The 72,089-nt window shown below is 40.8% G+C and overlaps 1 pseudogene across 1 annotated transcript; it reads left to right on the forward strand.

Annotated features, from left to right (window-relative positions):
• Positions 1-5,363: 5,363 nt before the first annotated feature.
• Positions 5,364-33,821, forward strand: LOC309666470 (ret finger protein-like 4A-like protein 1 pseudogene; annotated as a pseudogene). Its single transcript has 2 exons — positions 5,364-5,443; positions 19,535-33,821. The product of its transcript is annotated as a ret finger protein-like 4A-like protein 1 pseudogene (transcript).
• Positions 33,822-72,089: the final 38,268 nt, after the last annotated feature.

Genomic DNA, 72,089 nt, shown 5'->3' on the forward strand with positions numbered 1-72,089 from the left:
AATTCTGTTGGCTCTCTATGGCCAATAGTATTACTTTTCACCCAATAATCCAGTTTCCCTTTTGGCTGTGCCCCTCCTTGCAGGATTAAATATCTCCACTTTGTTGAGTTTAGGAGTGGCCGTATGACTTGCTTTAACCCAATAAGTGTGGGTAGAATCAACGGATATCATTTCCAGAGGGTGCTCTAAGCGCCAGCAGGTGAAGGCCCACAATGGTCCAGACAGAGGCAGCTCTGCCAGACTGGACCCAGAGCCAAGTCACAGGGAGTAGAGCCACAGCCGACTCACACTGGGCGTGAAGTGTTGTAAGCTGCTGATTTGGGGGTGCCTTGTTAATGCCGCATAACTACTTCTTCTGACCAATACGCTCTCCCTTCTGTTTCTGGTGAATTTGAGGTTCTTGATGTCTTGTCGCAGAAGGAATTCAGTGAGAGACAAAGTGATAGGTAAGGCGTGGATTTATTTAGAGAGAAACACGTTCCACAGATTGCGGGCCATCTCAGTAGGCGAGAGGCCTTGGGAGAAACACAGCCCACAGACAGAGCATGGGCCAGCTCAGAAGGTGAGAGGCCCCAAAATATGGCATGGTTAGTTTTTTTTTTTTTTTTTTTTTTTTTAAGCAAGTGCTTTTAATTAATTTATTTTTTGGCTGTGTTGGGTCTTCGTTTCTGTGTGAGGGCTTCCTCTAGTTGTGGCGAGCGGGGGCCACTCTTCATCGCGATGCGCAGGCCTCTCACTGTCGCGGCCTCTCCCGTTGCGGAGCACAAGCTCCAGACGCGCAGGCTCAGTAGTTGTGGCTCACGGGCCCAGCTGCTCCGTGGCATGTGGGATCTTCCCGGACCAGGGCTCGAGCCCGTGTCCCCTGCATTGGCAGGCAGATTCTCAACCACTGCGCCACCAGGGAAGCCCGGCATGGTTAGTTTTTATGGACTGTGTAATTTCATAGGCTAATGAGTGGGAGGATTATTCCAATTATTTTGGGCAAGGGGCGGGGATTTCCAGGAATTGGGCCACTGCCCACTTTTTGACCTTTTATGGTTGGCCTCAGAACTGTCATGGCACTGGTGGGCGTGTCATTTAGCATGCTAATATATTACAGTGAGTGCATAATGAGGCTCAAGGTCCACTGGAAGTCAAATCTTCTGCCATCTTGGACCTAGCTGGTTCTAACCGGTTTTCGTCATGTCCTAGGGCTATGTCATTCTTTTAAAGGTTGTGCCCTGCTCCATTCCCTCCTGTTTCATTTCCACAAGCATCCTGACTGATCACTTCTACTACTACGCTGGTTCAAGCCATCGTCATCTCATGCCTGGGTTACTACAGTTGCCTCGTAACTGGTCTCCCTGCTTCTTTCCTCAGCCTCCTGTGGACCGTTCTCAATAAAGCAGCCAGGGAGATCCTGTTAAAACCTGATTCACTTCTCTGTTCAAAGCACTGCAATGGCTCTTCGTTCCACTTAGAGTAAGAGCCAGTCCATGAGGTCTAAGCCACCCAGCAGGATTGATAGGGCTTACCTCCCTCCTTATCCTCACATTCTCCCTCTTGCTCCCTTGTTTCCAATCCCACTGGCCTCCTCTCTGTTCCTCAGCACCGCAGGCAACTTCCCACCTTAGGGTTTCTCTACGAGCTCTTCCCTCTGTCAAGAATGCTCCTCCCCAGATATCCTCACACCTAACTTCCTTGCCTCCTTCACATTTTTGCTCAAATACCACCCTCTCAGTGTGGCCTGCCCTGACCCCCCTGTCGACAGTTGTACCCCTTTCCTCTGCCACCTTGGCATCTTTGACCCCCTGCTCTGTTTCCCCATAGCACTTACCACCTTTTAACATACTATATTATTTACTTTTTACATCATATTGAGTGTTTCTAGTTTCTTGCCGGCCTTCCCCATTTGAATGTAAATTTCACGAGGGCAGATCTTTCTCTGTGGCATTCACTGATTGTACTAGTTGACTATTTCAGTGATAGCACATGAAAGCATTGAATACTTAGGCAAATTAGAGAAAATATTCACTGTAGAAGGCAGTGAAGCTAGAAGGAGGAGATGGCTATGCAAATCAGCACCGTGGGAGCAGGGCCCATCCTCGCACAGCTCAGAGTGCCAGGAGATGGGGTGCTGGATGGGTAATCGGCTGTGGCAGTGGTTATATTTATGGCTCTTCTTGTTGGGAGCAAAACAAAGAATGCTTGCTTTACCACCCACATAGGACTTGGGTTTCTTATACTTCAGCTATCCCACTGTTGGTTACATAGGATGCTGGTTTTAGAGCCAAACTTGCTTATTATATAGCAGCTTCTCATGTATGAACACACAACCCATCCCCACTTTTCCTCTCCATCCATGGCCACGGATCCATAGAGGCTGAGACCTCCCATGATGGATAAACAACACAGCTCACCCATCTTTTGGACCAAGAATCTAGAATAATGCCTGGTATGTAGTAGTTGCTCAATAAATTTGTTGAATAAAGGAATTCAGGAGAACAGCCAAGTCCAGGAATAAATGAAGCATTTTCTTCAAGTAAACCCTGGCTCTTCAAGCAGGCTGCATACTAGCTCTGTCAGACAGGACTGGGTCATGATAATGAGGAGTGGAACCATTGTCTGACTGAGGCTTAACTGAAGGCTTATCTCCCAAGAAAACAGTCTAGAATGTTTGGGACCTTGGACAAAAGTTCAAGTGCAGTGTTACTTAAGGTCTTTAAATGACTAAAATGTTATAATTGTTGGCATACTAGTTAACTTGCAGTTAGTGGTTAAGAACATGGACTCTGGAGCCTGATTAGGTTCAAATTCCAATTCTGCCACTTACTAGCTGTGTGATCTTGGGCAAGTTACTTAACCTCTCTGTGACTCATTTTCCTCATTTGTGAAGTGGTGGCAATAATAATTCCTATCTCATAGGGCTGTTGTGAAGTTAAAGTGAATGCATGTAATGCATGTTTATGCCAGTCCGCAGCACATAGAAAGTAATACGTTTGCTCGTTTATTGTCAGTATTATGTATATTATCCCTACCTTCTCTTAGTCATCCACCTGTTTTGCTAAGTGGATTCTGAAAGCCAGCAAGAAGACACTGAGACCCCTAAAATGCTGTTGCCCAAACATCTGTCCTCTCCTCAGTGTACTTGGTCAAAGTTGTCCCATTAGTTTTATATTTGTTTAATTTTTGATAGGTGGGGCTAAACTGCAGAACAAGTTTTGTTCATTTAAAACAGCCTTTAGATTCCCTGCTCCCCTCAAGTCCCCCTTCTCAATCTGTGATAATATGCCAGGCTTCTCAGAAAAGAGGGGGAGATCCAAAGGAAAAGGAAGGCTGTTGACATAGCCCCCAGAAAGCGGGATCTTTTCAGGCGTGTGGAAAAGTGCATTGAAGAGGAAATGGGGATTACAGAGAAGTTTTCTTCTTAATGCTTTTATTTTCTAAAATATGCCCAATGAACATGTATATGTTAAAAGTTAGAATAAAATATCATCTTTTAGAACATAAAGAATTTTTAAAAATCCTGCCAAAATCTCTCATTAAACAGCTGAAAGATCTACTAAAAGAGGAACGGATCGCGTGGGTTGAAGGGCGGAGCTCAGTGGCTTTGGTAGGTCTTGGAACATGAGGGAGCCCAGGAGGGAAATAGGGGCGCAGCAGGAGTGAGAGGTAGGCTTTCCTACAAACCTCAAATCATTTGGAAGAGTGAAAAGAGAACCAGGACACCAAAAAGACTCTTAGCTGGCCAACCAACAATGTTTGCGCACCCACCGTATGCAAACTGCTACCCTAGATACTGTAGGAGAGATTCCAATGAATACGGCAGGGTTTCTATCTCCTGTTGCATCTAAACATGTACTTTAGAGGAGGAGAAGAGGATGCACAGCAAGTGCGTCATCCTCTTCTTTTGGAGGGAAGAAATCTTTTTAAATAATGATGCCAGTTCTTCTCAAAGTACCCTTTGCAGACCAAGCTCATCAGGGATATCAGGGCTGATTATGAAAATGCAGACTCTCAGGCCTCTCCATCCCTGATGAATCAGCATGTCTGGAGCCCAGAGCCAAGGGATCTGGCTCTTAATCAGGCACTTGGGGTGATTCTTATGCACAATTTAAAATGTTAGAACTCCCGCTGCTTTGTGGTAGCTACCAAATGAATTAAAAGAGAAATTACTTTTGAAGGAGGATGGGGATGGATAGTTTGATGGAGGAGAATTTTTTTTTAAACTAATTAATTAATTTATTTATTTTTGGTTGCATTGGGTCTTTGTTGCTGCACGCGGGCTTTCTCTAGTTGCAAAGAGCGGGGGCTACTCTTCATTGCGGTGCGCGGCTTCTCATTGCGGTGGCTTCACTTGTTGCAGAGCCCAGGCTTTAGGTGCACGGGCTTCAGTAGTCGCAGCACACAGACTCAGTAGTTGTGGCACGCAGACTCTAGAGCACAGCCTCAGTAGTTGTGGCGCATGGGCTTAGTTGCTCCGCGGCATGTGGGATCTTCCCAGACCAGGGCTCGAACCTGTGTCCCCTGCATTGGCAGGTGGATTCTTAACCACTGTGCCACCAGGGAAGTCCTGATGGAGGAGAATTTGAACCGAGGCGTTGGCTGGGTTTTGCTGACTGAGGCCAAAGGGAGGTGCTGTTCCAGGGTGAGGAATGGCTGGTCCAAGGCAACGATGTGACTGTAGCACAGGGAGGAGACGACGGTGCTGAGGTTTCTGGCAGACACAGGCCCACCAGGCAACGTGTCTCCTGTTCGGCAGTCTCACCGCCTCTCTTCCACGCACAACTAGGATGTCAGTGCAGAAGGATTCACTGCGGAAAGCTGGCTTGGTTTGGTGCTCACCTGCCCCTGAGTGAGCTAAGCTCATCTGCTTTTTGCCTTCTGTCAAGTCAGCTCTTCTCTGAATTCAAGTAGAAGTATGAGAATTTCTTGCCACCTCGGGTTGGAAGTTTGCCGTTATCACCGCTTGAGATACCACAAGCAGACTATATTTCCAAACGGAAAGCAGCCCTCTCAAGGCCTGCCTCGCCAGGGCGGGGCAGACAGGCGCTGGGGACACCAGGGGGGTTTGCCATCTCGGGTGGCATCTGCAGAGAGTGAGTGCGGAGCAGCAGGGGCTCAGACATTACCACACGGCAGAAGTGCCTGGATCAGCTGCTGGGTCTGCGTGTGGGCTGGTACCTCCCTTCCTAGGCCACCTGGACGTTGTCAGTCAACAGCAAGCATCTGATGACCGACCCTATCGTTGAGCCGGCACTGTCCGCCTCCACCCCGTCTCGCTTTCTAGCTGATGCTATTTGAGGCATATATAAGGGGTGAGAGCCTGGTGCCCATTTCCCTGGGGGGCCTGGGGCCTGAGCTCACCACTCTGCACCCCGACGATGACAACTCCATCAAAGTCGACTGCCTCCCTTCGGGCCCCCACCACCGTGGTGGCGCAGAAGATACACGATGCGCTGCAGTAAGATACAGACACGGTGCGTGGGACGTGGAGACGTGCTGTCCAGATGGCCCCTCCGGGGAGGAGTGTGGACAGCAGACTGTTGTCAGCTGTTAGCCCTTCCAGGTCTGCCTCGGCTGCAGAGCGCTGCCCCCCCGCCAAGGCCCTGTCCACATCCAGTGACTGACTGAGGCAGGTGCGTAAAGGCCTGGCTCTCTGGCCCAGGGCCCGACAACTCAGATGGGCCTCCCAGCCCTGCTTTGGTCTCTTCTTTTCAGAGGTGCTAATCCTAAAGGCCTTCCCCAATAAACACCCACAGCCTTAATTCTGTTTCAGAGTCTGCTTCCTAGAGAACCTCACTTGCAACACATGAGTTTGAATTTCAGCTGGACTAATTAGGAGGTCTGTGACCTGGGGGAAGCAAGAACTTATTATCAGTAAGACTTCATTTCCTTATCTGCAAAACGGGAATCATAGTAACTTCTTCATAGGATTATTGTGAGTGCATTCACATACCTGGTGCAGAGTAATCACTCATAAAATTACATATCATAATCTTGGGCAAGTTATATAACTTTAGTGAGCCTTGGATCCTTTATCTAAAAATAGGACAATAACACTTACATCTCAGGATTTCTTTTTAAATTGAAGTATAGTTGATTTACAATATTGTGTTAGTTTCAGGTGTACAGCATAGTGATTCAGTGTATCTCAGGATTTTGGTAAGGATTGTGTGGCATCCTGTGTGTGTTAGGTTCTCAAGAGATATGCCTTTTCCCCCTATTTTTTTCTTTTAAGTATCAGTAGTACCTTTATATTGTGAATTTGAAAAATAATTCCTGTTTATGTTCTTTCTCTTTATTGCTTACCCATTATCAGAGTGTAGTACATTTGTATTTGGAGGAGGAAAACAATATAGAGCAGAAAGGTGGGGCTAAGGCGGAGCCCTGGTTTTGTGGCTCTCTTCTCTTCCATCACAGGTCAAAGGCCAACTCCTCCAGGAAGCTCGCCCTGACTGATTCAACACATTCTGCAAACCACTCATACGACCTTTGATTCCCCTCTCTTTTTCCTTGGTTCATTTTTTAAAATCCTTTATTGAATTTGTTACAATAGTGTTTCCATTTTTATGTTTTGGTTTTTTGGCCACGAGGCACGTGGGATCTTAGCTCCCTGACAAGGATCGAACCCGAACCCCCTGCATTGGAAGGCGAAGTCTTAACCACTGGACCGTCAGGGAATTCCCTTCCTTGGTTCATTTTTGTAATCCTTATAATGATATATTTCTGTGGATTACAGGATTTCTATTTTTACATTGTAAAAGCAGGGAAGGTATCTATTTTTTAAAGAGAGTCCATCTACCTGAACATGGCTGTCTGTGTTCCCTGGGAATGTTTATTGGTTCCTATACTAGTTAACAGTGACCACCTCTTACGAAAGTGCTGAGTCTTGCTGGATGCGCCAGGAATTCCTGCTGAGTTGACAAGGAATATGAGAGCCAGATAGGGTCTTCCCCTCGTCCAACTCTGTCATCTCACCCATGAGGAAACTTTGTTTAGGTCAGCTCTGTCATTTAAAGGCTCCTGTGGAATGTCATTTAAAGGCTCCTGTGGAATTTCTGTAGCCCCATCTTTATTACGTCTTCTCTATTTTATAACTTGACAGTCAATTTTTTTTTTTTTTTTTTTCTGATTTAAAGCTTGGTCAGTTCTAGGAACACTGTCTTATACTGACACCTACTGGGCAGGTGGGAAAATAACTGATACCTAGAACACTGTCGTTTGTTAGGACTAGAAGGAGAGGAATTGTGTCTTCCCCACTGCATTCATTTTTAATAAGCATCTTTCTTACAACTATTCTTGTTTTAAGCTTTCATTTCTCTCTTCTCCTGCTAAATCTGATGGTCCATATTAGATTTTAGATTTCTTGGGTATGATGATTCTATCCAATTAAGATTCTAAAAGCCCATAGTACCTTTAAGCAATGTCGTTCTGTAGATATACTTAATGTTTAATGATGAACAATAATCACTGTCATTAACTGTAACCTTAATTCTGCACGCACTGCGGCTCTGAACAGCTGGCATGTCAAGTGGGTCCTGTGAAAATTATGGGGCCATTATTAATCCTAGATTCACCTGTTGGCGGGAACGGCAAGAGGCCATCTGATCTGGATCAAAACCTCTCACTGATGGTAGTAAGAACCATCCAGGATGAAGGACATACATTCTTTCCTTGAAGGTTTCTCCAGAGCTCACAACCCTAGTGAAAATTCATTCAAGTGCTTCACTATCCTAATGTGACTTGGTTATAAAACCACCTCTCTCCTGCTTTTATATAAAGTTTCTTTGTTCTCCTAAGGTCTGGCAATGATTAATCAAATCCTACTCATAAAAACCTTATAATATATACCAGTAGGTAATATTCTAATCACCCCTTTTCCTACCCCTTTTCACTGTACTTTTCTTTAGTTAATAATTTAATATTTTAGGGCTTCCCTGGTGGCACAGTGGTTAAGAATCCGCCTGCCAATGCAGGGGACATGGGTTCGAGCCCTAGTCCGGGAGGATCCCACATGCCGCAGAGCAACTAAGCCCGTGCGCCACAACTACTGAGCCTGCACTCTAGATCCTGCAAGCCACACCTGCTGAAGCCTGTGTGTCACAACTACTGAAGCCCACGCGCCTAGAGCCTGTGCTCCGCAGCAATAGAAGCCACTGCAATGAGAAGCCCACACACCGCAACGAAGAGTAGCCCCCGCTCGCTGCAACTAGAGAAAGCCCGCGTGCAGCAACGAAGACCCAACACAGCCAAAAATAAATAAAATTTAAAAAAATAATTTAATCTTTTAAAGTACTTTCTAGTGGGTTCCATACTTTTTTTTCTTGTGGTAGATATATACAATCAAATATTATTCAGCCATTAAAAAGAAGGAAATCCTACTATTTACGATGACAACATGGATTAACTTGGAGAGCAAGGTGCTAAGTGAAATAAGCCAGACAGAGAGACAAATGCTGCATGGAATCACTTATCTATGGGATCTAAAAAAGAAAGTCAAACTCATAGAAACAGAAAGTAGAATGGTGGTTGCCAGGAGCTTAGGGTGGGGGAAATGGAAAGAGATTGATTAAAGAGTACAAACTTTCAGTTATAAGATGAGTAAGTTCTGAGGATCTAACGTACAGCGTGGAGACTGTAGTTAATGATGATGTATCGCATGCTTGAAATTTACTGAGAATAGATTTGATGGGTCCGCACCACACACACACAAAGAGTAACTATGTGAGGTGATGGTTGTGTTAATTAACTTGATTGTGTAAATGTTTTATAATGTCTGTATATAGCAAATCATCGTGTTGTACACTTTAAGTATATATAATTTTATTTATCAATTATATCTCAATAGAGCTGAAGATAGAAAAGAGAGAAAGGAAGACACCCCCCAGGGTTTCAGCCTGATCACATTCTGTACCACAAGCTGGGAACTAAGAGATCCTGTTCATTATCTGGGGCTTGGAGGAGGAGCCACTGATGGATTGGGATCAGGTGTACTTGGGAGGTGCCTTGATACCTAGAGCAAAGAAGTCAGGTGGGCTCAGGGAGAGGAAAGGGCATGGATTTGGGAACTGTGAGACTTAGGTTTGAAATCTGACTCCATCACTTACCTGTTGTGGATCTCAGGCTCCTCTTTGCCTCAGTGTCTTCATCGGTACATGGGGACAATAAGATCATTCCGCATGGTGATTATGATAAATTAATGACACAGGGCTTGACACGTAGTAGGTACCAAGTTATTTCTATTCCCTGTTTCAAAGCCATGCTGTTTACTTACGTCTGGCCCTGTATGCCATCTGAATATCGCCCCTGTTACCAGTTCTTTCATGTGATAGATGCCATTTCTGGAGATCCTTAGGGCTGAAGCCTTCTTCTCTTCAAGTTTTCCGGTTGCTGCAAATCATCTCTGCTTCCCTCTCAGACTTCTCAGACATCCTTTGGTCCTTGAATTGTCTGTTTTCAGACTTTACAAAAATGGCCCCAGGGATTTACTTGTTTAACAAACTTTTTCTGAGCTCCTGTAAAGTAGCAGCAACATTGGTAGAATGGTGAATAAAACATACAAAACTCCCTATCCTCACAGAGCTTTTACTCCAGAAGAGGAGGACAGAAAAGCAAGTAGAGCATATGGTTTGTTAGACGATCATGACTGCTGAGTTAAAAAATAAGGCAAGACGGGTGATAGGGATTGTGTGTGTATGAGTGTGCATGTATTTGGGATGATGGTTGCCTCGCTGCTTTTAGAGCTGTTGGGGGGACAAGGGCTGCCCTGGGAGCCCTAGGCTTCTTGTGGTGACATAAACAGGGTTAAAGTATGCTGAGGTTGGTCCTGATGGTCTCAAGGAAGATAGTGGTGTGGAGGGGGAGAAGCATGAACGGTCCCCTCTTCATTCCTGCCAAAGTGGATGTGCAAGGAACATGGGGAGGGCTTCCCTGGTCTTATCTGGAGCAAGAGGAGTCAGTGGGATTCCCTTTAATTCCCTCCTTCATTCAGGCAGGGGGACTTCGTAAATGTTGATTTCTTGAGACTCTGGCCCTGACAAGCATTAAAAAAATAAAAAAAAAGAAGAAGGAAGCTCAGATGTTGTTTTCTTCAAGGAGCCCATCCCAGTGCTCTGGAACATGAGAGAGTCATGGAGGACCTGAGCTAGCCCATCAGGCAATGAGCCCTCTTTCTTGAGTGGCTATCATAAGATGTGATACCAAGAAACATCGCTAAGACAATATTTAACAAACGTGGCAGAGTTGGGGGGGGGCATTGGCTGGGAGTGGAAAGTCCGCTTTCCCCTTTTGACTGACTCTTGGCTTGCTGCACTTACCCCTCCAAGTCTGTTTCTTCTTCTTCTCTTTGATGAGGAGGCTGGCCTCTAACATCTATTTCTGATACAAAATTCCATGACTTTAAGAAGTTAGGATTTTATCTGTCAGAGTTTTGAAAAGAAAATAGAGGACTTTAGAGCATAAATAGAGTTTCCATTTCATTTCATTTCGTTTCGTTTCATTTCATTTCATTTATTTTTTTGTTCCAGTTGATTTTGGAAGTAAAGGATGTAGGGAAGGCAGAATTGGCTTTTGTTGTTGGTTTAGAGAAGCAGATTAGATTTCTTGGATAATAGCCTAACATACCAGAGTGGATCCTTCAAAGACTGGGAAGAATTTGTTTGGCAAGAGAATTGCTGATTCGTTCAAGAGGGCTTTTCCACTCAATCTTCTGGACGAGGGAGAAGAAAATCCTGGTAAATCAACTTAAATGCCCCCATTATGAAGATGCCTGGTCCCTCTAGGCTGAATTAGTTGCTCCCTCCTCTGTTTCCACAGAAAGTCAAAGAGCAACCTGGAGCCATGGGATAGAGAAAGGCAGATGGCCCCCTGCAGCAGCAGTGCATATAAGATGAATCCTTAATAAGTGTGTGATGAATGAATAAATAAATGGAAGACTGTCAGGAAGTAAGACTAACCAATAGGTAGGGGAACTGGGGAAATCAGGGCAGGTGACTTCAGATTTTCATTAATCCCAGATCAAATTCAAGAATTACTAAATGTGGTTTATGAGCACATAGAAAAGGAATCATCACCCAGACCCATCGTGGCCTCATCAAGGAATGGTTTTGCTAGTAATCTCACTGGTAGAGTTTCTAGAGTTGTAGGTTGTGGGAAGCCTGTGAACATAGTCTATCTTAATTTCAGAAAAGCAATTAAAGTTCCCCCTGATCTTTTTTGGTTAAGATGGTGAAATGAAGACTTGCTGATCATACTGTTAGAGTTACAGCTGATAGAAACATCTTTATTCAAATAGTGTTGATTACGGCATTTTTCTAACTGGAATGAGATATGTCGTGGAGTGCCTCAGGGTTAAGGTCTTGGTCTTAACTGTATAACTTTAAAAAAATTAATTACTTTGAAGTAATTATAGGTTCACAGGAGATTGTAACAAAGAATGTGTAGGGAGGTTGTATGTATGCTTTAGTCCATTTCCCCCAAAGACAACACCTTGCATAACTATAGTATGATATCAAAACCAGAAAATTGGTATTGGGACAATTGTGTGTGTGTGTGTGTGTGTGTGTGTGTGTGTGTCTTTGTGAGTGTCTCTGTCTATCTCTGTGCAACTTTATTACATGTGTAAATTCATGTAACATCACCATAATCAAGGTAACACTTGACAGCCACTAATCTGTTCTCTATCTCTAGAATTTTGTTATTTCAAAAATGTTGTATAAACAAAATCATACAGCATGTAATCCCTTGAGATTGGCTTTTTCCACTCAGCCTAATTCTCTTGAGATCCATCCAGGTTACTGTATATATAACTTGTGTTGCTTTTTAATTTCTGAGTAGTATCCCATTGTATGGAAATACCACAGTTTGTTTAACCATTTACCTGCTGGAGGATATTTAGGTTGTTTTCAGTTTTTGGCTATTATGAATAAAGCTGTTATGAGCATTTTTACACATGTTTTTGAACGCAAGTTTTCATTTCTTTAGGATAAATGCCCAAGAGTGCATTTGCTGGGTTACATGGTAATTATATGTTTAATTTCATAACACTTTGGCAAATTATTACCCAAAGTAGCTATACTATTTTACATTCCCATCAGCAATATGAGTGATTCAGTTTCTCTGCATACATGCCAGCATTTGATGTTTTCACTATTTTTAATTTTAATCATTCTGATATGTATGTAGTAATACCTCATTGAGGTTTTAATTTGCATTTCCCTAATGGCTAAGATGTTGAACATCTTTTCACATGTGTATTTGCTCTCTGTATATCCTCTTCAATGAAATGTATGTTCGTGTCTTTTGTGCATTTTCTAACTGGAGTGAATTGGATTATTTGTTTCTTCCTGTTGAGGTTTGAGAGCTCTTTATATTGTATATTCTAGATCAAGTCCTTTAGTGAATATAAGATTTGCAAATACTTTCTCCTGGTCTGTAATTTATCTTTATATCCTCTTAACAGGGTCTTTTGCAGAGCAAAAGTTTTACATTTTGATGAGGTCCAATTTATCAAAGTCTTCCTTAAGGGATCATGATTTTTGGTGTCAAGTCTAAAAACTCTTCATCTAATCCTAAAGATGTTCTACTGGTTTTATTTTCTGAAAGTTTTATCATTTTATATTTTACATTTAAGTTCATAATTCATTATAAGTTAATTTGTTTAACTTTTAAAGTCAAAGAGGTTGAAGATATGGTAGGCATGTAGGTGATGCAAGCAGCTGGAATACAGTGATGAAACAAGTAAGATAGAATTTATAAGCATGCAATATCAGAGACAGTTTAATGTGGGGATTGAGAAAGTGGGCTCTGAAGCCAGACTGCTTAGGTTCAAATGCCTGAGCTGCCCGGAAGGCCTTGGGGAAGTCCCATAACCTCTCTTGTGTCTTAGTTTCTGCATCTGCAAAATGGGATTAATGTAGAGTACTTACCTTATATGGTTGTTATACGAGCTTAATGAGAAAATACAGAGCACTTAGATCAGTACTCCAAGAAATGCCACCTATTATTATCACTGCAACTTAACATTGGTTTAAACATTGGGCAGTTACAGGGGAGACATGACCAAATAGGGAGTTCATGTGAAAAAATCCATTATATGCAAAGAAGTAGAGAGGTGAACTTAACGTCGTTGAAAATTTTAGCTTAAATGTCTGCCCAATTTTTGTCCAGTAGTAGATGTTTATAAATACGTATCTTCATCCAGAAATGGCAAGATTTATGCAGGATCAAAATGACAAGGCATTTAAATCCATTAAATGAAAACCAGAGTCCACTTAGGACTGTATAGCTACTCAAATGCATTTTTTCATATTCTTGTTGAGACTGTACAAAGCAAAGTCATTGTTTTAGATTATCAGCTACTAGAAAATGGCCAGTCATTATTTCTGTGCAAGTGTAATAAACCATCAGTAGGAACAAAAAGGGCACTGACAGAATTCATTGTCGTAGTTTGATGTGGGATCATGTAAATTCTCAGCTTCTTGCAGTGGGGACTTCTGGGTCCCCAGCCCTTGGTACTACTAACAGAATGTTGGGGCATGGATCTTAATTATGGTCTCTACTTTTGATGAAAATGAGGAATGAGGGAGATGTAGATCTAGGGGGATTGACTAGATGGAGAAGGGATTACCGGAAGTGACAGGAAGAAGCCATTACAAATGTTAGACGTTAGAAGGGTGGGGCAGAGGAAGCAGAGAGTGTCTCAGATTACTAGAAAGAAGTGGGACCCCCTTGGACTGGGGTCTATCTGGTCATTACTGTGCCAGGAAGCAGCTGAGGGCCACTGGGCAATTCACCCAGTCTCTTCGGTGCCTAGGTTTCCTTTTCTGCCACATAATAAAAATGGTACCTGCTCCACAAACTCCACGGGCTGTTATGAAGAATACATTTGCATGAAAATTTCTTTAAGCAAAACATGAAAATATGACATTGTTATTGTTTCGTAGTGGATCTTTGTTCATTATTTTTATGGAATATACTCTTTTTAAAAATATTTTATTGGAGTATAATTGATTTACAGTGTTGTGTCTGTTTCTGCTGTACAGCAAAGTGAATCAGTTATACGTATACATATATCAACTCTTTTTTTAGCTTATTTCTCCATATAGGTCATTAGAGTATTGAGTAGAGTTCCCTGTGCTATATAGTAGGTCCTTATTAGTTATCTATTTTATATATAGTAGTGTGTATATGTCAATCCCAATCTCCCAATTTATCCCTCCCTCCCCTCACCCCCTGGTAACCATAAGTTTGCTTTCTACATCTGTAACTCTATTTCTGTTTTCTAGATAAGTTCATTTGCACCCTTTTTTTTTAAAGAAACCTCTTTTTTAAAAATTTATTTATTTATTTTTGGCTGTGTTGGGTCTTCGTTTCTGTGCGAGGGCTTTCTCTAGTTGTGGCAAGCGGGGGCCACCCTTCATCGCGGTGCGCGGGCCTCTCACTATCGCGACCTCTCCTGTTGCGGAGCACAGGCTCCAGACGCGCAGGCTCAGTAGTTGTGGTTCACGGGCCCAGTTGCTCCGCGGCATGTGGGATCTTCCCAGACCAGGGCTCGAACCCGTGTCCCCCGCATTGGCAGGCGGACTCTCAACCGCTGCACCACCAGGGAAGCCCTGCACCCTTTTTTAAAATATGGAATATACTCTTAAGAACTAGCACAATCTCTCTCTCCTGCTCTTTGCTTACTAAATTCCTTAGATTTGGGGGTTCCCCACTCTACCTCATTTAGCAGTGTCTCAGCAGTGTAGTGTAACTGGCTTTACCTGAGATGCTGTTTTGTCTCAGTGACTGCTGTATGATGTTTGTAGTCTAGATCATTAAGCTGACTCTCCTCTCCTAAATCTCTAACGTAGGGAACTGACCTGCCTTTTTCACACTATGCCTTGCCACTTCTCACATGTCTATATGTCTGAAAAAACATGGATCCCAACTCTACCCAAGAAAACAAGCTTTAATTTGTCTTAAAGAATAAGTAGCCGAGGTTAGCAGATGTAAGCTTTTATATATAGAATGGATAAACAAGGTCCTACTGTATAGCACAGAGAACTATATTCAATATCCTATGATAATCGATAATGGAAAAGAATATTAAACAAAGAATGTATATATATGTATAACTGAATCTCTTTGCTATACAGCAGAAATTAATACAACATTGTAAATCAACTATACTTCAATAAAAAAAGAGTAAGTAGCTGAATGTTAGTTCAGGCTCCATTATGAAATACTCAAAGTTACACTGAAAATTGTGTGTGTACACGTGTGAAATAGGTTGAAGAAGAGACTATTTAGTTAAGGTACCATAAATTTGTCTATTTCTTTGCAGAAAGCAGTATTCTTGAGGGTTTGCTATTATGGTCATCATTACCTTCAATTTTTAACTATGTGGTTAAAATAAAGGGATTTTTAGATCATTCACAGGTTTAGACCACAAACTGAGAATTAAAGAATTAATCCTTTGGGGGAGTATTTTGGGGGGAAAAAATCCAGTGACCACAAAGTCCCTTAATTATGAAAACATGAGGAGAGGATTGCTAACAGTGGGCAAAATAAAGACCTTGGAATAATTTAAAGTTTTCTTAATTTGAATGCTTATTTGTTATTCATATTTGATTTCCCCATTGCAACCTCATTAAAATAGGGTAATATGTGTATCAAGAGAAGAGAAATATATTTATTTATTTAATGATTTGAGGAAGCACTGGGAAGACTGTTTTGATGAAAATATTTCTCAAAGTTCTGCCACATGGAGAACAGTATGGAGGTTCCTTAAAAAACTAAAAATAGAACTACCATATGACCCAGCAATCCCACTACTGGGCATATACCCTGAGAAAACTGTAATTCAAAAAGAGTCATGTACTACAATGTTCACTGTAGTACTATTTACAATAGCCAGGACATAGAATCAACCTAAGTGTCCATCGACAGACAAATGGATAAAGAAGATGTGGCACATATATACAATGGAATATTACTCAGCCATAAAAAGAAATGAAATTGAGTTATTTGTAGTGAGGTGGATGGACCTAGAGTCTGTCATACAGAGAATGAAGTAAGTCAGAAAGAGAAAAACAAATACTGTATGCTAACACATATATATGGAATCTAAAAAAAATGGTTCTGAAGAACCTAGGGGCAGGACAGGAATAAAGACACAAATGTAGAGAATGGACTTGACATGGGGAGGGGGAAGGGTAAGCTGGGACGAAGTGAGAGAGTGGCATGGACATATATACACTACCAAATGTAAAATAGATAGCTAGTGGGAAGCAGCGACATAGCTCGGTGCTTTGTGACCACCTGCAGGGGTGGGATAGGGAGGGTGGGAAGGAGACGCAAGAGGGAGGGGATATGCGGATATATGTATATGTATAGCTGATTCTCTTTGTTATAAAGCAGAAACTAACACACCATTGTAAAGCAATTATACTCCAATAGAGATGTTAAAAAAAAAAAAGCTCTGCTACATAGTTCTGAAAATCCACCATTAGAGAATCATTCTTTGGGGAGTACCAGTTATCTAGGAGGGATACCTAGTAAGCTGCTGTCCATCAAGAACACATATACAAGGCCACATAAGATTATCACAAAGTACAGGCTCTGGAGTCAGATGGACCTAGGATTGAATTTGGCTTTGGCACTTACTAGCTGTGAGATTCTGGGCAAATTACTTATCTTCTCTGAGTCCCAATTTCTTCATCTGTAAAATGGGGTTAATAATGGCTCTCACCTGATGGACACAATTTAAATGAGCTGATCTATTTGAAGAACATAATATAATACTTACTTTAAAGTAGCCTCTTAGTACATTGCAATGAAAATTATTAGCAGTAGTAGGAATATTTCATTTGAACTGGGGTTTGCATAGCTTTGGGGGTGCATGAAGAAAGAGGTATATAGAGGTATATAGATTCAGATAATTTCAAGGGAATCAATTTCCAAATTCTCTCTCTCTCTCTATATATATATATTCTTTCTGTATTCATCTGCTTCCAAATGCACCTGCATCAGGCTGCTTCCCCTTTTCTGTCTTGCCTTCCACAATTTCCCGTCTTCTGCCTTACAGAAGAGATCTCATCCGACCCAAATCATGCTATGGTACTTTGTCTTGGGTACAGAAACCTCTGGGACACTGAGCAGAGGCAACTCAAACTACAGGTATTTGAGAGCCCTCTTTAAGCAAAATGGCACCATGAACTAAAGGTAATAGGGTATCATGTCTTTCTGTGTCTTATGCTTATCTCTGTTAAGGCAAAGCATAACTCTTATGGAATGAATGTGTCCCCACAAAATTCGTATGTTGAAATCTTCACTCCCAATGTGATGGTATTTGGAGGCTGGGCTTTTGTAAGATAATTAGGTCCTGAGGGCAGTGCCCTGATGAATACAATTAATGCCTTTATAAGAAGAAACACTGGAGCCCACTCTCACTCTCTGTCATATGGGGTTACAATGAGAAGACAGCCGTCTACAAACTGGGAAGAGGAGCCTCATTAGACACCAGATCTTCTGGCCTCTTGATCTTGGACTTCCTGGGCTCCAGAACTGTGAGAAATAAGCGTTTCTTGTTTAAGCCACACAGTCTATGGTAATTTGCTATAGCAGCCTGGACAGATTGAGACAATACCTTAAACAGGTAAGCTGATGTATATTTGGATGTTTTTGATTTCAAGTCTGTAATGGAATTATGTAGTAGCGGGGAGAGGTGATGGTTTTTTTTGTTTGTTTGTTTGTTTTTGGTCTTCACTACTGGCAAAGAAGGTATTGTTCCTGAGGAAAGAAATCGTTGAGAACAGAGTAAAAAGAACATTTCTTGGAAATATGGAAGATGGCAGCTTGTTATTCGCCCAGGTGACAAACTCATGACGGGTTTCTGTACTTAGCTAGCTAGCTATCTTGAAATATTCAAGATTTGAAAGCAGCATGCTGGGAAATACCAGTCTGCTATGAAGCACCCTTTCTCTGCAGTTTCACCATCTCAGTAAAGAGGATGAGGTCGGTGAACATGCTCATTTATCTGCATTTTAGTCTAGTCTCACTGGTACAATTTGCATGATATCAAGGTGAAAAGACCCACATGTTCTTCCAACATGTCAACGTTTTATTTTCTAATAAGAAACATATATTAGAGGTAAGTTAGTGTTTTGTGTTCTCTTGAATATTTATTCAAATTCATAAGAGAAACATTTTCATTAACTTTTGGTAAAAGTTAGCAAAATATGAAATCCATACTCATTTTTTATGAAGGTACAAATCTCCTGCTCACTGTCACTCATCAACCACTTTTCTGCTCATTTATTAAATCCTACCATGTACATATTAGATATCTTAGCTTGGGCTGCCATAACAAAATACCATAGACTGGGGGGCTTCAATGACAGCAATATATTTTCTCATAGTTCTCGAGCTGGAAGTCTGAGATCAGGGTGGCAGTATGCTCCGGTTCTAATAAGGACCCTCTTCCTGGCTTGCAGGCGGCCACCTTGTCCCTGTGTCCTCACATAGGAGAGAGAGAGCTCTGGTGTTTCTTCCTATCATTATATGGGCATCAGCCCTGTTGGATTAGGGACCTACTCTAATGACCTCATTTAACCTTTCTAACCTCCTCACAGGCCCTTTCTCCAAGTACAGTCACATTGTGGGCAGGGGGTGGGGGGCGGTTAGGTCTTCAACCTAGGAATGTCAGGGGGACACAATTCGCTCCAAAGCATTAGGTTTAAGCAACTTAACAGGAATATATTGCAGATTATACTTTAAATAATATGCTCAACAGTACTTAATGTACATTTTGTAAGCATGTACTTATTTGCAACTGAGTTCTTTTCTCTTGCAATTTGCATAAAATATTTAAACTATACTCCTAAAAGTAGAACATCTATTTAGTTTCAAAAGCAAATAAAAAATTTCCCCAAGTGCAAATCTAGTATAAAATGACCTAAGCAAAATATGTTACACATTTAGAAAACCAGCTTGATTTAATTAGTATTAATCTTTCCCTTTCAAATGTTAATATACTGATTCCAATTCTGTGAAATGTGTAATTACCTAAACATAATTGACTTCAACCCATTTTGGGAAGAAATCACTTATATATAAATAAATATCCTCCATTGTCTGTCTGTATGTCTGTCATATCTTTACTACGCATTTTGAGATGTCCTTACAAAATGAAATGTGACATTAATATATGCCTTTGCTTACAGTCAAAAAGAAAAGTTCTAAAATACACAATTTCAATTTTGCTTTTAACCCCAGTTTCATCTATTTTAGCTGCATAAGCAAAAGGCCTCTGAGAAAAAGTTGAACAGTATAATCAGTAGCATGTGATAAGCTTTTTTGGGGTCATATTTCCTAGAAAGTGAAGAATGCTAATGACTGGGTAAAAAAAATTTTTTTTTGGTAAATTAGGTCATTTTCAATTCTTTGCTTTCAGTAAAATAAAAGGAGGACCTAACCAAGTTGTCAATAGGTAGATAATTAAAATATTTTTTGATAATAGATCACTGTGCTCTTTTTGACCTATAATTAAGAAGGCATTCAAATAGCACAGTGGCATTTCCATAGGAAAATGCCTAGAACTGAGCTGTCAGGGGAAGCAGCTGGACCTAGCTGAGCAGAGAGGACCCACGGCTGAACACTTTAAAGAAGCAAGTAAATGTGTGGTTTGCCTGACTTATCTTGAAAACCCCATGTACCTGAAATGTGGATATGTCTGCTGCTTCCAATGCTTCGATTCACTGCAGAAGGAGCCTGATGGGGAGGGTTTATTGTGCCCCAACTGCTCTGTGGTCTCACAAAAGAATGACCTCAAGTGTGCTCTCAAGCTCTGAGCTCTGGTTTCAAAGGTTAAGGAGTTAGGGCCCCAGCTGAGGGCTGTCCTGCAGATGAACCCAAGGATGCGGAAGTTCCAAGTGGATGTGACCTTGGATGTTGACACAGCCAACAAGTACCTCATCATTTCTGAGGACCTGAAAACTGTCTTTTGTGGGTTTTTCAAGCAGAAGAAAAGGTCCTGACCTGAGAGATTCAGCCATACAACTTGTGTCCTGGGATTCCCTCTGTTCACTTCTGGCTGCCATTACTGGGAGGTGGACGTGGGGTCCAGCCAAGAATGGGATGTGGGCGTTTGGAAAGAATCTGTGGTTCAACAAGGGAAGACTCAACTGACTCCAGATCTTGGCTTCTGGACTGTGAGTTTGAGAAATGGAGGTGTCTTCTCTGCCCACATGTGCCTTCCGCTGTTCTCTAGGAATGGTTCTTTCTGGCAATAACTGCCCAGAACACAAGGACAGGCTGGTGGTCCAATGAGAGACTCAAGGAGAGTGATCTGTGTGTGTCTTAGAACAAATTATGATCTCCTTACAGAGTCATGTGGACACAACAGAGACCTGAGGATTTTGAGGAAGGAAACAACTGGCTTCAAAGGAGGTATTTTCCAGATTAAACAGACCTGAGACCATAAATATCAAGGGTTGTGGAACTTAATCTCAGGGGAAAGTCCAGCCTTCAGATGATATGCTAATGATCAGGGTGAAGAGACTTTGGAACAGTTTGGAAAAGTGAGACCATGAAGGAAAATGCCCAACGGGAAACACAGTGAAGGGAGCCCCTGGTGCACTTTGAGTGTCCCCTCCCCCCAGTTATGACTTTCGTTCTAAACTTGGATTCTCCAACTGGGAACATAAAAATCTTTCTGTGCCCTCTGCTCAGCTGCTCATGTAGATCTTCTCAATAATTGCCAGGAGTTGTCACTAATCCCCAGACATGGATGAGGGTGATTTGCACTGGGGATAACATTTGCTCCTCATTGGAGATGCCCCGGACTCTCCATGCAGACAGTGTCACCTGTACTACAGATGACGTGATAATGGCACCTCTGTGGGGAGATGCGGTCCAGGGACCCTGTCCCTATAACTATGGCCCATCCTGATTGACACTTCCCTGTACAAAGCTCTGGAGCCAAGTCCAGGCAGATGAGTGCTTCCTTTTGTTCAACCTCAGGGCAGAAAACAGGAGAGAAGGGCTCCCCAGCAGGAGAGGAACTCAGAGCTGTGTTAGCACCATTAGGCAGGACAGGTACTCACCTTGCCTTGTCCTGAGCTGCCCCATTCATGCCCTGGCTGGACAGGTGGAAGGTGGGAATGTGCTGGGGTGTGTATCTGAGTGGGACCAGACCCATGAGGTTCACTGCAAATCCCTGTGCCCTGGAGTCTCTGACAAAGATGGAAAGAGGGATGGGGGTCACTGTGGAATCTGTGATGACCCTTTTATGGCCAGAGTCACTGAGCTTCTCAATCATGTAAAAAAGGGTCTACTGATTTTTTAGGACCTAACATATTAGGGTTGGGTGTACAATTTATGCCAAGATATTCTGTCACCATTCTGGGTGCCCTTAAGTGGTGTGTGTAGGTGTTGCTCATATTTTTATCTAATTGAATGGGAAAATGCCTCATTGTCCTACTTTAACCTGGAGCAGGAGGAGGAAGAAAAAAGAATTTGTAGTGAGATGAAATCCAATTAATTTTCTAGTCTGCCAAAATGGTGTGAATGTTGGAAAATAACCAGTGTATGCCCTTTTTGAAAAATTGGAAATAGGATTAGAATAATGCTGTCTGTGGTAATTCAACACTGCATTTTATATTTTGAAGTACAGTGGAATGTACCTTGGGCCATAGTATTGTCTGTATGTTTCTTTCCCCCCAAATTAGTATATTGATATGTAACCCCCAAAGATGACGGTATTAGGATGTGGACTTTTGGGAGGTGATTAGGTCATGAGGGTGGAGACCTTATGAACTGTATAAGTGCCCTTATAAAAGAGTCCTCAGAGAGCTCCATAGCCCTTTCCATCTTGTAAAGACACAGTGAGAAGGTGCCAGCCACAAATCAGGAAGGGAACTCTCTCCAGAAGGGGACAATGCTGGTGCCTTGATTTGGACTGCCAGCCTCCAGAACTGTGAGCAATAAACTTCTGTTGTTTATAACCCACCCAGTGGGTGATATTTTGTTATAGCAGCTCAGACAGACTAAGGCCAGTATTGAAAAGGACTCCAGGTGGTCGTCACGACTAAGACAGAGAGGCAATGTCTGAGAAAAGGTTTAGAGATTCTTTCCTGGAAGCAACGTGTCCCTCTCCACCCTCCCCAACTCTCCCTGTGTCCTTCTATCCAGGGCCGTGTGCCTGACTCCTTTTTCCATTGTCCTGGGCACACAATGAGCTCTCTTAGAAGGATGTTCTCATTCTCTTAGGAGGTCTCCATAAACCAGCTCTGATTTCTGTGCTGACCTGGGATGAGATGAGTTACACACTCCTCTGCTGACTCAGCATCACATGAATTCCTACTGCTTCCACTGTATTGTGTGCATTTTTAGTCACAGCAGATATAAAACCTAGAAAGTATGAGGAAGCTAGTGGGGCAAGAAGTGCTCAGGCACCAGAGAGAGAAACAACTCCTTAAATTTTGTTTCAGTGAAAGCAGAGCTGGGTCATCAGACGTGTTGTTGGAAAATAGGGCTTCCGAGTCACTCCCTTTGTCTTTTTCGAATGCTTTGCACCTGCTTGTCTTATCACCTGGAAACTGACCTGCCCACACTGATCCTCCCACACCTGTGGGTGAAGAGAGGCTCAGGAGGTGGCAGGCACTGGGATGTGTGTTCCTGTCACAGCACAAGGGCACCATATGTGGCTTCATTTGTGACTGGCTGTGGTGGTGCCTCGTGTGTGACTGTGTGAAGCTGGGGGTACTGGATTGTGCAGGGACAGGTGTGTCCTTTTGTGTTCTGGGTCATGATTGATGGTGTCAAGGAGGCACCTCCTCTGTGGGGTTGGTCTCTGTGTGTCCCGGGAAATGTACAGCCAGGAGGTTTGACCACATCACTCACCCCAGTAAACTCTCAGCCCCATAGGTAGGAGGTCATGGGCTGTGTTTGTGGGAGGAGAGATGCAAGAGGATGAGGGGACCTGCATGAACTTAGGAGTCACTGGGAGGTGTGATGTAGGGAGAAATGTGTGGGGTTTCAGGGGGTTATATGAGGATTTACTGGGCATGAGATTCAAGTCAGATCTTTTGCCAACAAACAGTGTTTGGTTGGATTCATTGAGACTAAAGTTTTAACAAACTATAGAAATATGGAATTGTACAAGTAATTGTTACTCAAAGGAGATTTCTGTAAAATTAAAATTAAATTAGAGGCTTGTGTAGTACAGGTTTATCAAAGAAACTGCAGGGAAGGGATTGCTCTGTGGTAATGAATCAAGGGTAGAGTGGGATTATATATAAGGATACATTAAAAAATATATCAATTAAAAAGAAGGAAAGAAAATGCCTAAAATTCTCATTACTTATTTAATTTAACAAGTTTTTCAGGACGTATGTCTATAAAAATGAAAAATAGGAGTAGAATGGAGGCTGAATCCTGTGTCATTCTATCAGTAACAGCCAAAGATATGGGAACTTATTAAAAAGATCCATCTATTCATTTAGATCAATTGTCCAATAAAGCCTTACTTGCTGTGCTTTATAATTATTTCTCAAAATATGTTATACATTCATATTTCTTTGGTCAATTTTGTACTAAAAATCATTGTAAAGATAGCTCAATCCAGAAGACTTTACAAATACAAAATTACAATGTTTAACCTTCCACCTATGGACAATTATTTCTGTTATTGTAGAGAAGTTAATTGGGTGATCATAGAAAATCTTTCAAATATAAAAATACATTACACTAGTAAGATTCTTTTGGGAAAATATGAGATCAAGGAGAAAAAGGTATGATACAAAATTTCCAGTTGTCAAAAAATAGCTTGTCTGTGAATTTTTTTTTTTTGTCTGTGAATTTTTAAGTGAGTGAGGATGGTTATCAAATTGCTTTGGCCTTTAGGGTCTATTGGATACAAGGTATGACACAAGTTTTACTTAAAAATCAATATTTACAATATGCTAGAAAGTACATTTTTTGAAGCTGTTCAAATTTTTTTAGTTTTTTTTGAAGTATAGTTGATTTACAATGTTGTGTTAATTTCTTCTGTACAGCAAAGCAACTCAGTTATACACACATATATACATATTCTTTTTAATATTCTTTTCCATTATGAAGCTGTTCAAATTTATGATGAAATATTTTAGGTGTCTACTTGAAAATGTAGGGGATACATAGCTTTTCAAAATTCTTTTAGGGAGTATGAGAGAAAAAAATTTGAAGACGAATAATTTAATGTGTCAAATCTTTACAGTTTTATTTTTTTGCATTTTATTTTTTATTTTTTAACATCTTTATTGGGGTATAATTGCTTTACAATGGTGTGTTAGTTTCTGCTTTAACAGTTGTTGATGATGGACTTCATGGGGAAAAAAGTCGACAGGAAAATTTAGAGCATAGAGAAGGGCAGATGTGGGTGTGCTGTTGATATGGGCTCTTGTGACCGAAAAGTAGAGCGGGAGAAATAGTAACAAAAAAGAACAAAATTGTACACAGTTTTCAAAATTCTCAATTTTTGGCCAGCACCTTGAGACATGGCCTCATCCGTTATTTATGAACTTTACAAAGCAGATTTATGTTGAAGTTGGTTCTCTCTTCAGATGGGTTTAATTATGTTGGAGACCAAGACCCCATTATCATTCCCATGATTACTGTGTTCCTGGAACTGTGCTGAGATGCAAAGATGAACATGCAAAAAAGATTCCCTCAAGGAGTTTACAGCACAGAATAAAGCTAGAGCTTAATATAATCTTAAATTGAAAGTCAGTGATCATCTACTCTGAGTATTTTTCATCTATATCCCATGTTTCTCTGCACAAAAGTTAGAAGTAGATGTCATTTGAATTATTTTTAAAGAAGGTGGTGATGGATTTGTGATAATTATAACAATTCCTTAGTGTATATAGTATTTTATAGTTTATAAGGTGATTTCACACAAAGTAGCTCATTTGGTCTTAATAACAACCATTTGTGGTGGGCAAGACGTGTGATTACTCTTGACTTAGAGATGAGAATGCTGTGGCCTAGAAGCTAGAAGGATTAGGTTTTGACCACATCATATGGCCACTAAATGGCAGAACAGGATAGAGCCCAGGCCCTTCAGGCTCCTAGTTTGGAACTTTCCCCATACTACCATGTTGTGACCTGAGTCACTAGGTTTCCTCTCCTGGATGTTGGGAAAGACAGTTCTCTTTGGGCCTCTTCTATTCCTACACATCATGCTGGGTATACCAAGTCTGCAAGGCCCTGACCACTCTTTTACCTGGACCATTTCTCAGGGTTGTTTATGCAGCTGGTAACTTTGAGAGATCAGGTAAAAAGCCCCCAAGCAGTAAGTCTTGCTTACTGCTTGCTATAAAATATGGATTCTTCAAACTCAGTTGTGACACAAACCTACTGCGTATTATCTATCAAGGCCCATCATATTGCCTCTGTGGATCTTGAGGGCAATGGGAACCGAGGAAAATATACTGATACTCATGCTTCTTACTGTGCTGTGAGTAATAAAGTCCTTTGTCTTTGACCCAGGAGCCTCTTGTTTTCTGCCAGCAAGCCATGAAATAGTAACAGGTCAACCTATTAGCTTGTAGGCAGGGTAAAATCAAATCTCAGCCCTGACGTGGTAAGGACACATACTTGCAAGGTGTTTGAGGGCTATGTGTATGGATGTGTAAGGTACGACAAGCCTCAAATAGGGCTTCAAATGGGGTATAGCCCCAGGATCTGAATTCAGGAATCTGAGAGTCCAGAAATAGTTCTTCTCAAAAGGAAGCTGGTAAAAATGGACACACACTTGTCTGGAAATAGCCAAACACAGAACAGACTAGGTCCAAGGGATTTGTTTGCTTATGTGGCAGGTTGGATATTTTATCTATGTTACAGTGTCAGACTATGTAACCCAGGTGTGCAAATATAAAGTCTATTTCTCTGTAATGAAATTTAACTTTGCCTTCTAGTTCTAATGGCAGTAATAGAAGCTTATGAATGTGATTCAGTTGCTTCAAGTTTGAAACTCAGATTCCCTCCATCCTCGTTCTTCATTTCTCCCAGCTATGCCAATGGGGTGGGGTGGGATGAGATAGTTTCTGTCCCTGCTGGCCTCTGCTGAGGTGTGGCTTGTCCCATACAGTCTTGGGCATCTCATCTCTTCCTGCTGCATGAACGGTGTTGTCTCTGGCCCCATCATGGCCTTCAGTTGTCACATTCATATATTCTGAGTTCTCTACCAATCAGGGACCTCTTCTGTGCCGAGTGCCCTTTACAGGCATGTAGCATCTCTTAGTTCCATCTCTTGTGCCCTGCCGGGGTGTGCGGGGCTCTCTGAGGCCCATCTGCTTGGCTATTTGTCTTGACCATTGCTCATCTCTCACTCAGGTGCCATGTTGGACATAGGGTTTTTCTATGACGCTTGCAGACTCTCAGGAAGCATGTATCTCACTAGGAAGCCAGGCTCTGGTCCTTCTCCTTCAGAGCCCTCCATGGACCCATCTGGGGTTTCTATCTGGATATCTAACCTGTTGTTCCCCATGTCTTCTTCAGAATTTGGTGTTGGGGATGGAGAGCTGGGGGCTTTCTCAGGGACTTACCAGTGTCTAATCCCAGTCATATCCGCTATGATTTTCCCCCCCATTCATTACATTTTTACTTGCTTTTAGTCAGCATTTACATTCTTCTCCCATCAGTGGTTTATGTATAAGGTTCTCTGAATCCATGGGCTTTGGATCTTGATATTTAAAGTTAAGCCTCTAGTATTTAAAATTTTTTAAAAAGGAGAAAGCCTCTTTTCCTCTCTCAAACACATGCCACTTACTATAGAAAGCCATGCCCTGCAGACCGCAGTCTCTGCTATAGATTAACCAAAGTCTTCTTGGTAGCTCATAACCCATGGCTTTTGTTCTGCCTGGATGATTCTACCCTGAGGGTGATGTACACAGAAAGTGCCCAATGACTGCTGAATGGTGGGCGAAAGGAAAGGGTGACAGGAATTAAAACACACAGAGTTTAATGATAATTTAAAAATTGCCCCACTACCACTGGGAAACCATGCATGTTTCCAGGATACTCACCAAGAGATCATGGTGTTCCCAGGAAGCTGGCTAGAAGGAAATTGCAACCTACTCAATTACACTGCAACTTGCCAGGAATTAAGTAATGGTGTTCTTGGAACTGGAGAGTACAGTGTGGGCAGTGTTTATCTAACACTGTGCTGAAGAGTCTGGCCTTAGCTTCTGAAGACCAGCAGGGTTATCTAGATGGTAACGTCTCTAGAATGGAGAGCAGGTCATCAGCTCATTCAGGGGCCCAGCTTTTGGGGGATAGAGTTGATGGATTCCGTGTGAAAGGCAGGGCCCTAGCTGTTTGATAGCAGTTCTCAACTTTTAAGAGTCATTTAGGAGGAGTGTTTTAAAATGTTGATTCCTGGAAACAGCCTCTAGATAATCTGATTCATAGGTGTCGGTTAAGGCTCAGGAATTTACATTTTAACAGGCTTCTTCTGGACCACATTTTGAGAAGATTAGATGCGCAATTGAAGTGGCTAGGATGAAAATTAAATAATCAGTGACAGTACCACCTTGAGATCCAGGCCAAAGGGCTCCTGCTTTCGGGTCCTTGGTCTAGAGGACCCTGTTCTGGCCACGTGATGGGGAATCAGTGAGCTTAAGGGGATATACCAGCTGGAGCCTAGGACAAACTTTCTAGACCATGATCTGGGTACTGGGCCCCTGGAATTTTCTGCCCAAATGGCACTGAGCTGGCTCCCAGGCTCTACACAAGCTTCTTCCCTGGTCTGAGCTCCAGAGGGCACACCCTGCTGTAGGCAGCCTTCGGCCTTACTGGTGGCTAGGGGCAGCTCTTGGTGGGGATGTGGATGGAGCTTGGCTGTGTGAGCTGACACACCCGCTAGTGGCTGGAGGAAGCCCTGCATGGAGGGCCAGCTATGGGACGTGGGAGTGTGGGCTGTGGGCTGGGAGCTGGCTCTCCCTGTACTGCTGCATTCCTATGCCTGGCATTCAGGTTCCCTTTGAAGGTACGTTTATCAGGAAGAAGAATAGAACATGTTTCCTTCAACAGCTTGTTAGCATGGATTATAACTTCTAAATATGTAGAAGTTTTACTTTTGTGGGCCTTCACTGGATTCTTGCCTCATGTCCCATGAACGTTAAGGGCAGACCTGATCAATGTTTTCAAATGATTATCGTCTTAGAATCGATTTCTTCTGATCAAGAAACTGTCCTTCAAGCCAAGGACCGGGGAAGGACAAATAGAGGAGAAAGGAAAGGAAATGTGACCTTGGGCTTGGCCACCCTGCGGGCCCAGTGAGGGAACGGGTCAGACCTGTGTGACAGGACGAAACTTGATGCAGCCCTTCCAAGCCTGCCCGCTGCCAGTCCTCTGACTGGGTGGGGGATCGGGTGTGGCATAATTCTGTTGGCGGGGAGGGGCAAACCCAGGCTGTCTAATCTCTTTCTCTCTGGGATTCCAGCCTCTCCCACAGAAGTGAAGTTGCCTTAACTTTTTCTTGCAGTGAGATAGAGTGTGGAAATGTGAACACTTTCCAGAATGACTTTAAAATATTTTCAACCATTTAAAAAAAAAAAAAAAGGCCTGTTCACAGTTGAATCAATTATTTTATAAGTGGATTAGCGAAAGAAACATTGATTGATTTTTTACGTGTTTCACACAGACTGGCAGGTGTAAAAGGCATCATTTCATGACATTCACTCTTCTTGATACCCTATACCACATACTCTAATGGAAATATTCCTTAAGATACCCAACTACTTTTGTTTTAGTTTACTGCTTCCATTTGGTCTGCTATATAGAGTTGTCCAGGTTGTATACTGCACAACAGCACCTACCCTAAAAAATGAGTCGGGGCTGAAATCTAACCCACCTTCCCCTTGTCAAGCTGAGTGCCCTAACGTGGGCCTGCATCCACCAGAAGGAAGGGTTCCTTTTCCTAATCACACAAAATCACAGTCTGCTCTTCTAATCACACACCTCCAGGCCCAGGTCCATGCAGGAGGGTCCCTATGTGTTGTCATGGTAGTCAAACATTTGAATATAGCATAATGTGTTTTTCTAAGAGGATTTCCCTGCTAGAAAGACATGCCTGAGCAAAGAGCAGAGCCTGCCGTCTGGTCAGATATGGTGCCTATTATAGATCAAGAAATTAACATTCTGATGTATGATTAGCTGGAAACAGCTCCCCAGAGTCTGATCCTCCCTGGGTGAATGGGCAAAGTTGGATTTCTAGATCAACAAAGCTGAAGATGCTACACTTGTGGTGGTGACTTTTTACAGCCTCTGATGTCCCAGACAGAACAACAAGCCAGTTGCATGAAATCCTCTGAAATCATTTGAAATCAGTTGCAGTGCGATAGGGGTTTACCTTGTAGATGTGAAGAAAGGAAAACTGACTGGTACTAACATATTACTCCCTGCATGCATTTTCTACCCTCTTACTCTGCTTTATTTTTCTTCATCTTACTTGTCACTACTGGATCTTATATTACATATCAGTTTGTTTATTGACACCATGCTTAATGAGTTCCTGCCACTGTCTAGTAAATATTTGTTGAATGAATAAATGAATGACCCATAAAGATGCAATCCTCAGCTTTTGTAAGGTTGCTGTGAGGTTTTGTAAATTAGGTATAAAGACTGCCCTTTCATGGTCCATCCTAAGTGGGCATGAAATCAATCAATTCTGGGCTATTGTGAGAAAGGGCATGTCAGCTGCAGAGATCCCCAAAGTAACTACAGAGTAGAGGATGCCAGGATGATGCCTATGTTAGAGGATGGTAGGAGTCTCTTAGGAGACACTCAGCTGGGAATTTGGTTTCTTCTTCCTCTGAACCCCATCTCCATTGCAGCAAAGAGAAAGAATGCTTTTCAGGGAAGGAACAGGCAGCCGCAGCAGCCATGATTTCTATGAGTCCCAGAAAAAAAGCCAAGCTTCACTACTGCTTTTAGCTGTGTAAGAAGCAGGTACTGGGCTTCCCTGCTGGCGCAGTGGTTAAGAATTCGCCTGCCAATGCAGGGGACACGGGTTCGAGCCCTGGTCCGGGAAGATCCCACATACCACGGAGCAACTAAGCTCGTGTGCCACAACTACTGAGCCTGCACTCTAGAGCCCACGAGCCACAACTGCTGAGCCCACGTGCCACAACTACTGAAGCCCGTGCACCTAGAGCCCATGCTCTGCAACAAGAGAAGCCACCGAAGTGAGAAGCCCGCACACTGCAACGAAGTAGCCCCCGCTCGCCCCAACTAGAGAAAGCTCGCATGCAGCAACGAAGACCCAATGCAGCCAAAAATTTAAAAAAAGGAAGCAGGTACTGGAACAGAATTAGCTACAGCCAGAAAATGGAGGTGATGAGGGTTCTCTGAGAAAAAGTGTTTGAGTAATTACAGCTGGAAACTGAATATTTATTATATTGGCTTTTTATTATATTTAACATGCTGGCTAGTATACAGGTTTCAGACCAAGGAAGTAATTAGTCCAACTGGATCATCATTAGTCATGAATATAGAGGAGGACATCTCCTACCCTCCCTCAATCCTGCCCTCTTCTGGGCCTGCTGAAGCTCACGGTCCATTCTTAGCAAAACCCGATATCCTCAGCCTCATCCCTGGAGGTTCCCTCCACCATCTTGCTCTGATGGAGACCTGGCTCTTTGCTGAAAACATTGTCTTCCTATTCTCCTGCATTCCTGTCACATGGTGAACATGGTTTTCTCTGCCACAGTTTTGTGCCATGAGACTTAGAGGTGGGATGCATTTCCTTTTCACTCCTCATTGCCAATTCTGGATCATTCTCTTTCCTCCCTAAAAACGTCTTGCATTGAATGTCAGGTCGTCAGGTAATGTCAACCGTTCCTCTCATTTTGCTGACATCCACCATCTCAAGGTCCTTCCTCTGTGCTCCTGCCTGGTGGCCACAGTCCTATTCCTGTCTTGATTCTTGGCAGTTTCAATATGCACATAGATCATCTCGCCATTCCCCTGGCCCTTCACCTTTCGTCACTCTCACGGTCCCTCCAGACCCTGTCATTGCCCATCCCTGTATGCCCTCCATAATCGCCATACATGCACCCCACTCTCTGACCCCACCTCCTCTCTTCCCAGTGCACACCCTCTAGCACCCTATTTGCCAGGGCTGTGTAACAAGTCACCACAAACAGGGTGGCTTAAACAATAGACATTTCTTCTCACACAGTTCGAGAGGTTGGAAGTCCAAGATCAAGGTGTCAGCAGGTGGATTCCTTCTGCGGGCTGTGAGGGACAATCTTCCTCTCCCTTGGCTTCTGGTGTTTTGCTGGCAATCCTTGGTCTTCCTTGGCTTGTAGACACATCACTCTAGTCTCTGCCTTCATCTTCACGTGGCGTTCTCCCTGTGTGTGTCTGTGTCCAAATCTTCATTTCTATGAAGACACCAGTCATGTTGGATTTAGGGGCTCACCTTATTCCAATACGACCTCACCTTAATGTAACTAATGACATTGGCTGTGACGCTATTTCCAAATAAGGTCACATTCTGAGATACTAGGACTTCACCATATAAAATCTGAGAGGACACAAATGTAACCTATACATCCCATCTCCAGCAATCCTTCACTTCCACCAGGACCTATAATCTTATCCTGTGTGCTCCCTGATGCCCTCCGACCTCCGGACCCAGCTCCAATGCCACTGTATCTCATTAGAATCGCTCCCTTGCCCACTCATCGCAACTCTCACTTTGTTGAACTTTCTTGGTTAAGCCACACCCTGGGGAAGTCAAGCTCTCCACCTACTTAGTGCTTGAACCCGGGCAGCCAAATGTGGCTGGAGAAGAATAGCCATGTGGACTCTTCTCATTTAAAATTCATGAATGTAAACTCTGAGTGGACTCCTAATGCTGCTGGGAAACACTCTCTCCTCTGTCATCAATTTCCTCTTCTCTATTGGATCATTGTTATCACCGTGCAAACACATTCATACTTCTCTTCTATTAATTATATAAAAAACCTTTCTAGACACCACATCCACTAGTGGCTCTCTCCATGTAGCTCTACTATCTCTGCTGCTTTCCGCAGCACAGTGCTTCCAGAATTGTCTATGCATCTGTCTCCAGTTCCTCTCTTTGCAAGCTCTTAAATCCTTTCCAGTCAAGTTTTTGACCCCTCTCCCCAAAGTTCTCATGTCAAGTTTACCAAAACCTTTAAGATGTGATGGCTAATGGTCAATTGTGGTATTCATTTCATATGATCTGTTAGTGACAATTGACACAGTTGATCACTCTCCTTCTAGAAGCAACTTTCTTCACTCATCTTCCAGGATGCTGCACTGTTTTACTTTTATCTCACCGGTTCATCTTTCTCAGTCTCCTTGGGTGGTACATCCTCTTCCCCCAGCCTCTGGGATGCCCAGGGCTTTGGACTTTAGACCTCTTGTCTTCTCCATCTACACTCACTCCCTGGGTGATCTCAGCCAGTCTCATGGATTTAAGTATGACCCAAACCTCAAGTTTATGTCTCCAGCCTGGATCTTTCCCTTGAAAGATAAGCTGATATCCAGTTGCTTCCTCAGTTTCTTCACTTGGATGTCTAGGTTGTCTCTACTTGACATAGCCAAACCTGAACTCTTGCTCTCACCTCTGCACCTGCTTCTCCATCCTCACCTGCTCAGGCCAATACTCTGGGGTCAGCCTGTCTTTCTCTCACAGTCCGCAGGGATTGGTGTTGACTCTCCCTTCAGAGGGTATTTGGAGTTTGAGCCCTTCTTCCCACCCCCACTGCGGCCACTGGTCCACACCACATCGCCCGGTTGATGGCTCAGTCTCTGCCTACTCTCCCATCCCTGCAGCCTGTTTCTAAGGCAGCAGCTGAGTGGTCCATGTGACACTTCAGCCAGATCGGGTCCTTCTTCTCCTTGAACCCTACAGAGGCTCTCTGCTTCACTCAGAGAAAAAGCCAAAGTCCTTATGTGGCCCTGCTGGGTCCGGGAACCACCTTGACCTTCCTGGCTGTCCCTCTTCCTCTTCCCTCCTTTTCCCTCTCCTCCTCTTCCTTGAACACATCAAAAACACGTCCTCCTCATAACCTCAGCCGTTGGTGCTCCTTCTGCCTGACCTGCCCTTTTCTCAAGTCACCCCATGTCTTCTCCCCTCATTGCCTTCAAATCTTTGCTTAAATGTCATCTTCTCAATGAGGCCTCCCTGACCACCCTGTTTAAAATTCCAGACCTTGTCTAGCATCCTGGATCTTTCTCACCCTACTAGATTTTTTTAGAGCATGTTTTAGAGTTTCATATGCTATATGATGTACTTATTTATAACGTTCATGGTCCTGGTAGAACGCAAGTTCCATGGTTTTTATTGGTGCTTATATTCTTTCCTGAGCCTAGAACAGTGTCGATACCTAGTATATGCTCAGTACATATTTGGTGAGTGAATGAACGGAGGGTTACCTGGCCCTGGGCAACAAAAGAAAATGGATTTGCAAAAGGAGGAGAACATGCTTGGCTGGGAGTGTTGTGAAGAAAGATAGTTAATTAATGCCAGAATCACTCTGCAGTTTTATCTGGACACCATTTGAAACCTGTGGTGCAAAGGTCAACGTGTAATTTAATTGTTCTCAACTGAGCATGGTTCAGCCCTAAGCACAAGTCAGTGAAAAATCCTCAGTCGCTGTTGTAAAGTACTGAACAACAGAGGCTGCCTTCTTCCCCATGGAGCCCTGTCACAGAGAGGAGCCAGGGTAGCTGAAGTACAGGGTCTGCAGGGCAGGCAGACCGGATGATTTCACCCTCCACGTCGGTGCCTGATCGGGGTCTGTGAGAGTCAGGATCTGCTCATGTTAAGAATGTGCTTTTTAGGGCTTCCCTGGTGGCGCAGTGGTTGAGAATCCGCCTGCCAACGCAGGGAACGGCGGTTCGAGCCCTGGTCTGGGAGGATCCCACATGCTGCGGAGCAACTAGGCCCGTGAGCCACAACTACTGAGCCTGCGCGTCTGGAGCCTGTGCTCCGCAACAAGAGCGGCCGCGGTGGTGAGAGGCCCGCGCACCGCGATGAAGAGGGGCCCCCCCTTGCCGCAGCTGGAGAAAGCCCTCGCACAGAAACGAAGACCCAACACAGCCATAAGTAAATAAATAAAAGTATTGTTATTAAAAAAAAAACAAAACACCAAAAGAAATCCTACAATCAACCAAATATCCTTCACCTGCCAGCATGAAAGAAAACTATTTGAAGAAATTAAAGATTTCAAAAAAAAAAAAAAAAAAAAAGAATGTGCTTTTTAAAAGCATGTGTGCCGTCGTCCCTTGATGAAAACAGAGGGCTGCTGTAACGTGCAGTGACTGTGGTGACAGGCCTCGCCTGTGATGTTATTCTAGTGTCCCTCCTGCCTTGGGAACTGATCACTTTTCCACAGAATCATAAGCCACCATTTAGGGTGAGAGCGAAGCAAAAACTGCTTGTTTCATTTACTTGTTATAGAAGCACTTCTTGGGAAGAATGAGCTGTTGCTTTTTTTTTTTCTTTCAATTACTTTATTTATTTTTGGCTGCGTTGGGTCTTCATTGCTGCGCGCGGGCTTTCTCTAGTTGCAGCGAGCGGGGGCTACTCTTCATTGCGGTGCACGGGCTTCTCATTTCAGTGGCTTCTCTTGTCGCGGAGCACGGGCTGTAGGCGCACGGGCTTCAGTAGTTGTGGCATGTGGGCTCAGTAGTTGCCGCACGGGGGCTCTAGCGCAGGCTCAGTAGTTGTGGCACATGGGCTTAGTTGCTCCGTGGCTTGTGGGATCTTCCCGGACCAGGGCTCGAACCTGTGTCCCCTGCATTGGCAGGCGGATTCTTAACCACTGTGCCACCAGGGAAGTCCCTGTTGCTGCTTTTTACATTTATAAAGCATGATTTAGGTCTATGCATGTTGTTTGAAGTTCCAGAAAAGTCCATACTGATACCAGGTGACATGTAAAAAAAAATGTGGGCACATACATCAGCAGTAAAGAGGAGTGAGGCCCTTAGGCTGTGCAGCTGTATCACACCGTCTGGTTGTGGAATCTCCCTCTGTTTGCTTGGGTTTTCTGATTAGTAGTAGATCTTTTAAAAGTTTGTTTTCTAGTGTTAGTGAATTTCTTCTTTTATCTTGGTGATCCCCAGCACACACAAAGATGAACAATGGAACTTACTCCAGTTTTTTTGGATGTGTTGAGTGACGAGGTTTGGCCAAAGCTCAGGAAAATAACAACGGAAAGATGAAACCATGAACAATGGAAAGATTGGCAGGACAAATATGGAGTGAACAAATTGTTGAAAAGAAGGTAATTCTTTTAGAGAATTGGCTGCTTGGAAGAGATGTGAATTTTAGCACTTTCCATTTACACTTGTTAGCCAATTTCTTACCTACTTGGAACCCATGGATGGATTCACATGAACTACTCTGTCTTCCCAGGTTCTCTGTGTAAGGCTTTCCTGACCCCCTTAAATTTGCAATCCCAGGAGCTTTCTCGGATTATTACAGCCCTGGGGCAGCCCTCTCTAGGGCTGAGTGGTAGAGGGGGGAGGATGTGGAGGGGTGGTGATGAGGGGGAGGGAGCTGTATAAGGGAGTACTAGGGTCCAGTTAGTGGAGCAAAGGGATGAGAGAAGAGGAAATCAGCAAAAAACCCCACCAGACTCAGGTAACATGTGCTGGGTTAACAATATGGTTAATAAACTCTGAATTTAAGGGACTTCCCTGGTGGTCCAGTGGTTAGGACTTGGTGCTTTCACGGCTGGGGCCTGGGTTCGATCCCTGTTCAGGGAACTACAATCCCGCAAGCCACACGGCCGAAAAAAAAAAAGAAGAAGAAAGAAAAGAAAACTATGCAGTTAATAAAATAATAACTTAATAGGGGCTTCCCTGGTGGCGCAGTGGTTGAGAATCTGCCTGCCAATGCAGGGGACACGGGTTCGAGCCCTGGTCTGGGAAGATCCCACATGCCACGGAGCAACTGGGCCCGTGAGCCACAATTACTGAGCCTGCGCGTCTGGAGCCTGTGCTCCGCAACAAGAGAGGCCGCGATGGTGAGAGGCCCGCGCACCGCGATGAAGAGTGGTCCCCACTTGCCGCAACTAGAGAAAGCCCTTGCACAGAAACGAAGGCCCAACACAGTCATAAATAAATAAATAAATAAAAAAAGAACGTGAATTTCTTTAAAAAAAATAAAAATAAAAAAAATAACTTAATAAAGTGTCTTCTGCTGCTGTCTGTTGGAAGTAAGTTTTAAAAACACGCCTCCTTTTTAAATTTTAGTGAGCAAACTGCTCTGAAGGTGGTTGATTTTATAATTTCTAACGTGTTGTAGGGAAGAAAAAGTCCATTTAAGTACTTTGTAGGCACACTTTGAATTCATAACTCTACAATTCTTCAGAAACAGCCGATAGCATAAAAAAGAACTCTTGGGTGGCTCTCACTTCCCTGCCCTGTGATTCACTGCGCTGAGTCACAAATGCTAGATGTGTGGCTAAGATGGAATGACGTTTGAACGTGAGGATTCATGAGCTGATTCAGTCCTGCCTGTCTTTATGTTTTGACACCGTTCGAATCAAAGCTTCGGGGTGTTTTGACATCACAAAGCAGCAGAGATGTGAGGGATGAAAAGCAAGCAGGTATGAGTTTGTTATCTAAAAACATCCATTTCCTGCGTAACAGCAGAAAACAAGATTAGGTAGCTGCTGACAGGATGGTGATGGAGAAAGCAAAACTACTTTCTGCTTTTAAACCCAGAAAGATCCAACCACTTGCTGTCATATGACAATTCTTTGAACTGATATATTTCAGTGACTACAGAATGACAGCAAAATAAACATTCTTGGACTCCTCACGGGTCCAAAGCCTCTCCAAAAAAACCTTGTCATTGACAGTTGTTAAAAATCATCCAAAGAAACACTAATATTTTCCTGTTTATTTAGAAAGTTTTATATACAAATATATTAAACAAGTTATATAGTAATTGGTCACTTTATTTTAAAGTGATGAAAATTTCTGACTACTTCATTTCTACCTGTATTTATGAGAAGAAATCAAAATGTGCAAAAAATTTAACTTTACCAAGTCATGACATTCTGGAAATTTTCCTTAGAAAGATGTCCTAATTTGAGTCCCCAGTCTGATAGTAAAACTTGAACATTCTTCTTAGTGGAGAATGAGATATAATGAGTGAGATGGAATCACCATTTTTTTTTTTTTTGGTTTGTTTTTCTTTTAAAAAATTAATAGTTTGGCGGCCCAGGTTCGATCCCTTTCGGGGAACTAAGATTTCATAAGCTGTGTGGTGCAGCCAAAAAAAAAAAAGGAAATTAAAAGTTCAAGGTTATTAGCTTATACTTAATATCTTTTTTTTTTTCTTTTCATGCCACTCTCTCAGTTTGTCACACTTTACCCTTCCCCCTCCCCATATCCTCAAGTCCATTCTCTAGTAGGTCTGTGTCTTTATTCCCGTCTTGCCACTAGGTTCTTCATGACCTTTTTTTTTTTTTTTCCCCTTAGATTCCATATATATGTGTTAGCATACGGTATTAGTTTTTCTCTTTCTGACTTACTTCACTCTGTATGACAGACTCTAACTCCATCCACCTCACTACAAATAACTCCATTTCGTTTCTTTTTATGGCTGAGTAATATTCCATTGTATATATGTGCCACATCTTCTTTATCCATTCATCCAATGATGGACATTTAGGTTGCTTCCATATCCTGGCTATTGTAAATAGAGCTGCAATGAACATTGTGGTACATGACTCTTTTTGAATTATGGTTTTTGCAGGGTATATGCCCAGTAGTGGGATTGCTGGGTCGTATGGTAGTTCTATTTTTAGTTTTTTAAGGAACCTCCATACTGTTCTCCATAGTGGCTGTATCAATTTACATTCCCACCAACAGTGCAAGAGGGTTCCCTTTTCTCCACACCCTCTCCAGCATTTATTGTTTGTAGATTTTTTGATGATGGCCATTCTGACCGGTGTGAGATGATATCTCATTGTAGTTTTCATTTGCATTTCTCTAATGATGGAAGATGTTGAGCATTCTTTCATGTGTCTGTTGGCAATCTGTATATCTTCTTTGGAGAAATGTCTATTTAGGTCTTCTGCCCAGTTTTGGATTGGGTTGTTTGTTTTTTTGTTATTGAGCTGCATGAGCTGCTTGTAAATCTTGGAGATTAATCCTTTGTCAGTTGCTTCATTTGCAAATATTTTCTCCCATTCTGAGGGTTGTCTTTTGGTCTTGTTTATGGTTTCCTTTGCTGTGCAAAAGCTTTTAAGTTTCATTAGGTCCCATTTGTTTATTTTTGTTTTTATTTCCATTTCTCTAGGAGGTGGGTCAAAAAGGATCTTGCTGTGATGTATGTCATAGAGTGTTCTGCCTATGTTTTCCTCTAAGAGTTTGATAGTGTCTGGCCTTACATTTAGGTCTTTAATCCATTTTGAGTTTATTTTTGTGTATGGTGTTAGGGAGTGTTCTAATTTCATACTTTTACATGTACCTGTCCAGTTTTCCCACTTAATATCTTTTTGTTTATTTGTTTTTGCAAACCAACACTTTTATTGTCAACAGAACCTGCCTGGAGGAGGTGTCTGGACAATGGGTGTTTGAGGATAGATAGGTCAGTGCAGTGAGAACAGTTCTGGCCACCACTGGGGCCTGGGTGTTTAGAGTCAGGGTCTGGGGGCCACCAGGGCCTTGGGAGCCCTCAGGAGACCGAGGAGCGGGGTGTCAGCTCCCCCTGGCTCACCTGCAGGAGGCCAGCGAGGGCCATCAGCTCAGGCCTACTGAGCCAGGCAGTGAAGCAGCCAGGGTATGAGGTAGGGAGGACCTGGGGGACACGATAGGGAGGGGGGTTTTATTTTCATCTAGGTTATTTTGTTTCAGCTATGTCCATTATTTCATACCATTTCCCAGGAGCTATCCTCACTAGAAGTCTACTCGTGGGCTTGGTAATGAGTGTGAAGGGGCTGTATGAAATGGAGACACTTGAGCAACTACCAGTCAATACATGGACTGCAGGTCCTTGGAGATAGTTCTCAGATTGGAACAGTGGGTGACTGTGTATGGGTGGCAAAGTATGGAATTTGCTATTAAATCCCCCATGAGTCTTTTCTTTTTCATTAAAATTTTTTTTATTGGTATATAGTTGATTTACAATGTTGTGTTAGTTTCAGGTATACAGCAAAGTGATTCAGTTATACATATATACATGTATTCATTCTTTTTCAGATTCTTTTCTCATATAGGTTATCACAGAATATTGAGGAGAGTTCCCTGTGCTATACAGTAGGTCCTTGTTGGTTATCTATTTTAGATATAGTCGTGTGTGTATGTTAATCCCAAGCTCCTGATTTATCCCTCCCCAACCAATGTTTCCCCTTTGGTAACCAGAAGTTTGTTTTCGATATCTGTAAGTCTGTTTCTGTTTTGTAAATAAGTTCATTTGTACCATTTTAAAAAAAAATTAGATTCCAGGTATGAGTGATACCATATGATATTTGTCTTTCTCTGCCTGACTTACTTCATTTAGTATGATCATCTCTAGGTCCATCCATGTTGCTGCAAATGGCATTATTTTGTTCTCTTTTATGGCTGAGTAATATTCCATTGTATATATGTACTACATTTTCTTTATCCATTCCTCTGTCGATGGACATTTAGGTTGCTTCCATGTTTTGTTATTGTAAATGGTGCTGCAGTGAACACTGGGGTGCACATATCTTTTCAAATTACTGTTTTCTCCAGATATACACCCAGGAGTGGGATTGCTGGATGACATGGTAGTTCTATTTTTGTTTTTTTAAAGGAACTTCCGTCCTGTTCTGCACAGTGGCTGTTTCTAATTTACATTCCCACCAACAGTGCAAGAGGGTTCCCTTTTCTCCACACCCTCTCCAGCATTTATTGTTTGTAGACTTTTTGATGATGGCCATTCTGACAAGTGTGAGGTGATACCTCATTATAGTTATGATATGCATTTCTCTGATAATTAGTGATGTTGAGCATTTTTCGTGTGCTTTTTGGCCATCTGTATGTCTTCTTTGGAAGAGTGTCTATTTAGGTCTTCTGCCCATATTTGTGATTGGGTCGTTTGTTTTTTTGATATAGAGCTGCATGAGCTGTTTGTATATTTTGTAGATTAATCCCTTGTCAGTCGCTTTGTTTGAAAATATTTTCTTGCATTCTGTGGGTTGTCTTTTCATTTTGTTGATGGCTTCCTTTGCTGTGCAGAAGCTTTTAAGTTTAATTAGGTCCCATTTGTTTATTTTTGTTTTTATTTTCATTACTCTAGGAGGTAGATCAAAGAAGATATTGCTGCGATTTATGTCAGAGAGTGTTCTACCCCCATGAGTCTTTTGTGTAACAGCATATTTTAACGTTGTTGAATTCTTTGGGCAGTGGGGAAGCAAATTGCTAAATCAAAACACATGAATACAATTTAAAAGTTATAAAATTATATTCCTATTTTAAAATTTTTCCAACCAAAAAAAATTACTTGGTTAAGTTTATTAGAGAAAAATATTGCTAAAATCAGGCTCAGTATGCGTGTGGAGTTTCTGTTGATGGGACCTGGGTATGAAATATTAAAAATCAACAGACAGGGACTTCCCTGGTGGTGCAGGGGTTAAGAATCTGCCTGCCAATGTAGGGGACACAGGTTCGAGCCCTGGTCCGGGAAGATCCCACATGCCACAGAGCAACTAAGCCCATGAGCCATAACTACTGAGCCCGTGTGCCACAACTGCTGAAGGCTGTGCACCTTGAGCCTGTGCTCCACAACAAGAGAAGCCACTGCATTGAGAAGCCTGCGCACCGCAACGAAGAGTAGCCCCCACTCGCAGCAACTAGAGAAAGCCTGTGGGCAGCAACAAAGACCCAATGCAGCCATAAATAAATAAATAAATAAACTAATTAGTTTAAAAAATCAATAGACAGATATCATATGATATTGCTTGTATGTGGAATCTAAAAAATGGTACAAATGAATTTATTTACAAAACAGAAATAGAGTCACAGATGTAGAAAACGAACTTATGGTTACCAGGGGGGAAAGGGGGGAGGGAGGGATAAATTGGGAAATTGGGATTGACATATGTACACTACTATATATAAAATAGATAACTAATAAGGACCTACTGTATAGTACCAGGAACTCTACTCAATACTCTGTAATGACCTATATGGGAAAAGAATCTAAAAAAGAGTTAATATATGTATATGTATAACTGATTCACTTTGCTGTACACCTAAAACTAACACAACATATTACATCAACTATACTCCAATAGAATTTTAAAAACATCAGCAGGATTATAAACTAAACCAGTTCCTCTGTGAAAGAGGAAATACCATCACAAGTAAGCTAGGATTCCTGATAGACAATGACTTAGAGATGTTACAAGTTGGAGGAAACATTAGAGATCAGTGTAGTTCAAGCTCTTTATAAATGTTAGAATCCAAGAAATTGAGGTGCAGAGTGGTTACTTGACATGCCCAAGGCCACATGGCCCAGTGGCAGGGCCAGGTTAGAATACAACCCTGGATTTCTAGTACTAAGCTTCTTTACTATGCCATGCCGTGCCCACACCAGCATCCCAGGACTGCCTTTGCAAAACTGCATTCAAACACGGCTCTTATTTACTAGCTGCAGATGAATTTGCACAGAACCACGTGGATGGAGGTCCAAATCACATGATTACATGTTTGACAAAGTGGTGTTGAATGACCGAAATCCTGAAATAAATATGACTCCAGTCTTTTTGAAATTGTAACTCCCTATCAAGTTTTTTCTTGAATGTGTTTTCTTATAAATATCATATATATATGATATATAATCATATATATCATATATATATGATTCTCTCAAAGAGAATCAAAATTAACTCTTGTTTATTTGGTCTTTAAAAATCTTGGCAAGATCTGTTGAGATAACTGGTGCTGGGAAAGCAGTGAGGTCATAGAAAGATTACCGGATGCCTGCAGGAACTGCCTTTCCATCCTGCCCGGCCACGCATGGGCTATGGAATCACTCCCATTTTCCAGTCAAATTAAAAAGGGATACTGATGACTGCTCTACCTCCAAGAAACACTCTAAGGATAAATGAAAGACAGTAAGTGAAGTGCTCCAAGGGTTTCATGCTCCCCTGATAGAGTTAGAATAGGAGAATTAGGCTTTAGACTACAACTTCTTTAGCTTGGAGGTTCTTTATTGAATCTTAGCTTCAGAAGACTCTGAGAAGTCACCTAGTGATTTCTCCTCCTGGCTCAAGCACCCCTTCGCAGACTGTCCTGAGAAAGGCTGATAAGGACTCGCTCCAGGGCAAGGTGGTTTGTTCCATGGCTGAGCAGACCCAACAGAGAAAAATGTTCATCTTATTGAACAATAATCGGTCTCTGTGTAATTTTTAATGATAGTCCTAGTTTTTCATTTTGAGCTACATGGATTTCACCAGTTCTTAAAATATTATTCTTAAAATATTCTCCTAAATTTTCAATATTATGGAAAGAAAGAAGATAACATTATTGAGTGGCTACTATGCAATACTAGATACTTTTTGTCTAGGTGTTTTCACTTAAAACTCGAAAAAGTCTATACCACATTTCCTCCATTCCTGCCTTGATGAGAATAGGAAAGGGGTCACAAACTCTGAAGTTAGACCTGGATTTGAGACCTGGCTCTACCACTTGCTAGCTATATAACTTGCAAAAGTTATTTAGCCTTTCTGAGCCTTGACCTCTGTGAATGATAATGATTATAACTATTCTAATTATAATATGGTTATTGTGAGGTTAAACAAATATGCTGCATGTGAAGGTATAATGCATAGCAAGTGTTCAATACATGTTAGCTCTTGGTATTACTCTCTTTATTTTTTTGGCTTAAGCACAGGACCTCACATTTATTCCAGATATCTTACATTTTCTTTGTTTGGGTGCTGGTTTCTACATGAAGAGCTATTTTTGAATTATCTCCTACATTTCTCCATTTTAATAATAAAAGGAACACACCATGAGACTTGGTAAATGCTGTGTTAAAACCAGGACATTCTGTGCTCATGCCTTCCTCTGACACACCGGCAAACCAAATCAAAGAAAGGAAACGAGATTAGGTTGGCATAATTGGTTCTTAGTGAATTCACACTCATTGCCAGTGGTCAGTATTTCCTTACCATGTACTGCTTACAAATCATGCATTCTAGAATTTTGTTTGGAATCTGCATGAGGCTGACTAATTTATATACAAATCTCACCCTTTCACCCGTTTGGGAGCAGAAACATTTTCCAGCCACTGCGCACCTCTTATACTCTTCATTCTCCACAGCAGTTGTCTGATCTCATCTGCACATTCTTTCCATAGTTTGGGATAGAATTTGGGTTAACTGAAGTTTTGAACTCATTTAAAATGGGTGAAGACTCTCTTACTATCTCTTTTCCTATTGTACGTTTTAATTATCTCAGGAATATTTGTTCCATAACTGATGTTCATTCTCCATGAGAGAGATTATACAGAAAATTGATAAAGCAGAAAATTGATTGGTTCTTTGGTTGTGCTATTATTTGTTAAGTTTATATTGCTTGAGATAGAGCATGGCTATTCCTTCTCTGATCTTTTCCTGGCTACAGAGATTAAAAAGAAAAACAGGTTTCCTGTTGTCTTTAGTGTTTATCAAAGTCCTAACTTATTTTGACCTTTTACTTTCTCATATTATGTACTCTAAACAGTTCTTTTTTCCTTTCTCTTCTCACACCCATGACTCTGTCCACCTCTATCCATCTTTCTGAACTCATCAGAGAACCCTCTGGGCCATAGGAACTTGAAGTATTGTGACTCCAGATCCAGTACTTCTTCTAATTCGTCTCTGAGAGCTGTCTGTTCAAAGGCCACCTTTATATTTATGCTGTTTACTTTTTCAGTTCAAGCTCAGGACCTCACTTACAGTCAGTTATGAGAGACTATTGATCCTTATTACATTTGCTTTCCAGGCAGCATATTTTTCTTTCTCAACAGTATCCATTTTCTATAATGCTGAAGGAATCCCATTTTTTTAAAGTCCACATCCCTCTTGTAAATATATTCCCTTGGGCAGTGTTATTTTATTTATCTTTTTCAAAGCCCCCTTTCTGAAGGGCTGACCATTACCTTTTTCACTGCTGTGAAATATCAAGGCCACTTTCTCCCAAGGCTTCCTTGTTTCCACATTTGACTCCTTATTCTTTCTTGTTGGTCAAACTGGAATCCAGAACAGAAGTTTTAAAAAATTTCTTCCTTTCCCTTCTGAGGGAAAATTGTCAGCAACACAAGCCAAGAACAGGTCACTCGTTCTGTTGTGTATTGGCTTGAATGTGTCTCCCCAAATTCACGTGTATCTGGAACCTGTCGATAGGACCTTATTGAAAAATAGGGTCTTTGCAGATATAATCAAGTTAAGTCATACTGGGCTGGGGTAGGGTGGGGGGACTAAATGCAGTATGATTGGTGTCCCTATGAGAAGAGGAAAATTTGGACCCAGGGAGAAACACACAGGGAGAACGCCACGTGGAGACAGAGGCAGAGATTGGAGCCATGTGTCTACAAGCCAAAGAATGCCAAGGATTGCAAGCAAACACCGCAAGCTAGGAAGAGACAGGAAAGATTCCTCCCCAGAGTCTACAACACCTTGATTTTGGACTTTTAGCTGCCAAACTGTGAGACAATACATTTCTGTTGTTTTAAGCCACCCAGTTTGTGGTGATGTACATGGCAACCTTTGGAAATTAAAGATGCTGTTAACAGCATAGGACCACCAACAGAGTCCAGCTGGCTAATGCTTCAGTAGTTTTGCTATGTGTGTGTTAGAAGCCATCCTGGTGAGGTGGCAAGAACATAGACTTTAGAGTTAGAAGACTTGTACTCAAGCCTTGGATCTACCACTTAGGAGTTGGTTGATTTGGAAATGGTCAATCCATCACACATAACTTCCATAAAATGGTGATAACACATTACACATCTGCTAGGATTACTGCGAGTGTGTTAGAAGTCAAAGAAAATGTGAGAAAGCACATTTTCAATTATAAGGCACCCACAAATGCTGTTCAGAATTTTTAAACCTAATTTCTTTCATCTGGCTGGGTATCAATATCGTACTCCCTTAAAGATAGTACTTTTCTTTCAGAATTTATTCTCTCTTAAGTGCTTCTACCCTCAGATTTTGAACTTCCATAGGAATGTATACATTCTTTATTTTTTAATGAAATGTATGCCTGGAATAGAGCAATGTACTCTGATGTAGACATTCTGACACATAATTTTCCTATCTTATCCCTTCAATGGAACATTTTTCCTTTGAAGAAGTCATATTCCTTTATTGTATTTCAGGCATGCATCTCATCAATAAGTCTTTAAACATTAAAAAAAATTTTATTGAAGTATAGTTGATTTACAATGTTGTGCTAATTTCTGTTGTACACCAAAGTGATTCAGTTATACATATACTTATTCTTTTTCATGTTCTTTCCTATTATGGTTTATCACAGGATATAGAATATAGTTCCCTGTGCTATAAGGTAGGATCTTGTTGTTTATCCATCTTATATATACTAGTTTGCATCTGCTAATTCCAAACTTCCAATCCTTCCCTCTCCCACCCCTTGGCATCCACAAGTCTGTTCTCTGTGTCTGTGAGTGTATTTCTGTTTCATAGGTATGTTCATTTGTGTCATATTTTAGATTTCATATATAAGTGATATCATATGGTATTTGTCTTTCTCTTTCTGACTTACTTTGCTTAGTATGATAATCTCTAGTTCCATCTACATTGCTGCAAATTGCATTATTTCATTCTTTTTTATGGCTGAGTAATATTCTGTTATACAGACACACACACACACACACACACACACACACACACACACACACACACACACCACATCTTCTTTATCCATTCAACTGTCGATGGATATTTAGGTTGTTTGCATGTCTTGCCTAACGTGAATAGTGCTGCTATGAACATAGGGGTCCATGTATCTTTTCGAGTATAGTTTTGTCTGGGTATATGCCCAGGAATGGGATTGCTGGATCATATGGTAATTCTGTTTTTAGTTTTCTGAGGAACTTCCATACTGTTCTCCATAGTGGCTGCATCAATTTACATTCCTACCAGCAGTGTAAGAGAGTTGCCTTCTCTCCACACCCTCTCCAGCATTTACTATTTGTAGACTTTTTAATGATGGCCATTCTGATTGGTGTGAGGTGGTGCTTCATTGTTGTTTTGATTTGCATTTCTCTAATAATTAATGATGTTGAGCATCTTTTCATGTGTCTATTGCCCATTTGTATGTCTTCTTTGGAGAAATGTCTATTTACATCTTCTGCCTATTTTTTGATTGGGTCATTTGGTTTTTTGTTATTGAGTTGTATGAGCTATTTGTATAGTTTGGAAATTAAGCCCTGGTTGGTCACATCATTTGCAAATATTTTCTCCCAGTCCGTAGGTTGTCTTTTTGTTTTGTTTATGGTTTCCTTTGCTGTGCAAAAGCTTATAAATTTGATTAGGTCCCATTTGTTTATTTTTTGCTTTTATTTCTATTGTCTTGGGAGACTGATCTAAGAAAATATTAGTATGATTTATGTCAGAGGATGTTTTGCCTATGCTGTCTTCTAGGAGTTTTATGGTGTCATGTCTTATATTTAAGTCTTTAAGCCATTTTGAGTTTATTTTTGTGTATGGTATGAGGGTATGTTCTAACTTCATTGATTTACATGTGGCTGTTCAGCTTTCCCAGTATCACTTGCTGAAGAGACTGTCTTTTCCCCGTTCATTAATAAGTCTTGATGATTCTGCAACAGTATTTACCATTACTTATCTAAAAATCTTCAGTGTATACATGCTGTGTACGTTGACACATTTGAGTTCTAGAGTTTCTGCCTGAACTACTTCTATGACATCTTCTCCTGAGAATTATAAGATGTCTCTTCCATGGGATTCTTGCAGCTACTCATTGTGTCTGGTTTTAAGTAGTTTCTGTCTGATTTTTTTTTTTTTTTGAGATTTGATCTCCTCCTCTCTTCTATACTGGGTTCTTCTCCCCCAACCCACACTTCCCTAGGGGGTTTGAACATAGCCTTCTTCAAATTCTCTTCTGGTTGAGGTTCCATTATTCTGCTCCATGCAGTTTTGTTATCAGACATTATCCTGAGTTGGTGATTTTTAAAAAATTTCTTTTTTTCCCTCACGGTCTAGAAGAAAAGATTTAAGGAAGACATAATGTCCTTCCCCCCCTCAAATATCTGAGGGGCTGTCATGTGGATAAGGGTTGAGACTAATTCTAAAGGGAAACATGGGTGGAAATTACAGAGGCAGATGTGACCTTAATATAATAATAATTTTAAAAAAACCTTTCTAACGATCAGAGCTGTCCCGCGACGGAATGGCATGGCTTCTAGGGGTGTCAGGTCTATTTTTGAAAATGAGAGTCTTAGGTCATGTTCTCTGGAAGCGGAGCCTGAAATGGGGGTTCTTGTGCAAGAGATTCATTGAGAGCATGCTCTCCGGAGAGACCTCTTGAAGAACAGGGAAGCAGGATAGGGCAGGAGAAGAAGCTGGGCAAAGATATGAGTTCAGCTAAAGTCTAACCTCAGCCTGACCCCACAGGGAGTCCTGAAGCTCTTACATCAGTCAGTCATTGCCTGTGGGCTGCCCATGGAGGAGAGGGGAGAGGCATAATCCTCATGGACATTTCCAGGCAACTCAGCGCTGCTGAAGGCAGCTCTCAGGTGAAGGGTACAACTGTGAGCTGTTAGCAGCCAACACTCACAGCAGTTTTGGAGGATGGAGGCACCGGCCACGTAAATGGGGTCTGGGTAGGGCACCCATAGTGTCTACTACAAAGGGAGTGATTGGCCATATTCCAGACTAGCAATGAAATAAGGAATCAGGACACCTGAGTTCTAGCTTTAGTTTTGCTACTGACAATTTTCTGATACTCCATAGCTAATATCCTGTACAATAAGGGTACTGGAAATTGTATTGCATTAAAGTCCCTTTATCTCTAAAATTATTCTGTGGTGGCAGGTTGTAGAGGAGTAGTTCTTGGCATATGGGCTGAAGCCCACTGGGGTGGGGTTGGTGAGAGGACAAAGACACTGGTTCCTGCAGTGGGTCTGTAAGATAATATATACCCCAAGCGTTGTCTTCACATTAGTGATGTGAATTGTTTATTATTTTTCAGATACATGTGATAAATGAAAGAGATTTTCATTTTAAAAGCATTACGGAATTCATACTGGTTGTTTTGTATTAAGTGTGTTCTCACTCACTGGATTCTGAAGGGACGCTTCTGGGGGCGAGTTGGAGAATTCTCTAAAGTTATATTGACAGAAAGAGAATACACATACAGCACTAAACTAGACAACCTCTAAGAATTCATGTGAATTTGTTCACATTTTCTGGATTTGACCAATTTAGGTCGTGATTTTCTTGCTGGTAATTTTTCAGGCATGCATGGTCCATTCTGGCATATGCGTATTCAGTGATTAATAATGGGGATAATAAGGAAATAAATTAAATGCACTTCTCTGAAGGGTACATAGCATTTGAGAGCTGGAAAGCATGTGTGCCTCCTCATTTTACTGATGAGGAAGCTAAGGCCCAAGGTCATGCTGAGGAGATATACAATAATGTCCCTGACGCTCAGTTTGATTATTATGACTGTTATACCACGAAGGCAACGAATAATTCAAACTGTGAAAAATTAAAGGTAATTGGTCAGAAGCATATATAATTGTTTAAAAGCAGAATTAACGGATGACATATGGCATCCTGAATTTTAGGAAACAGTTTTTATATGGATCTCTGAAACCCATTTTCACAGTAAAATTTACCATACTGTAGTTCTCTCTCTCCCTCTCCCTCTCTCTCTCCCTCTCTCTTTTTTAGATTTCTGTTTTTCATTGATACATTCTTCCATTCAATATAGTTTCATCTAACCCATTTCTCGCTACTTTCTAGCAAAGATACATAACTTGTACTTTCATTTTTAACCTTTTTCAAATACTTTTCTCCAGGGGGTTACAACATTCAAGAACAAAATAAATATAGTAGTATGCTGATGCTGATCATTTCTATAATAATCATGTGAACACTGCCGTAGAAATACTGCTAATATTTTTATTTTCACACTTTCTGTGGCTCAAGTGACTGCATCTGGTTAACAGCTGGGCTTGTAGTGTTGCAAGGCCCTGAGATGGAGAATGGTAAAAAAGAATAGTACACGCAAGAGGGAGGAGATATAGGGATATATGTATATGTATAGCTGATTCACTTTGTTATAAAGCAGAAACTAACACACCATTGTAAAGCAATTATACTCCAATAAAGATGTTTAAAAAAAAAGAATAGTACACTGCTGGTATCATGTTTCTTATTCCCTTCCAAATCAAAACTTCCAAATGGTTCTCTTTCGAAACTCTCTTACTAAGAGGGAGGAAACACTGCCTTCTTTATACCATTCAACGTGAGATAAGATACCACTGGGGAGTCTGTAGATTGTGGTCTTGCTGAGGGCTTGATAAATAGAGTTGGGTTGGGAGACAGTTCTTCATGGGTCTTTCTATAGGCTGAATATTTGTGTCCCCACCCCCTGCCCCTGAAAAACATTTGTATGTTGAAACCTAATCCCCAGTGTGATGGTATTTGGAGGTGGTGTCTTTAGGAGGCGATTTGATCATTAAGGTGGAGCCCTCATGAATGAGATTAGTGCCCTTATAAAAGGGACCCCAGAAAACTCTTTCCCTCCTTCTGCCATGTGAGGACAGAGTAAAAGGCCGGCTATCTATAAAAGAGGAAGTGAGCTTTCAACAGACACTGAATTTGTGAGTGCCTTGATCTTGGACTTCCCAGCCTCCAGAACTGTGAGAAATAAATGTTTGTTGTTTAAGCTACCCAGTCTATGGTATTTTTGTAATAGCAGCTCAGGTAGACTTAGACTAAGGTCTTTTACGTATCTGCAGTTTTGCGTGCAAAGGCACTGGCTGCCTTTGTTCCAGATTATCTTTTCAAGGATGTTTATATAGTGAACAGCCTTGGAAGACAGAGATAGTGTCTTTCTATGGAATAGAGGGCAGATTTGTTTGCTGTCCAATATAATAAAGATACTGTCTCCTTGGGGGCAAAGATTGGACAGGTTTGCTTGCAGCCCATTATAAAAGATTGGAGTTCCTTAAACTTGGAGTTTCTCAGCTATAAGGCACATCTACTGCGTGTGCAGCATCACCCAGGTTGCTGTGTGGGACTGTGGGGGAAGGGGAGTTAACGTGAACCTGAGGCTCACGCTGCCTTCTGTGCTCTGAGTGATAAAGTCCTTTGTCTCTGACCCATAAGACTTGCGCCTTCTGCCAGCGGCCATAAAACAGTAACACGCTCATTTGTTCATTTGCAAGTAGCGTATAATCTCACTCTTCACGGTTCTTGACAGATTGACCATTTACCATTAAGGAATCACACTTCCCAAGGTGACTGGCTCTAATCACAGAAGGAAACACATTCTTGTTTTCCGGAGAAATAAAATAAAGAACTTTAATTCCATTGATGAAAGGCTAAAATTTATTGTATTTGGGCGTGCCATGACCAATGACTGAAAGCAGGGCACCATGGAGATTGGCCATCACGCTGTAGGCAGCCATCTTTTCTACCTTCCTAGGAGATAAAACCTGCATCTAAATCCAGATGCTATTTTGTGCCTGGGCTGGGCTGAGGCAACCAAGGACTGAATGTCCATCAGAGCTTCAGTGAGATGACATAGTCCACAGCTTAGAGGTCCATCGGGATCAATCACAGACCTCACTCCCCCTGGGCAGGGGACTGCCAACTTCCGCTGACCCCGTTTGGAGGGAGAACATTGCCCTCCAAACCAGTTTAATCTCCACCTCCTACACCGGGAGCTGCCTGCTTTCCTATCACAAATCAATTGGCATCTGGGAGAAAAGAGCACAGGGAGGAGAGGTGAGGGACATGGGGTGGGCTGAAGGTGTCACATGGGTCTCTGATTGCTCCAGACAAAGAGCAAAGTAGATAAATTGAAGCCACCTTTAATAGAATCGGAGTGTTTTCCCACCTCCACACCCACCTCACAGAGTAACTTCAGCACTGAAGAATAAAAATGTGTTTGAAATATTTGCCAGTGTACCACATACTCATTTGAAAAGCTGTTTAATCCACTGTCTACAGGCTCAGTAAAGATGAGTACTCATTTTATAGCAGTTACGTGACCAATCACATGATATAAAAAAAAAAAAAAAAAGAGAACTCCAGTCCTGAATAACTAGTGACTCAAAATCATGACATTCTCATGCTGTTTATAACTTGAGTTGTGGTGATCTGATTCTCTCTTGAATAATGACTCAAGTAGTCAACATGTTGTATGGCAAGTGAAAATGTTCTGGTTGGACTTTTGTATTTACAAGTTATTGTCTGATTATCCACAATAATTTGATTTTATTCTAAAATGCATTTTAAAGTTATTGAAATATTTTCTGGGATTTTGGGGTGAGGAATTACTCTCACAAAACCAAAGATCAGGAAATACTGATTTGTACATCGTTTACCCTGTATGACCTTGATTAAGCAATCTGCAGAAACTGTCTAACCACAATTTGAACAGTTGGGGAAACTCTCTCTGGTTCATATTTAATGTATGCAAGTGGTTATTATAGGTCCTGGGAGATTTTCTTTGTTAGATATATTATTGTGTTTGGCCATCATGGTTTGAAATATTTGTGACTCTCCTGTTTTTAGGATCCCCCAACTTGGGCCCTAGCTTACCACCCAAATGAATACCAACATACCCAGTATTCCATCATGAGATCCAACAGATTAATATGTTAGCCTTTTTCTATATAAAGCTAACTCTACCTGTGTAGTCAGTGCTTTTTGCTGGAATATGTTCTTGGAAACCAAAATAAAGTGGATGGTCAAAAAGCAGTCTGTACTTTTCCATAGGAACATTCTGAACATTCTGTGTGAGGATTATGTTTATGAGCTAGCATTTAGCATCAAATACATTTAGGTTCAATTAATAATTTGTCATGAAAACAATGATACAACCATTATAAGTTCTATGATTATTTTGAATATGAAATTTATATGACAAGTTTTATACATATGCATAAAATGATCATACCTAATAAGGGTATAGGAATGTAATGTTCAATATACAATACTACATATACTACAACTTGAAAATAACATAAACGAGCAAAAACAGTCATGTATTAAATATTTAGCTAACAGTTGAACTTGCCTTCTTAGAGATGGGAAAACTTTGGGGATAACAGTTGAACCATATATCATTTACAAAAACACTTTAATTGTTCTTGAAGCTCTAGCCAATATAAGGCCCAAAATAAAATATAGTAAGTAAGATAAGTATAGGAAAGATAAAATTATTATTGTGCAATCTATATGATTGTCTATCTAAAAACCGGAAGGGAAGAACAGAAAAACTAATAAAAGCATTCAGTAAAGCGGGCAGACTATAAATACTAAAATATTAACATTTTCTCTATTAACAATAACTAATTAAATAGTATAATGAGAAATAAGCTAGACAAGAAGATAAAATATATAGACTATCTAGGAACAAACTTAATAAGGACTATGCAGTGCTTATATAACAAAACTATAAATTCTACTGAGGAAAATAAAGACTTGATTAAAGGACAAAAATACCTTGTCCTTGGAAAGAAAGCTTCCACAGTATCCATGGGTTAATTTAGTGGAAATTCTCATAATAATTTAATGCAATCTCATAACAATCCTAATGGACATTTTGTAACTTGAAAAAAATGATTAAAAAAATCAATCTGGAAGAATATGCATATAAGATTAGCTAGGAATCTTTGAAGAAGAATTATGAAGAGAGACTAATCCTACCAAATATTGAAATATATTTTAGAGCATTGGAAATGAGAACTGAGGTAGAGAGCTAGAAAGATCAATAAAATTAAATGGCCCAGAAATAGGTTGATATATTTCAATTACCTAACCTCTGTGTGTCTTAATTTCCTCATCTGTAAAATGGGCATAGCATGCCTATTTCATAGGCTTATTATGAGGCATTTGATACATGCAAAGTTACTAGAACAGTGCCTGGCATTCAGTAAGTGTTATGGAATTATTTGCCATATTGTTAAACAGTGATACCTTACCAACCAAAACTGATTTGGTTTAAAATTGGATTCTATTTTCTAGAATATTTATTTATTGGAATTTTTTATTTTTAATGTATGTATTTATTTATTTATTTGGCTGCATTGGGTCTTCGTTGCTGCACGTGGGCTTTTTTCTAGTTGCGGCGAGCGGGGGCTACTCTTCATTGCGGTGTGCAGGCTTCTCATTATGGTGGCTTCTCTTGTTGTGGAGCACGGGTTCTAGGCACACGGGCTTCACTAGTTGTGGCACGCAGGCTCAGTAGTTGTGGCTCATGAGCTCTAGAGCGCAGGCTCAGTAGTTGTGGCACACGGGCTTAATTGCTCCGTGGCATGTGGGATCTTCCCGGACCAGGGCTTGAACCTGTGTCCCCTGAATTGGCAGGCGGATTCTTAACCACTGCACCACCAGGGAAGTCCTGGAATATTTTTCTAATGTCATGTTTCCCCAAGAAATTCCCTATTTTCTATGAGATCCTGCTCTTGATAACTGTGATTTGGTCAATCACGGAATTCTCAAGAATATAAATACTATGTCTGGTGAGAAATTGTTCTATATAGGTTACTTAGTAAATGGTGCTGGGATAACTGGATAGCTATTTGAATAAAAACAGAGTTATACATCTTCCTCACATATGATACCAAAGTAAATTCCAGATAAATTTAGATATTGAAATGTTAAAAAAAAGAAAAAGAAAAAACAATATGTGATCTAAAAGAAAATATAGACTTCTTCAACTCTTTAGTGTTTATAAAACACTGTGGCACTTTCATACACTGTTAGTTGAAGAATAAATTGGTATAATCTTTTTGGAAGAAAATTTGACAATACCTATCAAATGTATTTGGTGGGAAATTTTCATATCAGTGCATACGGAATATGCTTACCTTTGGCCCAGTAGTTCTACTTATAGTTATTTGTTTTGAGGAAATAATTGGACAAGTATGCAAAGGTAAGTGTTTTAGAGTGTCGGTAGCAGTACTGTTTATAGTAGCAAAAATTTAGAAATAACCTTAATATTTACCAGTAAAAGATTAGTTAATTAAACTGTGATAGTTTCAAACAATGTAGTGGAATACATTGTAGCAATTCAAATGATTTATTATTAAGTTAAAAAGCGGGTTAAACAGATTAAATATAGATATTAATAGAAAACTTGAAAAATAAATATGAATGTTAAAAATTTAGAGAAACTTCTAGAACAGTGATTCTCAAAGTGTGATCCTCTGGACCAGGAGTAGCATCTCATCTGAGACTGTGTTAGAAATGTAAATTCTTGGATGCCACCTTGGACCTACTGAATCAGTAAATCTGGGTATGGGAGTTGCAATGTGTGTTTTAATAATCTTGTCTCGTGATTCTGATGCACAGTAAAGTTTAGAACCATAGCTTTAGATTTTAGAAGAACAGAAATAGACTATACAACTTTCAAATCATTAAGGGGAAAAATGTGTTACAAAGAAAATGCAACACCAAGTCAAAAAATGGCAGGGAAGAATAAAACAAAACAAAACAAAGAACAATGGTGAATAGGAAATATAAAATAATATGGCAGAAATAAGTGTGACAATATTAATAATTCAATAAATATTGTAAGTATATACATGCCTATTAAGTAACAAAGGCTCTCATATTAGGTATCTTTCATATTGTCAATCTAAACTTTGACTTAAAAATAAATGAACACAGATGGGTTGAAAATAAAGAAGGAAAAAGAAGTACTAGGCAAATAAAAATTAAAGAAAGACTGTATGGCAATACTAAGTCAAGACCAAATAGAAATAAAGACCAAAAAAGCATTATACAGAATAACACATACAGAATAAAATGATTATTTCACGTTGATAAAAAGTTTAAACCACCCAACTCATTTATTTCATAAATAAATCATGAAACTTTATATACAACATGCTTCTTAGAAATTGACAGATCAACTAGACAGAAGTAAGTGAGAATAGGGAAATTTTTAATACCACAGTTCACAAGCAATCTAATAGACATATCAAAAACTTTATCCAACAAGCAGAGACTACACATTTTGTACACACACAGAAACTCTCATTAGGTCCTCAGAAGTGGAAACCACATAGGCCACAATCACTGATGACACTGATACAATCAGAAATTAACAACAAAAGGATAGTCAAACAACAACAACAAAAGCAAAAACAAAACCGTACAGACCTGGAAATTTAAGAAATAAATCATATTTGGAACAAAGAAAATGAGAACTGAAATTATAAACTATTTAGAAGTGAGTAAAAATAAGAGGGTGAACTATTCCCTGTGGAATACACCCAAAGTAGAACCCAGAGGAAATTTTATATTGATAGTTTAAATTCATTATTAGAAAACAAGAGAGACAGAAAGTAAATGATAAAGTGTGTAGCTCCAGAAGCTGGGGAAAAAACAAAATAAACTCAAAGTACATTTAAGGAAGAAAGCATAATGAGAAAAACATGAAATATTAATTTAAAAAATAACAAGCGAAATCCTTCCAAGATTGTAATCTTGATCAATAAAACCCAAATATGGTTCTTTGAAAGACCAGTAATATAGACAACCCCATGACAAATATGATAAAGAAAGGGAAGAGAGAAATAACTAACAAATATTAGGAATGACAAAAGATAAATAATTATAGATACAAAGGAATTTTTTAAATTGCAAGAGATTATCTAATACATCATACGGCAACCAGTCTAAAAATTTAGACAAAATGGGATGTTTTATTGAAAAAATATGGATAATAAAAATTGACTGAAGAACTAAAAGTGGAATAGATCAAGAACTATAAATGAAATTGAAAATACAGTCACAGATAGTTTAATTGTAGAGTTCCCGTATACCTATAAGAGAGAGAAACTTCTTACAGTGGGTTGGCCAAAAAGTTCGTTTGGGTTTTGCCATAAGAGCATATGAAAAACCCGAACGAACTTTTTGGCCAACCCACTATGGAAACTTTCTCAGATCATATAAAATGTGGAGATGCTTTCTCACTCATTCCACACTACCATAGTCTCAATAGCAAAACTATGCCATGAATACAATCTATTCTCATTTATGAAAAAAAAATCTTAAATAAAATTTTAGAAAATAGAATCCAGTAGACTATCAAAAAGAGAGTAAATTGTGACTTAATAGGATTTACCACACTACACATGGGCAATTTACTATTAATTTATCTACAAATATAAACATAGGTTAAAGGAAAAATATGATTTTCTGAATAGATGTCCAAAAAAGAATGTGAGAAGAATCCAACATGAATTCATAATGATAATTGTAACAACAATAAAAATAACCACTTGTAAGCTAGGAGTAGAAGGAAATTCCTCAACTTGGTAAATGTCTACTAGAAAAGTGCAGTGAATCAGTCTTCATTGTGAAGCACTTCATTATTTCCATTAGAGTCACAACAAGCTTACTGTTTCTGCTTCTAATTAACATTATGTTGGGGCTCTTAGTGTAATAAAACACAAATAGAAGAGGAATAAATATTGGAAAGATGGTCACTATTTGCAGGTGATATTTTCCTATCTAGAAAATTCAAGAGACTCAACGGCAAAACTATTTGAAATAATATGAGAGTTGAAAGTAAGAGAGAAAGATTCAAGATCAAGGTACAAAACTCAATAATTTCCCTATGCATTAGCAATAAACAACTAGAAAAATGTGAAGGATAAAAAGATACCACAATGGCATTAAGCCCCATAAAAGACCTAGAAGTACATTTAATAAGAAATATGCAGGACTTTTATGAAGAGAACTATAAAACTTTTCTGGAAGATATGGAAAAAAACCTGAATAAATGGAGAAACATAACCATGTTCCCTGATGGGAAGACCCAATGTCATATTGTTGTCCAGTATCTTAAATTTAATCTCTAAAGTCAATATAATTTCCATTCTAATTCCAATAAGATTCTTTATGGAACTTGAAAAGTGAATTTTGAACTTCATAAAATGAGCATAAATTGCTAAGAAACTGTTGGGGGGAAAAATGAGCTTTAGTGGAAGACTTGTTCTATTAAATAGCAAAATGTATTACAAAACAATATGTATTAGTCATCTACTGCTGTGTAACAAAGTACCCCAAGATTTGGCATCTTAAGATAACATATATTGTCTCACACAGTTTCTGAGGATCAGGAATCTGGGAGTGGCTTAGCTGGCTTGGGGTCTCTCATGAAGTTGCCATCAAGATGTTGGCCAGTGCTGTAGTGATCTGAAGGGGCTGGAGAATCCATTTCCAAGCTCACTCATGTGGCTATTGGCAAGAAGCTTCTGTTTTTTGCCATAGTAGCCTCTCTATAGGGTTGCTTACAGGACATGGCATCTGGTTTCCCCCAGAGCAAGTGATGAGAGCAAGAGAGAGAAATCCAAAATGGAAGCGACATACCATCACTTCTGTCATATGCTATTGGTCACACAGACCAACCTTAGTACAATATGGGAGGGAACCACAGGAGAGAGTGAATACCAGGAGGCAGGAATCATTGGGATCCATCTTAGTAGCAGCCCACCACACAATACTTATATAAACAGTGTGGTGTTGGCACAGGAAGAGACAAACAGACCAAAATAAGCAGATCAGAAGAGCACAGAGATTTAGAAACTAACTGGGTATATATGGTAATTTAGTTTATGTTAAAGGTGTAAATTTAAGTCAGTGAGAAGAATTGACAATTCGATACATTGTGTCATGAAATTCACTATCCATTTATAAAAAGTATTATATTAGACTCATACCTCATACAATACACCCAAGTAAATTTCACAAAAGTTAAGGAACCAAAAAAAAAAATCCATACACATGTATTTGAAACAAAGATAGGAGGATATTTTTAATCAGCTAAGGGTGGGGATGACCTTTCTAAGTAATGTACAAAAATCTTAAGTTTTAAAGCAATATATTGACATATATGAGTTCATTATAGTAAAAACAAATAACCCCCCCCAAATATCTATAAGACAAAATTATAGAATAAACAAATTTAAAGATAGGTGGAAGCTGTAAAAAATAGTTATCATGCATTTTATAGAAAACATATTACCCAGATGATATAAATAGATCCTATAAGCAATAAGGTATAAGGACAGTGTCATTAGCAAAACCAGCAAAGAATGTAAAAACAGTTTGTGGAAGTAGACCTATAAATGGCAATGAATGGAAGATATACATTTCATTAGCAATCAGGGCAATACAACTTTAAAAGTGGCATATATACACTACCAAATGTAAAATAGATAGCTAGTGGGAAGCAGCCACATGGCATAGGGAAATCAGCTTGGTGCTTTGTGACGACCTAGAGGGGTGGGATAGGGAGGGTGGGAGGGAGACGCAAGAGGGAGAGGATATGGGATATATGTATACGTATAGATGATTCACTTTGTTATACAGCAGCAACTAACACAACATGATAAAGCAATTATACTCCAATAAAGATGTTAAAAAAAACAAGTGTTACTTCTAAGAATGGCAACAATTCGAATATGATCAAGAGTTGATAGGATACAGGGAAATGAGCATTCATATTATTGGAGGGGTATATGTTAGTGAGATCTTTTTGGAAGGCAGTTTGGTAAGATCAATTAAAATTTTAAATGTGACTAACTCTGAGGCAGAGTTACGTATCTAGGAATTGATCCTAAGGAAGTACTTACATGTGCACAAAAGTGTGTGTGCAAATATGTGCATTGTAACATTGTTTTAATTCAATAACAAAATAATTGGAAATAAACAATATAGGCATGGCTTAATGAATTATAGGAAGTTTATGCTATGGAATACTATGTAGCCATTTTTAAAAATGAGCTAAACATATCCACTGAATGGAATATCTATTAGAAATATTGTAACTGAAAACTGTGTCACAGAACAGAACTTATGGTATGTTCCCTCTTAATACATACAAATGTGTAATGTGTATGTGCAGAGAAAAAGAAATAAAAGGCTGCCCACTGAACTTTAAAAACAGTAATCTGCTAAGAAGAGTTTGGGAGTGAGGATGGGTAGGCAAAGCGATATGTTCATGTTTTAGTCTGTATAGTTACATATTTTAAAACTTTTACTATAAGAACATTCATATTTATGTATTTTAAAGATACAATTTAAAAAATCAATAGCTTATAGCACAAAATTCAAGGTAGCAGACGAAGCATATTCATCAACTACCCATTCTCTCTAGACCCTATTAAAAGTACAGTAAAACTCATTTTTTTTTTTTTAAAGAATTTCACTTTTATTTATTTATTTATTTTTGGCTGTGTTGGGTCTTCGTTTCTGTGCGAGGGCTTTCTCTAGTTGCGGCAAGCGGGGGCCACTCTTCATCGCGGTGCGCGGGCCTCTCACTATTGCGGTCTCTCTTGTTGTGGAGCACAGGCTCCAGACGCGCAGGCTCAGTAGTTGTGGCGCACGGGCCTAGTTGCTCCGCGGCATGTGGGATCTTCCCAGACCAGGGCTCGAACCTGTGTCCCCTGCATTGGTAGGCAGATTCTCAACCACTGCGCCACCAGGGAAGCCCCAAAACTCATTTTTTAAAGGAATGAAATCATAATAGAATTGCAAGATAAGAGAACATGCATTGGCAAGAGATATGCCATTGGCAAGAGAACAGAAAACTTGAGGAACTCCTAGAAGATAAAACTGAGATAGGATCACTATATAAATTGACAGAGAAACCAGAACAACAACAAAAACACCAAAACCAAAACATCAAAGATATGTTCTTTCCAAGGGACACCAAGGAAGCTCTAAGTGAGCAAATATGAAAGTGAATATGAAAAGCAAGGATGGCTTATAAAGTAGTAAACAGGGCAATGAAGTGGTATGAACAGGGCATTAGGAACACAGACTCAACCAGATTCCAGACCTTCTTTGCACAGGGTATATGGAAGGCTAGCTCTATGGCCAAACCTTAAGAACAGTACTCCCTTCTAAAGAAAATGAGGGATTTGTCTGGAGAGGAGAGGGCTCTGGGGTGGGTGATGTTGGGCCTGATAAATAAACAGAACTGAGCTTGAGCTGATATCAGGCATCCACAACGGGAACTAAAGGAAAGAAAAGTTGAGTGCAAAAAAGTCTTGCCCAACGTTCTCCCAATATTAGCTGTTCCCTGACCATGAACCTCAGCGGTGTTAGCCTAACGAAGTACCTGTCTGCTAACATGGAGCATTCAGGGGAAACAGGACTCCCTGACTCCAGGGAAACCCAGACCACCTGTTTGTATGAATTCACCTCTCTCTTCACTCATAAACAGCAATAGACAAACCGGAGCTCTCAAGCTGGTGTTTGAAGTGTGGGTGCAGGGATGGTCACTGCAGCATTATTTTTAATAGGAAAATGAATACACAGATGAAGGAAGGACGAGGGGAAGACAACAAAAATCTGCACCAATGGGGAATGCTTATATTACCAAACCAAACTTGGGTCCACTTGCCTGTGCACAGTAAAGCCAATCTACTGACACCGGGTTGCGGTGAAGGAAGTGCAACGTTTATTGTAGGGTGCTGTACGAGGAGTGGGGAAAGCGAGTGCTCAAAAAACCCGAGCTCCCCGATGGCTTTCAGGGAAAGGTTTTTAAAAGACAGGATGAGGGAGAGGGTTGCCGGGTGCGTGACCAGCTCGTGGACGTTCTTCTGATTGGTCGGTAGTGAGGGAATCAGGAGTCAATACCATCAGCCTGGCTCCAGTCAGTCTGGGGTCTACGTGCTTGTGGGCAGCCTGCAGTTAACTTCTCCCACCTGGTGCAGGTTTCAGTATCTGCAAAACAGCTCAAAGGACGTGGCTCAGAGTATTATCTATAGTCCTTGAGGAGGAACTAAAGGTCCTTGACTTTGTTTAATGGCTACATTTTGTCTTGCTTGACTGTTTTCTTTCTGCATTTTCTCAGTTCTCTGATTACATTTATTCTTTTTTTTTAATTAATTAATTAATTTATTTATTTTTGGCTGTGTTGGGTCTTCGTTTCTGTGCGAGGGCTTTCTCTAGTTGCGGCAAGCGGGGGCCACTCGTCATCGCGGTGCGCGGGCCTCTCACTATCGCGGCCTCTCCTGTTGCGGAGCACAGGCTCCAGACGCGCAGGCTCAGTAGTTGTGGCTCACGGGCCCAGTTGCTCCTTGGCATGTGGGATCTTCCCAGACCAGGGCTCGAACCCGTGTCCCCTGCATTGGCAGGCAGATTCTCAACCACTGCACCACCAGGGAAGCCCTACATTTATTCTTTGACTAAAGTTTTTCTACAGACAAAAAGCAGGCAGAGGACATTGCGGGGGAGTCCTGGGAAGACCCCATGGGGTCCTGCTTAGTTACACTTAGATAAGATGTAGTGTGCTCATGTTATGAAACTCTACAATAATTAAAAGACCCAGACAAACCTGTATGTATTGATATGGAAAGATATCAGTACTATTTTACTGAGTGGAAACCAGGTTGTGAAACAGTATTTATATAGGATACAGTCCTTCTGTTTTTAAAGGTCTAATCATCTGGGAAGGGTCTAGAATATTCCACAAACCATGGACAATGGGCACGCTGGGTAGTAGGAGTTTGAAGGTGAGACGAGTTGAGTGGGGGTCTTTCAGTTTTTATGTCAATGATATTACTTGAAATTTGTGTCGACAAGGAAGCACTGTTTTGTAAATAAACATTTACAAATAAGTATTTAAAAATAAGCAAAAAATAATTATTTTACAATTATTTTGCAAAAATAATAATTGCACTAGGAAAAGGTGGGTGCAAAGCACAGACACACACACACCTGGAAAGATCTATATAAAAACAGCAGCAGTGTTTATTCCTAAGGCAGTAAGCTTACAGTAAAAATTTTTACATTCCTTATACTTTTCTGTATTTTCCCAGTGATATCACAATCAAACCAATAAAAATGATTTCAATTAAAAAAACAAAACTTTTTAAAGTGGAGTTTCTCTCTTGCTACTTTTTTGCAACATTAGACAGAAAGACCAAAAACTCATGTTGCCGGGAGCACCAGACTTGAATTTGGGCTTGTGGTTTCAGAAATAGCTATTAGGGCATCTAGACATTTGAGACACCCAGGCAAATGTTAGGGTTGAGAGCAATGAAGTGCTGGTAAGTGTTTCACAATGGTTTGCCCCAAAGAACCTGCGCCTGATTTGTGACGTTTGCCTATTTCCCTACAAACACTCCCACCTTCCAGCTTCCGGCTACCCTTGTGATCGTGGCGCCTGGAGCTGGGAATGGATGCTCTCACCAGTGGTACCAGCCGGCTCCAACACACCATTGATGGAGAGAGTCTGGTGAGCTGGGGTTTCTTGACCTGGATCCTTTGGCTTGATTTTCTTCCCTTGTCCCCTGTCGTTGGGCACAGAGAGAGAGGCCCAAAGAAGAAGGAGAGTTGGAGGGGGCAGCTGCGAGATGAGTGTGGAGGAGTCCAGAAGCGGCAGGAGTTTTACTCTCTGGCCTCCCTGCGGGGAGGGGTGGTGGTGGTGGAAGTTGTGTGTGTGTGTGTGTGTGTGTGTGTGTGTGTTTCACAGGCCTAGTGCAGATTTGAGCTGCCATCTTGTTGGTTTTTTTTTTTTTTTAACAGAACAGTTAGAGTGATTTCCACTCACCCCACACCCCGACTTCTAAACTTTGGCACCTTGAGGGCCTGTTGCAGACACAGGTTGGGTCAAGGTACTTGGGAAGCATTAGTGTGGATTTGAGGAGCAGACAGATGAAACGAATAAAACCCAGTTCGAGGACCACCTGTATTCAATTCCAGTAAAGTCTGGCTGTTCAGAATCAATGTCTCAGTTGCCCCCTCTTTTACCATTACCATAAGCGTCCCAGGGCTTGCGGTCGTGTCCTGGCCATGCTTATCTTTGGGGCTGCCTTTTAGTTAGAAAGAAAAGGAAAAGAGGCTGAGCTGGAAGTCAGGTTGTCTGTGCCTTCAAAACTGTAAAAGCAGGACAGAGAAATTTCGGGCAATTCCCCTTTCCCCGCACCTTGAACACCTGTTTATTTTTTGCCCTCCCCTCCCCGCCTCCAGTGGAAAGGGGGTGAGTGCACACTTGATGTGCACTGACTTACCACCTCACATGACATCCTCTCCGTGGAGCAAAATAGGAGTCACCTCTTTTTTTGGGAACAGATCAAACTCTCTCCTGCCCCTCCCCCATCGCCAGGCCATTTAACCTCTCTTCCCTCCCTGAATAAAATACCATGCATTTGCTCCTGTGGTCACTGTTTTCAGTGCTCCTGTCCTTTCTGCATGTAGCCAAAAGGTGGGAGATGAAATGGTCCGGTCCTGGTCATAAAGCAGCAGTGGAGAGGGGTAGCCAGGACTTTGAGTATTTCCACGTAAACAAACCACAGGGGAAAAAAGTGTCTTTGGTTAACTTCCGGGGGATTGTTGCTCTAGACTAGGATGAACCCCACCCTTAAAAGAAAGCTTTGCGTTCTGAAACATCCAGGTTACATTTTAAAATGCTTTCTTTGGTGTTAACAGTTGGTGTTAATTTTTACAGCTTTGGTTCTTTTTTTTTTTAAGGGAAACATACATGAAAAGTTGATAGGTTGATGGACATGCATATGCATTTATATAAGTAGAAACGTTTTTTTCTGCACGCATGTTCTATACCAATATGAATATGTTTATATATAAAGGTGATTTTTTTTTCCCCTCACTTTTAATTCAGATGTGAATAAATTTATCATTACTGAATGATGGCGGCGGGGGAGGGTGGGAGTAGTCAAAATGTTTTTGTGGTTTAAAAATAGAATTCTAGAGAGCAGCTGTATTTCTTTGATGGAAGCAGGAGACCATTTCTGAAATGTTATGGTGAAAAATAACAGGGTAAGTTCTGAACCAGTGGTTCTCATCCAATTTTTCTCCTGAGCATGTGGGAAAAGTATGACACCAGCCCTCCAGAATGGTGGGTCACCATAAGGGACTGTCACAGGGTGGTGCCTGAGGTGAGCACGGTGGTCCAGCTTAAGGAAGCTTAATAGAATAAGGCGGAGGGGGGGATGAGGAGAAAGGGGAGTCTTAGAACTTAATTTTATCCTAAAATAAAGAAATAAAGATGATCAATCCTGTATATATGGATTGATAGGAATGCGTAAAAATAACTTATAAATAAGTGTACATATATTAATTGAAGACATATTTCTGGAGGGCCTACTGTGTAGCAGGTGGTGGGGATACACTTTTACATCAGTAGACAAAAAGGCAGATGAGGTGCCGTAAGGTTGCACTCCAGTTGGGTGGAGATGCGAGGAAAGAGAGGACGAAGTTCATTGGATGATGATAAGCTCGTGGAGGACAGCATATCAGGATAAAAGTGACCATTCTTTTAGGCAGAATGGTCAGGCAGGGCCCATGGCATGTTCTCTGATAATAGAATGAATTTGAGCAGAGATGTAAAGAAAGGGGCCAACGCATGCAGATACCTGGAGGAAGAGCATCCCAGGCAGAGGACGTAGCAAAAGCAAAGTCTGGCCCTGAGGCCGACTGCATGCATTCAAGGACCAGCGGGGAGGCCGTGGCAGGCGGTGAGATCAGAGGAGTCGCCGGCCTCCAGGTCACGTCGGGCCTTCAGGCCACTGCCGGAACTTTGACTTTTGCTCTGAGTGGAGGGGAAGTCATGGGAGGGTTCTGAGTGAAGAGTGGCCTCATCTGACTCGCACTGGGGAGGAACTGGGATTGCTGTGTTGAGAGTAGACGACAAGGGTGGTGAGGCAGAAAGACCAGCTAGTTCACCAGGCATAGGAACAGCTGTCCTGGTTTAAACCAGGTGGAGGCCGGCCTCAGCAGAGACGGTGAGAAGTGGTCGGATGCTGTGTACATTTAAAGGCAGTGCTAGGGGGCAGAGCCAGGACTTAGTGAGGCAAGCAAGGCATCTAGGGCACAAAATTTCAGAAGGCCCTCACCTGGAGACATGTCATGGGGTAGGTGAGAGGGGACCAGTTGGCTTCTCAGAGCAGAGACAGTTCATTCCTAATAACCGGAGGGAAAGCCGAGTATAGGGCACAGAGCGGGTGGCTTGGTACATGTCGGGGTGGCCGAAGTGGAGTTTCTCTTTTGATGACTGTATTTTATCAGTGATTAAAGGGCAAGGTTGTTAGCCGAGCAAGCCTGGGGAGAAGTAGAGGTTTGAGGAGAGTGAAGAGAGGATGAAATAATCCTTAGGAGAGTAAAAGCGAAGGAACCAAGGATCTGTAGTCGGATTGCCAGGGGTTACTCAAGGCTCTCCGCCCCCTCCCCTGAAGTTGGCAGTATTGGGTCTGCATGCACACAATTATTGGGGCTGTTTGCTTGGACTGATTGATTGATAAGGAAGTCTGAAGAACACAGCTCTAGATCATGTAATATCTGCCACATTGGCTTTAAAATCCATACTTGAAAATCGAATTTTTAAAAATTTAACAATAGCTGCCACTCTATCCGATTAATCATGGCCCAGAATAATCGTTTAAAAATTATTAGTCAGCACTAATGACATCTCTATACAAATTTGGGCTTCTGATGAAAATGAATCACAGGATTCCTGGAGATACGGTTCTTTCTGTCACTAAGACAGCCTTCTGAAGGCTTTTATAAATTCCCAGCAGCTCTTACCTTCCTTTGGGACCGAGGCTTGCCCAGAGAACCTCTGTCAGCATATTTACCCTGAGTCTTCCAACGTGTCCAACTGATGTACAGTTAAGAATCATCATATTTTTACTGAATGTGTGAGATTCAGGCTGTTATTAGGTTCTTGTGTATCAGCTAAGAATGACTGTACTCTGCCCGTCTCAGGCGTATAATGTGCTCCCCCGTTACTGATCTTAATCTTACTTCAAGCTCCAGTTTCTACTGATGGCAAAAATGTGACCTAGTTATTTCCAGTCAGATTGAGTCACTTCAGAGATTTCTCATTTAATTTGGAAAACTGTCTCTTCTTGTCTTCCTGGAATTCTGTTTCTATGGGGTGGTGGTAGGGTGGGAGTTGGGAGGGGGGAGTGGACAGCTGAGGGGAGGAGAGGAGCTTAAGGCATATGTGGGAAGAGGCATCAAATCCTGGCTAGTTCTCTGTCCTCTCTAGCCTCCTCTGAGATGTAATTGTCTGGTCTTTGGTCAGCAGGATCTGTTGTGCTATAGAAACCAGGGGTCTGGCTGTGGCCTCCAGCCTGTGTCACCCAAGCCACTCCTTCTGATGGCATCCTCTCCTTGTGGCCACAGAGCCCCTTCCCATCCATCATCCCCCTTTCCGCCTCGCTGCAGCCCTTCTGGTGGCATGGGAAACCTTGGGAAGTCTTCCTGTCCCTCTGGGTATAAGGGAGACTTAGAAGACGAGCCTGTGCCCCTTGACTGACACAACTTGATGCCATTTCTGTCACTCAGCTGCTGTTCCTGCACGTTGCCGAAGCCAAGGGCGTCTCGGGGAAGCCTGATGCCTCCCTGGGTTTTACTGGGATGTGACTTGGGTCCCCTCCCATGGCTGTGCTGAGTGGGGAATGCAGCACAAGATCCAAGACTAAATCTCCTCCATCCTTTGTTGCTGGACCTACTTTAAATCTTTAGTCAAGGAATCGTCCCAGCTTTTCTGCTTATGGCATAAAGTTTTTGCACCAAGTTCTTTGCTTTTTGGATCTGAATAGACCCCCAAAGAATAGAGTCTTGCTATTGAATTCCTTGGCTTTCCAATCTATTCTCTCTGGCATAAATTTCAAGAATCTTTTTTAGAAATTTAAGAGCCAAAAATCTGTCTTTTGTCCTCCATGATCTGTTTTTCTTAGGGTCACTAATCCTGAGTCCCATAGTCTAGTTTTAATGGTGGAAGGGCCATGGGGTAAAAAGAAGTTACCCCAAATTTAAATGAAATATTATTTTATTATACTTTCCCCTATGTAAAGGAAGACTGTAATTTCAGGGGCTCTAAGGGGATAAGAGAGCAGAGGGGTTCTGAAGGCCAATCAGGGAAAGGATGAAGGTTAGGACATGGGTTTCCAACTCCATTCCTGTCATCAGAATTCCCTGGGGTCCTTTGGAAAAGACACACTCCTGAGCCCCACTCCTAGAACTGCTATTTCACAAGCCATCCATATATTTAACAAATTCCAGATAGTCACACTGTTGACTCTGAGCGTACCTATCACTGGAAGCCATGGGTTAGGAAACAGCTGTGGCCTCCAGACCAATCAGGAAGAGGTGGTTTAGGAAAGCGGCTAGAAGTATCTAGAGTCAGGGGTATAATCTAGAATGGAGATTCACCCATCACCACTGCTCACAGCAGGGTGTGCAAAGAACCCCAAGCAGAGGATCAGGACACAAAGGGGAAATCAAGCAGGAAATAAGCCAGAGCAAGGGGACAGGTGCCAGCAAAATCACGAGAACTGAGAGGGCGCAGAGAACTTGGCGGGCAAAAGAATGGAGATGAGGAAGCTGGAAGAAGGAGCCCTTGATTCTCTTGAACCTTCTGCCCCCAATGAGAAAGATTCTAATATTCTTTTCTGCTAAATCAAAATGAGTTCTAGGAGATTTTAGAGAGTCACCAACTCCCCACCTCTTGATAGGCATTGGCATAAACACCGTCCTAACCCATACCTGGCATGCTGTCCAAGACAAGAGGGAGAAAGCGCAGTTGTGACAAGGAAACAGAGGGATGGGAAGCTAAGCTAGATCGGGGTCGGTTGACAGGTGGAAAGAGCCATTTTAGGCTGTAAGGATTCTGGAGTCGCCTATTAGGCTAAGTGAAATAAGTCAGACAGAGAAAGACAAATACCGTATGACATCGCTTGTATGTGGAATCTAAAAGATACAACAAACTAGTGAATAAAACAAAAAGGAAGCAGACTCACAGATATAGAGAACAAACTGGTGGTTACCAGTGGGGGGAGTGAGAGGGGAGGGGCAAGATGGGGGGGAAGGGTTATTATGGGATTATATGAAATCACTTATGTGAGACTTTTGAAAATTGTAAAGCACTATAGAATTTAAAGAATTTTTCATTCAATGAAAACAAAAAACCTAGGCCTGTATAAGGGAACCAAGTATAGCACTTCCCACCTTCTACCTCTGCCCCAGAAACGAAACACTCGTTTTGAGAGCATTTGTTAATATTTCCTGGATGCTAATGGTATTGCAAATATGTTAAAAAAGAAACCTCCCTAGACAATATTAAGTCTAACAGATAGCACATACTGCATGCATACCATTCTGACTTTTAAAATGAACACAAAGCTACTCTGAACTAGTAGAAGGGCCTACAATTAACATCTTTCTTTTTTAAGTAACAGTTATGCCAGTGAACAAGGGATCAATCACCCCAACTCTGGCCAATGTATATGGATTTTTTATTTATTTTATTTTTAATTGTAGTAAAACAAACATAAAATTTACCGTCTTTACCATTTTTAAGTGTATGATTCACTAATGTTAGGTATGTTCACATTGTTGCACAAAAAATCTCCAGAATTTTTCATCTTGCAAAAACTGAAACTCTGTACCCAATGAACAACCCCCTTTCCCCTCTCCTTCCAACCCCTGGCAACTACCAGTCCAGGAGTTGGAACTACTTTCTGTCGCTATGAATTCGGTGACTCTAGATACCTTATACAAGTAGAATAATAGTATATTTCATTTTGTGACTGGCTTATTTTACTTAGTGTAATGTCCTCAAAGTTCACTGATGTTATAGCATGTGTCAGAATTTCCTTCCTTTTTAAGGCTGAATGATATTCCATTGTATGTGTATACCACATTTTGTTTATCCATTCATCTGTTGGTGAGAATCTGGGTTGCTTCCACTTTTGGCAATTGTGAATATAACACTGCTATGAACATGGGTGTACAAATATTTCTTCAAGACTTTGCTTTAAATTCTTTTGGATATATATCCATAAGTACTATTGCTGGGTCATACAGTAATTCTATTTTAAACTTTTTGAGGAACTGCCATACTGTTTTCCATAGCAGCTGTATACCATTTTCCATTCCCACCAAGAGTGCACAGGGATTCCGTTTTCTCTGCATCCTTACCAACACTTGTTATTTTCTGCCTTTTTTTTTTGGTGGGGTAGCAATTCTCCTAATGGGTATGAGGTGGTATCTCATTGTGGTTTTGATTTGCATTTCCCTAATGATTAGTGATGTTGAGCATCTTTTCATATGCTTGTTGGTCATTTGTTATCTTCTTTGGAGAGATCTTTATTCAAGTCCTTTGCCCACTTTTAAATTGGGTTATTTTTTGTTTTGTTTTAAGTTATAGGAGTTCTTTATATATTCTGGATATTAACCCCTTATCAAATATATGATTTGCATATAGTTTTCTCCTATTCTGAAGGTTGCTTTGTCACTCTGTTGATTGTGTCCTTTGATGTACATAAACTGCACTACATCAAAATTTAAAACTTATCTATATTCACTTTTGTTGCCTTTTCTTTTAGTGTCATAGCCAAGAAATCATTGCCAAATCCAACGCAGTGAAGCCTTCCCCCTATGTTTTTTTCTAAGAGTTTTATGGTTTCAGATCTTTGATCTATTTTGAGTTACTTTTTGTATATGGTGTAAGGTAAGGGTCCAAATTCATTGTTTTGCATATGGGTATCTAGTTTTGCCAACAAAATTTATTGAAAAGATGGTCCTTTCCCCCATTGAATGGGCCTGACACGGTTGTTGAAAATCATTTGACTATATATGCAATGGCTCAAATATAGGTTTTAAAAAGAGCTTTACTGAGATATAATTCACATACCATGGAATTCACCCATTTAAAGTGTGCAATTCAGTGTACACTTTACATTGAATATACTTTTTAGTATATTAATTAAATACTGGATGCAGTTGTGTATTCATCATCCCAGTCAGTTTTAGAATATTTTCATCACCCCAAAAAGAGACCCAGGATCCCTTAGCTGTTACCCTCTACCTTCAAACTATCCCCACTTCAGTCCTCAGCAGCCATTAATAGACAATTTTTATTTCTGTAGATTTACCTGTTATAGGCATCTCCTGTAAATGAAATCATACAATATGTGGCCTTTTGTAACTGCCTTCTATAACTTACCATAATGTTGTCAAGTTTCATCCATATTGTAGTATGTATTAGTACTTCATTTCTTTTTAAGGCTGAATAATATTCCATTGTATGGATATACCACATTTATTTATCCATTCATCTCTTGATGGACATTTGGGTTGTTTTCACCTTTTGACTATCATAATTAATGCTGCTATAAACATTTGTATACAGGTTTTTACATGGACATATTTTCATTCCTGTTGAGTATATACCTAGGAGTAGAATTGCTGGCTCATGTGGTAACTCTATGCTGCTTGTGTGGACTTTTTTTCTTTTTCTTTTTTGGTTGATTTGCCAGGTATTTGTTTTTGAAATATAGTTGATTTACAATATTATGTTAGTTTCATGTGTACAACATAGTGATTCAATATTTTTATAGATTCTACTCCATTTAAAGTTATTATTAAAAATTGGCTATATTCCCTGGTCTGTACAATATATCCTTGTAGCTTATTTATTTTATACATAGTAGTCTGTACCTCTTAATCCCCTACCCCTATCTTGCCCCTCCCCCCTTCCTTCTCCCCACTGGTAACCACTACTTTATTCTCTATATCTGTGAGTCTGTTTCTGATTTGTTATTGTTATTCATTTGTTTTATTGTGTAGATTCTACATATAAGTGATATATAGTATTTGTCATTTATTTCACTAAGCATAATACTCTTTGGGTCCAACCATGTTGTTGCAAATGGCAAAACTTCATTCATTTTTATGGCATATATATATTATATATACATAATATATATATATGGCATCTTTCCATGTGCCTGTAGCCATCTGTGTGTTTTCTTTGGAAAAATGTCTCTTCGGGTCTTCTGCCCATTTTTAAATGAGGTGGTTTTTTTTTTTGATATTGAGTTGTATGTGCTGTTTATAAATTATGGATATTACCCCTTATTGTTCATATCATTAGCAGAAATTTTCTCCCATTCAGTAGGTTGTCTTTTTGTTTTGTTGATGCTTTCCTTTGCTGTGCAAAAAGTTTTAATTAGATCACATTTGGTTGTTTTTTCTTTTGTTACTTTTGCCTGAGGAAACAGATCCAAACAAATATTGCTATGATTTTTGTCAAAGAGTGTTCTGCCTGTGTTTTCTTCTAAGAGTTTCATGGTTTTCAGGTCTTACATGTAGGTCTTTAATTCATTTTGAGTTTATTTTTGTATATGGTGTGAGAAAATGTTCTATTCTCATTCTTTTACATGTAGCTGTCCAGTTTTTCCACCTCCAATTATTGAAGAGACTGTCTTTCCCCCACTGTGTATTCTTGCCTCCTCCATTATAGATTTATTGACTACATGTGCATAGGTTTATTTCTGAGCTCTCTATTCTGTTCCCTTGATTGCTCCATCTGTTTTTGTGCCAGTACCATACTGTCTGATTTCTGTAGCTTTGTAGTATAGTTTGAAGTCAGGGAGCTTTGTTTTTTTACTCAAGATTGCTTTGGCTATTTGGGGTCTTTTGTGGTTCTATATAAATTTTAGGATTATTTGTTCTAGTCCTGTAAAAAATGTTATGGGTATTTTGCATTAAATCTATATATTGCTTTGGGCACAATGGACATTTTAACAATATTAATTCTTCTAGTCCGTGAACATAGGATATCTTCCATTTCTCTGTATCATCTTCAGTTTGTTTCACCAGTGTTTTATAGTTTTCAGAGTATAGGTCTTTCAACTCCTTGGTTAACTATATTCCTAGTTATTTTATTCTTTTTGATGTGATTTTTAAATGGTATTGTTTTCTTTCTGAGAGTTCATTATTAGTATAAAGGAATGCAACAGATTTCTATATATTAATCTTGTATCCTACAACTTTGCTGAATTCATTGATTAGTTCTAAAAGATTTTTGGTGGAGGTGTTAGGGTTTTCTATATATAGTATCGTGTCATCTGCAAA

The sequence above is a fragment of the Balaenoptera physalus genome (assembly GCF_965194825.1).
Source record: "Balaenoptera physalus genome assembly, chromosome: 8".
In the NCBI taxonomy this organism is placed as follows: Eukaryota; Metazoa; Chordata; class Mammalia; order Artiodactyla; family Balaenopteridae; genus Balaenoptera; species Balaenoptera physalus.